Source organism: Diospyros lotus, chromosome 15 (genome assembly GCF_014633365.1).
Source record: "Diospyros lotus cultivar Yz01 chromosome 15, ASM1463336v1, whole genome shotgun sequence".
Taxonomy (NCBI): Eukaryota; Viridiplantae; Streptophyta; class Magnoliopsida; order Ericales; family Ebenaceae; genus Diospyros; species Diospyros lotus.
The window spans coordinates 29,212,606-29,284,071 of record NC_068352.1 but is presented as its reverse complement, the minus strand read 5'-3'; the positions used below and the strand labels follow the sequence as shown (position 1 = coordinate 29,284,071).

Here is a 71,466-nt window from a genome sequence, read left to right as displayed (position 1 = left end):
CCCCCCCCCCTCTCTCTCCATATATATATATATATATATATATTCTTTTAGCATAATGTTGGTATATTGTGCATATATAAAGCCAGGCCTAAGTGGCCTTCTTAAACCAAAACTAGTTACAAGGCCCATACCCATTTTGTTGGGGGATCGCAGTTGAGATCTAATTTAGTTAAATAAAGAATTAATATTCAATAATTTTAACAAATACACGTTAATATTAAATTTTGATTAAGAAATTAAGATAAGGAAAACAACTTTTAAATATAAATTGAACGTGGAATAAATTTAATATATATTTATCGAACTTTAAAAATGTAAGTTTATTCATTAAATTTTAAATTATTATTACTTACTCATTGAACTTTACTCAATGTTAACCATCCATTATATATTAAATTATTATTTGATCTTACAAATAAAAAATGTTCATGTGACTAACAAAATTTGAAGTGGCTAACGAAAAATGCTCACGTGACTAAAATATTTAATATAAACTCATTGAATTTTAAAAATATAACTATTTACTCACTAAACTTTAGAGTAAATTTAATATACATTTATTGAATTTTAAAAATATAACTACTTACTCACTAAACTTTATAAATAAACTACGTGAGAAAATAAAAATTAATAAATAAATAAATGACCTACTCAAATGGTTCAATTTTGTAAGCAAACCAGAAACATAAACTCTACCAAAAAAATAACCAAAAAAAGGCATGCCCTGTTCTCAATTTTAGAAGCAATGCATATACAAAAACTCAATCAAGACAATAGATAAAAATAGGGTGCTCAGATGCATTAGTTTTTGAAGCACACCAATAGTAAAAATTCAAACTAATCAATCATTATCCTTTAACCAATCAACAAATAAAAAAATTTCAAATTTTTTACCTCCATAAGAACAATGAAATCTACAAAAATGTACTAAAAGATTATTAGTTTTTGGCATAGAAGACGGTTTTTGTAATCAGTTTTTAGCTCTTGGTTGTTGGCATAGAAGACGATTTTTATAATCAATTTTTAGTTTTGGGTCTCATTATTGAATACATATTTATGGATTTAATTGTTCTTAATGGAGGTAAAGAATCTATAGTTTTTCATTTATTGATTAGTTAAAGGATGATAATTGATTAGTTTGAGTTTTTGTCACTAATTTGTTTTAAGAATTAATGCATCTGAGCAACTTATTTTTATTTGTTGTTTTGTTTGAGTTTTTGCATATGTATTGTTTATAGAATTGAGGCACCTAAGCAGACATTTTATGATAATTTTTGGTTGAGTTTATACTTTTGGCTTGTTTCTAGAATTGAAACATCTGAGTATGTATTTTTTATCAATTTCTTGATTTTAGTTTTCTCACGTGGTTTGCTTCTAAAATTTAGTAAGTAGTTAAATTCAATGGCTTGTTTATAGAATTGAAGCACCCGAGCATGTATTTTTTTATCTGTTTCTTGGTTTTAGTTTTCTCACGTGGTGTGATTCTAAAATTTAGTGAGTAAATAGTTATATTTTTAAAATTTAATGAGTTTATGTTAAATTTATCTTAAAATTTAATAAATAAATAATTATATTTTAAAAATTGAGTGAGTATATGTTAAATTCTATAGTCATATAGGCATTTTTTGTTAGTCACTTCAGATTTCGATAGTCACGTGAGTATTTTTCATTTGTAAGATTAAACGATGATATAGTTGGTGATAGATAATTAATGTTAAAGAAAATTCAATGAATAAATAATAATAATTTAAAATTTAATAAATAAATAATTATATTTTTAAAATTTAATGAATATATATTAAATTTATCTTAAATTTACCCATTGAACGTGAATGGTATCCGGTTCGGTTCTAATTATCTTTCGGCTCACAACCGGAGAAACCGCGGTTCAGCCGATCTCCTGAATGATTCACACGGGAAGAAACCAGAAGGTGGATGATTCCGACAGTAAGGATCAGCCGTAGGCATCGTTCCGGCGACGGCAGCTGAATTAAGTTACCGTCCCTCGGCTCGATAAGGACTTGCTCTGCCGCAATTTGCATGCAGATCACAGAGGACGCGCTCATCGCGGCGTGTGGCCTCGGCTTCTGCTCAATGTGCATCGTCATTCACCCGCCTCAACGTGAGCGATTGCGCTTCCTGTGAACGTTCTCCTCTCACCGTCAACCAGCTCTTCTCCAATTCCTCCTCGACTAGGTTGGTTAAGCGTTTGATGATTCCATTTGTTCTAGTCAGTTTGGTAGTTAATTATATGCTGTTTGATTTTAATCGTTTCATACAGAGCTCAGCTCTAGGATAAGAATTGTGTTTGTGTCAGTTCAATTAGCAATCTCAACCTTCTTGAGGATGGATCGGTGCATGCTTGGCTGTGCCATATAGGTGTTTGCAGGTTCTAAAGGAACAATCGAAAAGCAAAAATGATAATAACACAATAGAATAAAATATAGAGAGCAAGAAAGGAAATAAGTCGTTGATGATAATTTAATATAAGATATTTTCTCGTTTGATTCAACTGAATAGCAAATAAGACTGTTCGTTAAGTGACTAAAAGGCAATGTTCATCAGACAGGTGAAATTGCTGCAGCCAGAGTGTTTTCGATGTCTAGTTTTAGACATTTACTTGAATGTGTTATACCTATGAGTATCCCATTGAATTATGAATTACTATGTCTAACTGTTAAAAGAAAATTACTGTACACGTATCTTTGATTCACACAACAAACTGTATACTCCTATTTTCCATATTTTAGATTATGTGGAAATTGGAATACCATGCTCCTATTCTGGCTTCATATACTGAATGTGTTATGGGCTCAGTCAAGGTGTTCCATTTAGTGGGCTATCAACGTAGTGATAGTTAAAGGTTGATGTACTTGAACATCAAAGAACGGATTAATCGAGAAGCTGTGTTTATGTGTTTTCCTACCCTTACAACCTATTTTTCTCTTTTCAGTTAACTGCAATCAAGAGCTCATTTGAGAGAACTCTTCGATCTCTGAGTTTAAAGTAACTTAACCTTGAAGAAAATTCTGCATAATAGTTTCATTAACTTCCCCTTCTTTTTTAGTGCAACTGAATTCAAAAACCTTTTAAATAACCACCTATCTAACAATACTTCCAAGTTTTATAGCTGCACAGGGAGATTACATAGAAAAGTGAAACTGGCATAAAAAGAAAGTGAAATGTAATTGAAGTGAAACTGTATTAAAAAGAAAAAAAAAAAAAAAACTGAAACTAAACTGCTCCCTTTTTATTGCACCCACGTGTGTAACCTTGATATACCTACCCGCTTGACTGAGCCCATAACAGAATGATCCAAACCTCTTAAACTACTATGTATTGTTAAAAAAGATACATACTCTTCCTACCACCTTGCATTAACAATTATCATTCTTGTATAATTTTCCCGTCTTTCTTAAATTATCTAATGCAAAAATGTCTAAGGAAAGTCATTCAGGAGTGTGCCTTTGATTACCAGGCTATGTTCCAGGAAGAAAGGATTCACTTGCCAATGAGGCTCCATAGAAACAAGAAACAGTGACATCTCCTTTCTTAGATCTCATCAAAATTGTCAAGTCTTCCACCTCTCTTTCACGGGACTCTGATCATGTAAACAAAGTAATTTGCATATGGTTAAGTTCAGGGAATGTATTTGATCAAACCTACAGTGTGTATGTGTATATAAATACATATTTTGCTGATACCTGCAATGTATTTTTACTTTTTCCTTTCTACACCTAATGAACTGTATTCAATTAAGGAACATGATCTTTCTTGTTTAGGAGTAAATATTGTTTTGTCATTGAGGTACTTTTTTGATAAAATAAATAAATAAATGACAAGCAAAATAAAAGGACAACTAAAAATTTTACGCCTATTAATGAATGATTACAAACACTATCAAAACAGAATATGATTACAAACAATATCAAAACAGAATACTTAAAACAAATTCTTGTTTCTGCATCCTCTTTGTTGGCTGGTATGATTCCATTGTATTGATCCAAGATGTAAAGACTGGGATCTCAAAAGTGTAATTTCATTTGCATCAATTTATTTTGTTTCCATATAAGTAATGAATGTGACTCTTAGCTATGACCCTTTGACAGGGTGGCGAAATGTCAGTTGAGAAGTTAGACCCAGCTGACACCACTTGTAGGGCAAAAGGCAAGATTAGAGAAACAAGAATCTGCAAGGAATATACAAACTCTATTGGGCTTATAGATGGTTGATGGTCTAAATGAGTTTGTAACTTAGAATTGGACAGAAGTTTGTTGATGGCTTTGTGCCATAGTAGTTGGCTTTTTTCTTTTCTTTTTTCTTGCTTTGTTTTCCTTTCTTATCTTTTTTGGGTAAATTGGTGGATCCCTGTATCATTATGAGGTTTATTATTTCACCAACTATAAGATTCCTATTTACAATCTTAGAAGATGGTTATTTATATTCGACAGAGAGTAGTACATGGAGCTAGTTATTGACGCTTTCTGTAAATATAGTTCAACCAACAATTTCCTATGGTGTTACAACTGATATTAGAATTGACCTAGGACCACTATCCAGTGAATGTCGTAAAAAAGAGTGAGTGAGACTGACCAAAGTCAAATCTATAGAATATGAGATTTGTGACCTAGCAAGGAAGCTAGGGCTAAAAGAGGAGTTTTTCATGTGTTGCAATCACGCGTCCATGGTCTCCCGAGAAGGTAATGGGTATATTACTTCTGTTGTTACACGATTATAATAATAAATTTGTAAAAGAAAAAATTATTGATGGATGACCCACGTGTGGCTGATCTGAATGATGGATGACTCTCGTGTGGTGCATCTGAGCGATGGATGACTCACTCGGGGGATGGATGACTCCTTCGGGCCATGGGTGACGCGTGAATTGTCCAAACGATGAGTAATTATCGAGAGAGATGGGTGAGTCTCCCGGGGTGGATTGACAGCGATGGATGAACCTCTCGGGGTGGAGTGACAGCGATGGATGAGTCTCCCGGGGGGTCACGACAGCGATGGGTGAGTCTCTTGGCTAGTTTGAGAGCAATGGATGAGTCTCTCGGGGGTCACGGCAGCGATGGGTGAGTCCCTTGGCTAGTTTGAGAGTGATGGATGACCTGCTGGAAAGAAAATCGATTAGGGGTGCGAGTGAGAATCCCCGCGTGGACCCTCTGATGCTTAAATTAGTCCCTCGTAGAAATGAAATGCTTGAAGACAAAAGGTAAGTACAAGAGTGAGAGGTTGCCTCCTCAATGAGAGAAAAATACCCCCTATTTATAGCGATGGGAATGACATCCATGTGTCGAGTGGCCCACTTTTCTTGGCGGATATCTTGGAGATGGTTTTGACCGAGTCTTGTGAGGTTATTGGCGTGAGGGTGCATGGATGCAGGCACGCGAATGCGCGCAAAAAGGGGCGCGCATTAGGCACCCCCGAGGGACCTCCCTCGGGGGTGTGCAATACCCCCGAGACAGGTCTTCCGGGGGTGTGAAAGTACCCCCGAGAGACATCTCTCGGGGGTGGAGGCGCCTTCCCCCACGCTGCTGCGTGGCAGCAAAAAAAGAGGGGAAGGGGCCATGTGGCCGCTTCATGCGGCCTGGGCCCCCCTCCACGCTGCTGGCATGGCATCAAGAGGGGGGGAAGCGGCCACAGTGTGGCTGCTTCATGCGACCTAGGCATGAAGGTATAACAATTGCTCCCTACTCTTTTTGTCGGGTCTCCTGGGAGGAAGAGTATTCTGCCTGCAACACGGCCATATTTTTAAGAGGTTGTTTTTCCTCCTTTATTTTGTAGCAATATCTTTCTTCACGTCTTTTGTAGCTATCTTTGGCATTTTGCTCCCTATGTGCCCTTAGAAAAGAAGGCTTCAGCTTCTCATTTAGTCATTGTTTCAACAACTCTTATGTGTTATTTGTGGCTCTGCCATTTTAATATTTCAACTCCTCATAAGGGTTATGGCTTCAAGTAGATGTGGCAGAGTCTTCGAATGATGTGTTGAAGCTCCTGTCCTTGCAGCTGTGGTTCATGAATTCGGTTCTTCATCTTCTAGGAGTTTAAACACGATTTCTTCATACGCTCTTAGCTCTCGAGGTGACGGGGACTCGGAAAGATCTTCAAATCAAGTCAAGAGTGACCATATCATTACTGGCTCGTATATGTATCTACATGTTGCCGAGAGATGAATTGGCGTATTGGGGAATTTTTTCCGAATCCAAAGGTGTTCGTGATGATTGTCATTCCATTTTCTGGTTTGTCGGATTACTTGCAAAATGATGAATATGACATCTCTTCTTGTAGGGCAACAGTTATTGTACCATTCGGATGCCAGGCGAAGCAGTGTAAGTCATTTGCGGGGCCATTGAAATTATGCTATCTTGATGTATCGTAGGATAACGGTTTCATGTCTTCTCGTTGTTAGGCTGCTTGCGAGGCAATGGGATGTTCTTGCCTCCTCATTGCCAGGTTGTGAGTGGGGCAATGAGCCTTTTTGTTACAATGGCACGGCTTTCTAGCTTTAGGTGTACATGCTCGCTGGTATTGTGAGCGCAATGCAATATTTTATTTTTGCGGTTCGACATGATGCCTACGTCCGCAATTAATTTTGGTATTTTCTTGTTGCGGTTTGACTTGTTGTTTTCATCTTGTGGTTGGACTGTTAGCGAGACAACAGGTCTTTCTGTGTTCACCTCGTTGTCGGGCTAGTAGTAAAGTAATGGGCTTTAGGTCACTAGGCGAAGTGGCGTAGGTCGCTCACGGGGCAACAAATATTATGGCTTATTTCTATCGGACTTTTTGCAAGACAGTAATTTTATTTTCACCTCATTGTTAGGCCATGTGCGAGACAATGTCTTATTTTCCCCCTATTGTCGGACTACGCGCAGGACAATGGGCTTGTTATCTCCCTCGTTGCCGAGCGATAAGCAGGGCAACGGGCTTTTAGCTTTCACTTTGTTACTGGGCTATGCTTGGGGCAATGAGCTTTTCGTTTTCACCTGCTTGCCGGGCTGTGAGCAGGCAATGGGCTTTTAGTTTTCTCCTTATTGTCGGGATATGCGCAGGACAATGAACCTTTAGCTTTCACCTCGTTGCCGGGTTATGAGCGACAACATCTTATTTTTCCCCTATTGTCGGACTACGCGTGGGACAATGGGCTTGTTATCTCCCTCGTTGCCGAGCTATAAGCAGTGCAACGGGCTTTTAACTTTCTCCCAATTGTCGGGCCATGCGCGAGGCAACGGGTCTTCGTTTGGAAATGAACCTTGATGAAATCTGGTGGTTAATAGTGGACGCCATGATGATAATTTATTCGCAGAAGTGAGTACAAGCATTTTGATGTGGTTCAGCCAAATGTGCCTACGTCCACAATACCATTTTAGACTCACATTATTACGATTCAAATAAAGGGAATAATACTACTTAATCTTGCATAATTTGCTTGGCAATCGATAAAGTCTCTTCACTCTGTTTCCCTTTTGTAGATGCAACATAGCACGTGCGGGCCTTCCGTTGATCCCCTTGGACTTGTCCCACTCCTTGGGGTGTAGGAAATTTCATCAACAGATAGCAGGAAGAGATTACGGCTCTTATGTCGTTGAGCAAGGGACGACCAAAAATTAGATTGTATGCAGTTGATGAGGCTTTAACCACTATAAAGCAGGCCTGGCGTGTTATTCTCTGAGGATCAGAGCCCAACGTGACTGGCAACTAAATTGAACCAGTCACCGAGACAAGCTCGCCGGTGAAACTATATAAAGGGGAAGAGATATTTTTCAATCGATCTTGTGAAATGCTCGAAGCAATTCCAATAAATGAGGTTAACTGAGCTACCACTGTCTACCAAAATTCTCTCAATTGGGTACTTTGGAATGACAACTGAGATTATCATCAGGTCATCATGTGGAATGATTATATCTCTTCTGTCGGCAGGTGTGAACATAATGGGCTCTTCATTTTCTCTAACCTCTATTACCGAATTGACCTGGTAGTCCAAATGGGCATAGGCTTTTCGGGAAGATGAGCTATCACCACCCAAGGTTTCGCCGCCCGAAATGACATGTATAACCTGATGTGTTGGTTCATTATCTAGAGGGAGATTTTGTCTGTAGTCGTTTCCTCTCTCTTGCTGTCTTGGATTATGTATTTCTTGTGTTTCAGGCCTTTCTTCCCTTTTTTGTGGCTTCCTGTTGTTTTTATCTTCTTCTCGTACATATCTTTGTAAGTGCCTTTCCCGAATAAGCATCTCAATTTGATTTTTCAACTCCCTACATTGATAAGTGGAATGGCCACGAGTCCTATGGTATCGACAGTACTCATCTTGATTCTTTCCTATAAATCGATCCACCTTTTTTGGAAGTCTAATTAGGCTTGATCCTTCTATGGCTGCCAATATGGTAGATCGAGGTTGGGTGAGCTGGGTATAGTGATTGAACTGGGGCCTGACATCACCCAGTCTTCGGGTCCTCTCTTGTCGCCGATTAAGATTTTCTTCAATATCTGGCTCCTTTCTTTTTTGCTCCTTGTCTTCATCCATTGCCACAGTCCTCATTACTTCTATATGGTGTATATATTTATTGGCCCTGACGAACAAATCTGCCAAGGATTTTGGTGGGTCTAGGGATAGGGATTCTTGGAAGGAAGTCAGTTGCACCCCTTGGAACATGGCAGACACTGCCATCTCAATCAGTAGGTTGTGAATCTCAAGCGTAGCGTTCCGAAATCTGTCCACATAATGGCGTATGGTCTCTTTGCTCCCCTGTCGAATGCTAAGGAGGTATGTTGCGTCTTTCTTCCTCTGGCTGTTAATAATGAATGCTTTGATAAATTCTGTCTTTAGTTGCCCAAACGAGGAAATAGATGCTTCAGGTAAACCATTAAACCAAGCCCGAGCATGCTTAACTAGGGTTAACGGGAAGGCCCTACACATTATCTCATCGTCCCATCCATGGAGCATCATCAAAGACTCGTAGTTCTGTATGTGATCGTAAGGATCATCCTTGCCAGAGTAAGGAGTTATTTGGGGCATCTTAAGCTTCCTTGGCAAGGGCTTTTTCATTACTTCGGCCACAAATGGCAACCTCCCTCATGATTGCTCTTCTGAAATTGGTAATAATTTATTTCGCTGCAACACTTGCTCAATCATTTTCTTCATGTCAGCTATTTCTCGAGCACTAAATGTCGTAGGGTTGTCATTAAGCTCATCATTCTGCTTGGTTACGGGTTTAGAGGAATTCCGACCTCCTTCCACGGGAGTGCTAGCCACAATTTCAGAATATCTTCCCTTTTGAGGGCTTCGTCTTTTTGTCTTTCGACGATTAATTCCTCCTTGATTTTCTCGATTGGGAGAAGTTTGGCTATGAGCCCTTCTTAAGGGAGATATTAGTTGATTGTTTCGAGAAGGGATAGGTTGAGCATGAGTTTCAGGGGTCGCTTCCCGATAAGAGTCGTTCCCTGGTACCTCCTAATGAGCCCTATGGGATGGAGCTGTTTCAGGAATAAACTTTCTCAATGTGGCTGGGATTGACCCGTGAAGAACTAAGCTTTGCAAAATTCCAGCCATTTCGCGAAGAGCTTGCACCTCTTCGGCATGTTGTTGTCGTAAGGCCTCATACTCAGCCCAAGGAACTACCGATGGGATATGTATACCTGAGTAGGGTTCTGAAAAGGCATGTGTGGTGGTAAGGGGCGACACCTGAAGTTGAACCCCCAATGGATGAGAGGGCTCTAGAAGAGGCGGTTGCTAGTGAGTGAGGGATGGGTGACCCTCACGAGAAGATTGATGGATGAGGGATGGTTGGCCCTCATAGGCGAGGGGTAGCGGGCCCTCATGAGTAGATTGATGTTGTTTTTCCACACGAGAGAGGGTATCTTGTTGAGGTGATTGTACACCATGAGAGAGAGTTTGTCGACCGCTTCGAGTTTGTGCCATGGTGAATGAAGGTTTCTTGGCCTTTTGTTCGATTTCTCACAGACGGCGCCAATTGTTGTTACACGGTTACAACAATAAATTTGTAAAAGGGGAAACTACTGATGGATGACCCACGTGTGGCTAATTCGAACGATGGATGACTCTCGTGTGGTACATCTGAGCGATGGATGACTCACTTGGGGTCCATTGTTCAGAACTCACTTGGGGTTACTGATGGATGACCCACGTGTGAATTATCCAAACGATGAGTAATTATCGAGAGAGATGGGTGAGTCTCTCGGGGTGGAGTGACAGCGATGGATGAGCCTCCCGGGGTGGAGTGATAGCGATGGATGAGTCTCCCAGGGGGTCACGACAGCGATGGATGAGTCTCTCGAGGGTCACGACAGCGATGGGTGAGTCTCTTGGCTAGTTTGAGAGCAATGGATGAGTCTGTTGGGGGTCACGGCAGTGATGGGTGAGTCTCTTGGCTAGTTTGAGAGCGATGAATGACCTGCTAGAAAGAAAATCGATTAGGGGCGTAGGTGAGAATCCCTGTGTGGACCCTCCGATACTTAAGTTAGTCCCTCGTAGAAATGAAATGTTTGAAAACAAAAGGTAAGTACAAGAGTGAGAGGTTGCCTCCTCAATGAGAGAAAAATACCCCTTATTTATAGCGATGGGAGTGGCATCCATGTGTCGAGTGGCCCACTTTTCTTGGTGGATATCTCGGAGATGGTTTTGACTGAGTCTTGCGAGGTTATTAACGTGAGGGTGTATGAATGTAGACACCAGTGGCGGAGCCACATGTTGGCTAGCTAGGGCCTTGGCCCCAGAATGTAGACACCAGTGGCGGAGCCACATGTTGGCCAGCTGGGGCCTTGGCCCCAGCTGGTTTTTTTATTTTTTTAATTTTATATATATATTAGTATGAATAATTAAAATTTTTATAATTTGGCCAGAGCTAAAATTAACCTTTGGCCCGAACTAAAATTCTTCCTTGACTCCGCCATTGGCAGGAACGCGAACGCGCGCAAAAAGGGGCGCGCATTAGGCACCCCCGAGGGACCTCTCTCGAGGGTGTGAAAGTACCCCCGAGAGACATCTCTCCCCCCCCCGGGGCTGCTGTGTGGCAGCCAAAAAAGGGGGGAAGGGGCCATGTGGCCGCTTCCACGCGGCCATGTCTGGCCGCTTCATGCGGCCTGGGCCCCCCTCCACGCTGCTGCATGGCAGCAAGAGGGGGGGAAGCGGCCACAGTGTGGCCGCTTCATGCGACCTAGGCATGAAGGCATAACAACTTGATCCAAGGAGTTCAAGAGTAAAATTTAGCTAATGCTTCCAGTTGAGATCCCGCAGTTTCAACAAAATATGTTTATGTTCTAATGGTTACTTCTTTTGATATTTGAGAGTAGTACCTTCTTCCACTGGAGACAGTTAATGAATAGATGGATTGGTTATTGTGTCTCTGGTTCTTTTCTAGATACAAATGTATCTCCCGTTACCAAAGAGGGGAAAAACGCAGTCAGGAGACACAGGATAGAGTTGTAATAGTGATAGGCATTAAATGAAGCTGTGAATACTTTCTGGTGATCCGACAACAACAACATCATGGCCATTGTCAATTGATAGAGATAATAGTAGAAACTTGTGGTGATGCACAAAAGTAAACAGTTACAGGAAATTTTCAACCTCAAAAGAAGAAAAAAAAAAAGGCTCAACTGAGCGCTCTTGCTCCTCAGAGAAAGGATATCTAAGTGGACTGGGTTCAGATCATGTGAATTAATTAAGCGTTGCTGTTGTGATGAAAAAGCCAGTGCATGAAAAAGTCTAGCAATCTTTTCACGTCTTCATGTTGCAGATACCTTACCAGTATTTGCTCAGTATCACATTGCTTATTTATATTACCAGTTGATGCCAAAGCATGTTGATTTTGCAATATGCGTTCTATTAATCAATCAGCTACGTTGGAGTGGCATTTAATGTTCATTGTGATTTTACAAATATCTGAATTAAGTAATTTTACTTCAAAATGTTTGAAGTGATACTGCATCTGTCTGGTACAAGATTAGTGAACACTGTCCTGTCTCTTATGTATACAAATGCAAGGGCTCTCTATTGAGTTAAGAAGCATAGTTGGCTTGATCCAACTCAAGAGTCTACCCCAATTCTTTTTTTTCCCCTATGTGAGTCCCTTTTGTTGACCTGCTAATTGTTTTCACTTCTGTTTGTGAATTTTCCACTGGATGCTTTCACCCTTTCTTATAGAGTTGGGGAGTTCCATAGTGGGTAACCAAAAAAAAAAAAAAAAAATTGGTGAACTTCTTGCTTGAAATGAGACCTCTCAAAATTTTGTCATCTTTGATAGCTTAATTCTTCATCTGTCAGGAGTTAAAGTTTTCTGTTTTGTACTGTCCAGTTGTTGCACCATTTGGCAAACCACCCACATTAGCAGGAAGACAGGGATACCCAGGCACTCGTGGAGAAGGTTGCAGTGAAGGTCTAGAGCACTCCAATCTGACTGCTATTCGCATGGTGCAGGTTTCGTTAGCAATCCTTCTTTCATGGGAATAGTTATGAATCCTTCATTGCCTTCAATTTGTAGCTTATTCGCATTTAAAATTCATCTGAAACAGATGACTAAGGTCATTGCTGAACTTGGGCAGGGAGATTTTTTCACTTGGCCAATACTGTGTCAAGGTAAGATAATTACTTTTAGCCTCTTCTTTCTTTTTCTTCATTTTATTCAGCAAGGGTTTAACTACCGTACATATTTGTTAAAGAGGTAACTGTCACTTCTTTTTAATACCTTCTGGTGCACCTTTTCCCTACGCAACTAGAAAGACTTTTGGGATTGTCATTAAGAATGTCCTTGTAGTGCTTCTTTAGTTGGGCTTCTGAGACTGCTTATGGAAGTTGTGCATAAGCTTGATTTTTTAAGCTGCATGTTAGACTCGTTTTGAGGAGAGGCAAACACTCAGCGGCACCTATTTGCGCAACTTGTGAAATATTGCTATTTGCCACTGTGGCATTGAATTTGGCGAAGTTGGTGAGATTTGGAGGCTGTCACGTTATCAACCTTTTGCACTTGGCATTCCTATGTTAGCAATTTAATGGATTTGTAATTTTTTTAACAAAATATCGACAGCTGATTAGAATTGAAATGATTTTTAAAGTCTTGGTGTTAAATGATAAAATCAAAAGTTTAGAATAAATCTGCTTACAAGACAAAGCTTGGCATTCTTTTTTCTGGTCATTTACCTAAAAAGAAATGTGGGCATATACGGAGAATCATTGTTTGAGCCATGTCTATTCTATGTTTCTTTGACTTTTTTAGAGGGTAAGGGATGGGTTTTTTTGGCGCTCTTCTACTGATGGGTTGCACCAGTTAATTGACAATACTATTTTTCTTTTTAATTTGAATTCTTTCTAGTATATATGAAAGGTTAATCAGTTTATCCCTGGTTCTTTGTGAGTGATTTGTCCAGATTCACGCGTTTACTGGCCAAGAGAAATTTTGAGTGCAGCATTTAACAAATGCACTCATTAAACAAATGAAATGCGTTTAATGAACATTTTGATCACTGTTACAAAGTACTTTTGTAACAGCTGATATATTGAGTGCAGCATTTAACAAATGAAATGCGTTTATCATAAGATTAGCAGTCTTTTGCTTGAGCCATATTTCGTTACAATCTAAGCCAACTATTACAAAGTACTTTCCGGGACTTGTAGGCCATCTCAAGAGGTGCAACTTGGTATGGATTTGTTTCACCTGCACTGGATTATTCAAATGAGATGTCAGTTGAAAAGTTAATTATTTCATTGTTGATCATTTTGATCACTGTTTTCAGCTCAAGGAGCTAAATCCCGACAAAACTACTAGTCTCTGCCCATTAATTATTATATTTGGCCTTTGCAGATCTCCACCTCAACTCTCAACTGCTCAGTGCTATGTTATCACTTTCAGGCATCAGGCATCTGGGCATGAATGTGGTAAGTGAGACGAAAGTTAATTATTAATTATGAAATAAATTTTTAGACTGTTATAGTAAAAAATTTTCAAGCTCAAGCTTAACGCTAGAAATGGTGAATATTAGAGGTTAATTTGTCATTCACTCTTGAAGGTTTCTAGGAACAATAGGAGCATAAAGTGCTTCAGCTTTCATATAAGCTAGCGTTTAGTAGCACATCTTTTGTGTTTGAGGTTGGTCGTAATGACAAGCCATTAATAAGACAAAACCAAATTACATAAAAATAGGCAAATTTTGGACCTGAGATTAGACTGGCTTGTCTTTTGGTTTTACACAGTCACAACTCTTGGAATAAGTACAGTATACAACTTCGAAAATTGTGAAGCTTGTGGTCCTTTCTGAACCCCACCCAACCATGCACCAAGAGAACGATGAAGAACTAAATTCAAAGTTTTGATCAATCATAATTCTAAATTGCATAAAAAATGGGGACCATATGGAACTTAGGATTTAAGAAATCAAATATTATAGAAATTATTAAGATACATCTTTGGTTCGTTTTATTATATATATATTTTCTTAAAAAGCTCCTGCAACAAGTAAACTGCAAATTTAATCACATAGTTAGTTGGAAAAGAAATTTGAAATAGAAGAGATGAAAACATTTGAGTGATAAAAACATCAAAATGAAAAATCAAGGAAAAGGATTTGTCCGTATTACTATAATAATATTACTTTTCGACTAGGCACATAATAGACAACATATACAAGGATTATCTCACACCACCCACGATATATTGAGTTTCTTCTTTACATTGAAACTCCTCACTCGCAAAAATCTAAATTCATTTGGTTGATTGATAGAAACAAAGTAGGCATCTTTCTATCTAATAAGAAGTTGATCATTTAGTTTCATACATCTTTAATGTTGTATACATCAAGTTGAGAAACAAGAAACAAATATCATACAAGAAGTATACATTCAAGGAAACTTGAAAAACCAAGAACCTAACTCTCATACATAAACCTAACATTAGGTTATTTGAAGAGTAACAAAAGACGAGAACTTTTACATACTAATTTGATGACATACATTGTGATTGTGATTATAATGTTACTAAAAAATTTAAATATTGGCCAAGGACTTGCAAGGTCAAGAAAACTCAAATGGCCATCGTAGTATTAAAAAAAAAACTATAAAAATATAAAAAGAATAAGCTCAAGAGGGATAGCGCCAAGACTTGTCTCACATCTCGTGTGGCTTCCTGGATCTGTAACCTTGATCTGGATGAGCCATGAGCAAGAGAGCTGGTGTTCCATCGGCCAAATGAAGCATGGTTAGAGGATGATGTGCGTGTGAGAGCCAAGTTTTGGAGGAAATGGCTCCTAGGGTTGACAGAGCTTGTTGAAACAGTGCCATGAGATAATACATGAGGAATGGCGCGCAGCTATTTATACTGCAAGTTTCTGAGGGTATAATTGACTGCCTCATAAAAGATAAGGTTGATGTGTCATTTTCTACTGGTAATGCAGAGGGACATGATGGATAATGAAAGTTTGTTTTCTTGGTTGGAGATGTCAGCCTCCATTTCCCAATTTGCCAGGTTTTTTCTTTTTCAAACCAGCTTCTTGTAGGTTGCATGAATTACTGTAATATGCATGTCAAATGAACCTAACACTTTCAAGCCAAAAAAACAAAAACAAAAAACCGAACACTTCATATTACATCTTTTATCAAATTGTTATGAAATATTCCCTGTTGCTGAAAGGGAAATTTATGAGCTTTCACCTAGCAAAAAAGAAAAAGAAAGAGAATTTTAACTAACAGGGATTCTTCTCTTTTTAATGGTTTGGGCATGTCTAATAGAGGTTCTTGTAAAAAAGTGGATGTAATAGAACAAGTGTTTACCAAAAATTGTAGAAGACGATTAAAAAAAAAAAAAGGTGTCATTTTCAAATTTGTCAGGTTTTTCATTTCCCCTCCTTTTTGAACCAAACTTCTTGTAAGTTAAATGAATTATCGTAATGAGCATGTCGAGTGAACCTAACACTTCATTTGACGTCTTTGTCAAATTGTTATCAAATCCCTCACGATGAAAGAGAAATATAACTAATTGCTTGTCTTTCATTTTTGAATGGTTTGGCCATGCTGAGAAGAAATTTAAATAATTGGATGTCTTCCTTTTGAATTATGTACTAGAAAATGTTCTAGCAAGAAGTAAATTTTGTTAACATGCTGGTATAGGCTAAATTTTCTTGGCATTGTGACATTAAGAATTTCTGCGTTATTCTTCTTGTTGTTTGTATTAATACAGGCTTGGTAGATGCATGGGCTCACAAGCTACTGGGTAGAGAAAATTATTAACTTGTTCATCATGCATTACTTTTTTACATCACTTCTAATTGTCATTGTCTAGAATTAAATTGACCTAATATTAGGCAGCTCAAATAGACCTAACATTGCTCTTATTGTCCATTTCTTAAGAGTGTGTTTAATTGTAAATATTTATCATAAAAAAATGTATAATTTTTATAATATTTTCTATAAAAATAATTAAACATTCTTAATTTTTTTATAAAAAAATATGTATAGTATAAATATTTAAATTTTCTTTTCATGAAATTTATTTTGCAAGAGAGTGGGGTGATTTTTGTTTTCTGAATAAATATTATCTAGAATTAAATTTTAAATAATGAAATCAAACACAACCTAAATGAATATTAAGCTTTAATTTCATTGGCTACTCTTTAAAACTAACCATAAAAGATTCTGACAACTTATTAATAACAATGGACCTAACCCTCATATTTTATTCAGGGTTAAGACAGGCTATAATTGAAACAAGACTTTCTATTGTGGTGGGGATTATTCCATTTATATGCTAATTAAGTTTATGCGATTAGTAAGAGATTGATAATTCCAACTTATGAGGTGCTGAGTGTGATTTATATTGATTTTATGATAATTTTTATAATATATCAATATCAATTAATCTTCTTAGAAGGGTAAATAATATACTTGATCCCTTAAAAAATACCTTTTTTTTGTTTTAATTTCCCTTGTAATAATTATTAAAATGTTATTTTATTATAATTTAGTCATTTTTTAAAATTTATTATTATAGATATATAAAATAAAAAAATAAAAAATACAAATTTAGAAGGAGTGGTCGTCCGCAATCATTCTTTAATATTTTAAAAATTTGAACAAATATATATAAAATTTATAATAAAAATTTGGTAGGTCAAGGGGAGAATTTTTTGTTTAATTTTGATGGAATTCGTTTTGAAATATTAAGAAAAAAGTGAGTTATGAAGAAAATTTAAGGATTGAAGAATCTGTTACCCGTTGGATTCGCAATAACCGTTATAGAAATAAATTAAAATATAAAAATAATATAATAATATAAATATAAAAGGTTATTTATCCAATTTAAAACAAAAAAAAACAGCGAGATGGCAACACTGGATGTCAATCATGACATCTCTGAGAGTGGTCCCGTTTGGGAGAAGTATTAATTGAGTCCCATACACTGCAGTAAATGTGACAACTGGGAGGAACAGTCATGCATTTAATTTAGCAGTGTTTCTAAGACAAAAAGTCACGAAACTTAGTACGCATTGCTCTTTGACCATTAGATTCACTTTGCTACCACACAAACCTCCCCCCCCCCCCCCCCCCCCCAATAAATGCTCTCTCTCTCTCTCTCTCTCCCTTTAGACGATTAAGAGCTTCTAATTCGATTTGAATTAACATATTTATTATTATTTAAAATATTAAAAATAAAATATAATAAGTATATCTTATTTAATCATTCATAATAACTAATATTATTACTTTATGAAATATAAAAGAATATATATATATATATAATTTCATATAAAATTTTGTACTGGAGGTAAGAGTAGAGAAGGTTAAAAGCGAGAAAGAGAAAGATCATAAGCAAAGCCCTAGAAACTTGGCCCCCAGATCAACCCCGAAGACTGTATCTTTTGTCCCAACCTGCATGCACTTCCCAAATTCGTATCAAACAAAAGGTAAAGGGACAAAAATGCCCCTTTCCGTTTCCACATTCCCACGTCCCTCAATTAATGAACGTAGGCAAATGCCTGTAATGATGGCATTGCAGTAGCCTCTCAGAATTGAGTCTGCCCTGAGTGGTCCACCTCCGGTGGCCCCTTCCATTTAATGGCCTTCCCTTTGTCATGTCTCTGTTCCTATTATCAACTCAGAACTAATTGACTGAATTTTACGAAGATTTAAATTAATTATTATTAGTCCCTAACATTTTAAATTCAATTAGTTATTATTTTTTAAAAATATAAATTATAATTTGATGGTTTTTTAAATAAATTAATATTTTTAATAAAATTAAAACATTATTAAATAATGTTAAGAAAGCATGAATTGTAATAATTAACATGTCTACGTCTCAAAAATAATACTGATTTATTTAACTCTTTTAAAGTAGAATAGTCGACTTAATGATTTATTTAATATTTCACACTTCTTAAAATTATTATATATTTATATATTTATACAAAATACATGCAAAGGATGTTATCTTAGTTTTTTGGTCTATTATTTAAAGAAAAATTGAACTTATTATATCGTTTCGTGTAAGTACACAGTTTGGTGTCTATATATTTATACTATTATATAAGTAAATATTAAGTTTTATTGTTATGAAATTTTATTAATAAATTATTTTTAAAAATATTTATATATATATTTTATTTAAAAAATAAAAATTAATTATGTTAATAAGATTTGAATTCACAATCTTTAAACAATAATTAATTTCTCAAATAATTTTACTATTACACAAAATTTTATTTTATTTAAAATTTTACCTAAAAAATTAAAACAGTAAACTGGTATTGTTAAATGTTATTTAATGAATTTTTATTTAAAATTTTTAACTTTTTTAAGACATTAGTAGCCCGACTCAACCTTATTTAATGGTATTTTTATGTTTTAAAATTACAATAATTATTTATATTACTTAAAAATTATATCAAATTATCCCACGTAACGTTAAATTCTAGCATTTCAAGGTTTATTGTATTCTTTGACACCTTATATTAATATTCTTTCTTGTTCAATAGTGGGGTACACATAATTTAATAAAACTTAGGGGGTGTTTTTTATAATATTAATTGTTATTGAGTGTAATTTACTTTACAAAATAAAGAATACCCACATAAAAGTTTTGAGTAAATATAAAGGAAAAGATATAAATATTTTTAAAAAGTATATGTTGTTTTCTATTATAAATAACTTTTAAGATTATTTTTTTATTTTTACTTATATTTAGTGTGTTATTCTTTAATAACATTTTATGTTAATACCATTGATGAAGTAAAATTTACCTAAATTTCTGGTGATTTATGCATATTTTACAAATACCTTTTATAATTTGAAATTTCCTGTTTTAGGTTATAAAATGTGTTGTTTATCTTACAATTTTTTTTAAAAAAATAAATCATAAATATACAAAAGTTCAAAATCAAAGGAGTACACGAGTACGAGATTCTGTTTAAAAAGCTGAATCCACGTGGGTGGGCGACGGGGTGTTGGAATTTACCTTAAAAGCCGATACGACGTCGGTTGGGGGCATGTTTATCTTCTCGGCAGTCGGCACTGTCGAAGTCATCATGAGTTCTGGCGTCACGCCACGTCGCCAAATTGGATTTTTATTCACTGCGCCGGGCTGTTGCGGTGCGGTGGTCCACTCCACTCTGACTCTGTAATGCGCTATGGCGTACTGTACCCATTGTTAGTATACGCTCTCTCTCTCTCTCTCTCTCTCCCCCTCTCTCTTTGTTTTTGCCTCGCAAGTTTGTCCTATCTCTTCCCTGTTTAATAATTATTTTTCCCATCAAAAATAAATTATTTTCAATTAAAAGTATTTATATATTTTTAATAATATTTTATTATAAAAATAAAGAAAAAAAAATAAAATTTGGGCACAAGATGTATATTGTTATACCCTTAATTTTTAAGATAATTTGAGAAATTATAATATATTATCTCAGATAAACGAAAAGGAATTTATTGGTAATTTCATATGATTGAAAGAGGTTTAGGTAAAACTTGCAAGGGTTTGAGACCTCATGTTGAATTGGTAATTTGCCAAGAGGTTCCATTTAGTGTAAGTTTTTAAAGTATGAGGTCTTAGTGTAAATTTTCAAAGATTGTTATGATTTTAGCATAATTTTTGAAAATTTTCAAGGTTTAAGTAAAAACTTAACTTGTGAGGGTTTTGGTATAATTTATAGAAAGAGTATAATAGATGGCTTGAAATAAGGCTAAACTAGATTTAACTAAACTTGAGGTGTGGAAGTGTAATTTCTCAAAAGCTTGCACGGAGTACCTGCACTGCTGCTGCTAGTTGTCGAATTTAGAGGATTGGGTCTAAGAATGAGGAAGAAAGGGATAAACCACTAGAGATAGTGTGAACGATAATTTATAACTACATAAAGAAGTTAGGGTTTGGCTGAAAAAAAAAATTGATTATCGTTAATTGGTTTTGAGAAGAATTTATGAAGTGTTTTTGTAAAAGAGAGCAAGAGAAAGAGATTGGGACAAAAATGGAGTGAAATGGTGGATTTTTGACAGGGTTTTTGGTGCCACCAAAAATCAATAGACGAGGCACAAACTAACAACACTAAAGGGTATTTTAGTTGGGAAAGAAGATGAAAAAGAAAATAAGGATGAAAAGAAGATAAAAAAGAGAAGAAATGAAGAGAAAAAATAAAGAAGATAATGAATAGTAATTAGCTGACGATGAAATAGTAATTAGAGAAAATATCTGAAAATGAGGGGTAAATCGAGTTAAAAATATGTAGCACATGTGCTAGTAGCCAAGCGCATGTGAGACACGTTGTAAGGCAAGCTGTTTGCCATATGTGAATTAAAAGAAAAAAAATAAAAAAAAAAGAGAAAGAATTAGGCAAAATTACAAATAAATAAATAAAATTATTGAAAAAAAATGCCAAGTGCTCAGAAAACGTTTTAAGGTTCGGGAGAATGTTTTTGAGTGTAGCAAGGCCACATACTTTCTATATATAATGTTATACAATCATGTATTTCATGTATTTATGGTTACCATGTTAGGGGTAAAAAGGAAAATTTTAAAAAACTCCAGGTCACAGTGTAATTATTGAAAAAAATCTAAAATTCTTGAGCTTACAACACGCTGAAAAAACAAGGTGTTACATATGCAGTAAAATACTATACACTCAAAAATTTTTAATACACCCAATTAATTAATCACTCTCTATCACATAAAAAAAATTATTTGGGAAGCAGTAATATATATAAGTAGAAAAAATTGCCATCTAGTACTTTTCCCAAGCCCTCTCTACTAATAGAAAAAATTATATTTAGGTTTTTCTTAAATTATCCAAGTCAGTCAAATTTTAATAAACGACTTAAATATGAAAATAAAAACCTAATTCAACATATTTAAATTAATATAAAATTTTTATTCTATAATAATTGTTTTTTTTTTTGTTATTGAAAAGAAGTAAGAACTCAGTATTTTAAAAAATAATTTTTATTGAGAACACAAATTTAGAATAATTATTGACATGTGGGTAAAAATTTGGCATACCCACTAAATTTATTGTCCTTCTAACAATAGTTTAAGTACTTTATGTGTGTGACGTTCAGAGCCCACTACTATGTCAGGGCCTTGCACAAATGGTAATTGGTAAGGGGAATGATGGGCCAGGCTTTAGCCGCTTTAGGCCTCCCACCCCCAACAAACCTCTCACATGGGCATCTCTTAGTGGTTAACACAGCCCAATATTAATCTTTGATCTTACAAGGTAAAGTCCTAAGAAACTTAATTCATTTTTCGTTAAAACATCTCTTGATTTTATTCTCATATAAACCAATCCATCTTGATTGGATATCTTTCCAATCTTTGATGGATAACATAAATGATATGTCAATTTGACGACTTTTATTCCTTAAGTTAACTTTCTTCTTTATTTAAACTTGAAATGGACTAGATAAAGAAGCAATACCTTTTAACACTAGAAGAGTTTAATGTCTAACAAACTATTAGGTAACAGTCTTAATCGCTGATTTAATATGACATATTCAATCTACTGTCTGATCACACTTGGTTTTAAGCTAAAATTTGCCATTTTTTTGGAGGATGGAGAGTTCAAAAACTAGCTTTGACCCCTAACCCTTGCCTGGATTGCATCAAACCCGGTTGTGGATATGATTGAATATTGGAGACACCCCTGTTTTCAACTCAAATAGTGTTTGTTTGGTGAGAAAATGGGCCAGAATCTTTCAACATTATCATGTAACAGTCTTAATCACTGAATTAAAATGACATATTCAATCTACTGTCTGCTCACTTCGTTTTAAGCTAAAGTTTGCAAATCTTTTTGGAGGATGGAGACTTCCAAAACCAGATCTGACCCCCAACCCTTGTCTAGACTGCATCAAACCCGGTTGTGGATAAGATTGAATCTTGGAGACACCTGTGTTTTCAGCTCAAATGGAGTTTGTTTGGTGAGAAAATGGGCCAGAATCTTTCAACATTATCCACACGCAACTCATCTCATCCAAGCTGGTTACCACGGGTTGGGCATTTACAGCACTTTGAAAATCCACCCATCATTGATTTACAACACTTAACAATTCCAAATCTTAACCTGGTTTAAGGACTAAGGAGGGTCACCGGCCCATTATATAAATTTTAGGCTCTTTAATTATATCTTTATTTTTGGTTATATTTTTTTGGGTTAATAATATTTATGCGTATAATATATAATTTTTTTGTATTTTATATTTCAATATAACGTAATGTTATACTAGGCCTGTTTGTTGCATCTTAAAAGCTGTAATTTTTAGTTTTTAGCTTCAAAAAAGTTAGGATGTAGTGTTTGTTTTACCTTATAGAATTCTAACTTATAGCTTCTACTAGATTTTAGAAGGGGTAGAAGTTGGCTTTTTCAAAGCTGGGATACCCTAGCTTTTACAACTTCTACTTAAATAATTACATTTTTATGACAATTTTGCCCTTATTTTTAACAAAGAATTACACTCTTATCTACGTAATCATGGATTTTTCTTCTCCACCGCCATCTCCATTTTCAGATCTCTTCCTCTCTCTCGTCATCTTCCTCTTTCTCTATACTTTAATTAATTTTTTTATAACACTTGAAACTTATACATATACACTAATTAATTTTTAAATTATCATTCTATAATTACTAAGGGTATTATGGACAATTATACAAAAATAAGTTATTTTATATCTTATGGTATCAAACACCACAACTACTTAACTATAACTTCTAAAAAGCTACAGTAAATAAGTTCACAACTTATTCTAAGTTTTAGAAGATATAATCTAAAAAGCTAGAAGTTATAATTTCTTTAATTAAACTGCAACAAACGGGGCCACTAAAAGATTTCACCAACGTAATATAACATTTCAAATCTATCTTATATATATATATATTATATTTTTTGGGATTGTTTGAGTAAGTGAATGGCCAAATAATTGGTCAAGCTAACATTTAATGGTGACTTGTTGCACTCCCAACTCAATGTGCCAAAGCTTGAAGCAACATTTCCCTCCTCACCAAGCAACTTTTTCTTTAGCTACCGCGTTTAAAAGAGAAAAACAAAAAAAAATTGACTTTTAAACACACACAAGAGTCAATGTGCCACCTGGGTTTGTTAAACGTGTTTTTGGGTGAAGGTTTGATTACATAGCGACAAGTGGAGAGAGCATTGGAATTTGCAAATGAAATTGCCAATGAATAGAGACTATTCAGTAGAGTTCCCAATTCGATTACGCAATGCATATATACAACACAAGTTACAATCCTCAATTATTATTCCTCACTCCATAACGATAGATAGGTTTGGAGTAATTCAAAGCTTGCCCCGATGTCAGTCACTCACGTGAACAGGACATTCATACACCATTAATATTTTATCATGATAAAAAATTAAGTCTAAATAAATTGTTGAGCGCCTGTTATATATGTATTAAGTCTAAATAAATTAATTCATGATTTTTAAGATTAAATAGTTTTTGTTTCTTTCTTGTTAAATTTCATGCCTACTTTGAAATTGTGTTTTTTTTTTTTTTTATAAATAAGAATTATGTTAAACAAAGATAGTAAAACATTTACAAATTATCGGGACATTTCGGGCTCACGAAAAAAAAAAAAAAGAATACAGAGGCAAAAATTAGCAAGCAACATAGGTAAACATAAACATTGGAGTGAGAATAAATTATCAAAATCAAGTATATACACCAAACAAATGAAGAAGTCAAGGAATGATTAACAAAACAATGAAGAGTCCAATGCCCGAAGATGAGCACCAATGAGGCAACTACGGATGCAAGATCATACCGTCAACCCTCAATTGAAGCAAGAGCCGGTCCTAGGTGTTTTAGGGTCCAGGGCAATTTTTTTTTAAGTATGCCCTTTATATAAATTAAATAAAAAAATAAAAATTATTAATTAATTAATTCTATTAAAATTATAAGAATTTACAAAAGATAAGGAAGAATAATTTAGGGTCTCATTAAAACCTTGTTTAGGAAAAACTCAATGGGATAAAACTCCAAACGAAGAAAAAAGAGTACCTTGCATTTTAAACATTACATTAAAAAATAAAAACTACATATTTGAATCTACATGCTTCATCCCGAATCTCCGTAAGCATTTCCTGATTTGATCAATCTTTCTTTCATTTAGGGGTGTCAAAAAATATTCAAAAATCGGTGAATCGGACTAAATCGGACCGAACCGTGCATTTTTTATTGATTTTATGGTTCAATTATTAGGTTCTGGTTTTAAAAAATTAAGAACCAATATATTTGGTTTGGTTACTGATTTTTTTTAAACTGTAGTTCGAACCGAATCGGAATTGAAATTATACTTATATGTATATTATAATTTTTTGATATATATATATATACATATGCATAAATAATATCACTTCTTAGGAAACTAGCGAGATTCATGAACTCTTTTATTTCTAGGCTTTTATGCGCTATTGTTATAATAAATGGTCGATGTAATCTCATTTGATGAGATAGTTTATAAATTATTTTATTCTATTTTTACTTTAAGACTTGAAGCAATAATGAAGTTATGGGTTTATTTTAATTAATAAATTTGTTTGTAATTTCATATTTTGCGAAAATGTTTAAAAATTAAATATTAATTGGATAGAACTGAAACCGAACTGAAACCGATCTAGTGTGACAGATTGGTCATAGTTTGGTTTTATATATGTAATAGTTCGGTTACGGTTCTTATTTTTTTGGAACCATTAAAAATGGTTCAGTTACTGAATTCTTATAAAATCGGACCAATTCGAACTGATGACATTCCTACTTTCATCCTTCAAATTAATCGAAGTAAAAACAATCATTATATGTATCTATAAAATAAAAATAGCAATAAAATTTTCTTTTGACAAGGTTTTTTTTGTTAATTTTTTTTTAATTTTTTAAACACATATACACATAGCTTAAAAAAAGATTTGAGCCCCCCTCAATTGTGGGCCCTGGGCCAGGGTCGGCTCTGATTGAAGGTAGTAGAGTAGATCTTTAACAAATCAAGAAAATTGATAGAACCAACATACTCATAAGACAACCATTATACTGTTTAGAGGATGATATATGAACAAATTGACAACTCCTAAGATAAGAAGCGATATGTCTTAGCGGGGTATAAGAGGGATAATAAGTCTTATAATTACATCCAATTTCAACTATAGTTATTATTATTATTTTTTTTGGCTTGGTTGAGTAATTGAATGGCCAAATAATTGGTCAAGCTAACGTTTATTCGTGACTTGTTGCAAAGCTTGAATCAACATTTCCCTCCTCACCAAGCAACTTTCTTTAGTTACCACGTTTAAAAGAAAAAAAAAAAAAATTGACTTTTAGGTCAATTAAACACTCAGTCAATTGCCACGTGGATTTTTAAAACTTGTTTTTGGATGAAGCTTAGATTACATAGCGACAACTCGGAAAGAGCATCGGAATTTGCTAATAAAATTGCCACAAATAGACAGAAGAGTTCCCAATTCGATTACGCAATGCATGCACAACACAAGTAACAATGCTCAATTATTATCCCTCACTCAGTGACGATGGGTTCGGAGTAATTCAAAGCTTCCCCCGATGTCACTTGCGCAAATAGCCACACTCATCTCCGCGCTTATATTTTGTCATGCTAGTAACTTAAAAATAATATTTTTTTAATAATTAAAATATTAAATTTTAACATTTTACATATTAAGAATTAAATATGATATTTTTTAATTATTGATGAGGCGCTGCATGTATTAAGTCTAAATAAATAAATTAATATTTTTTTAAATTGTTAGTGTAAGTACCCTCACCCGGATATCCCAACCGCTCGGTCTATCCAAACGAAAGCGCTTCCATAGAGGAAAGAGAAATAAACACAAGACAAAAATACCCTGGCATGCATACATATGAAAAATACAACAGCGGAAACAAAACAATATACATGCACGCCCACAAGTACCCTGCTGGAACAGCAGTCAAGGAGTATATAAAAATATACAGACACTTGTGCCAACAAATAAAAGATACAAGGAACAACCGGGTACAGTAAAAAATGAGAGTCAGAACTCCTAACAAAACATTAGAGAAGACGGGGGCAGCTAACTGTACACCCTACCGACACGGCTAGCTGCTAGGTGGCGCAGTCCTCGCCCTCGACTTTTGCTTTACCCTTACCTGGAATGATGGAAAGCAAGGTGAGTCGCAAGACTCAGCAAGTTTATGAGGAAATGAAGGCTATAAATGAAACAGAAGAAGAGATCATCCCAAATATAAACCCACATGTACACACAAGCCATGTGACGCAACAATGCCGCATAATAAAAACACATACCGGTCCTTGAGGCCTACATAAGATACCTAGCACCCAAGTCCCAAACCAACATGCCGCTACCCTGAAAGGCAACATAGATCTCCAACAAACCTGTGCGCACTGTCCCGGGTCGGTACTCCCGTCACCCGTATCCCTGTCGGTACTCCCGACAACCGAGCTATAGGCTTCTCGGAACGGTACTCCCGTTCGAGAACTAAATACTACTAGTAACCATACAATGCATATAAAATGCAATGGCGTAATGAGCATCAACGTGATACAAGGCGCCCATACATCCAGGCATCAGGCCATGCTCTGCCCATATAGTAAACCACACGCGATGCATATGCCCGTGTTGGATGCAACCTGACCAAACTAGGATAACCGTGATCAAGCATAACCAAATCATGATAATCCCAACATGCAGCCCGTACCCATGTGCATACCAAACCATGCAACAAGAATAAAATATAATCAGGCATGCTATAATCACATAACGACAGAGCTAGTCAGCAGTGCCTAACACCGGTCAGCGGTCCGTGACTAGGAGAGACTATCTAAAGGCCTAAGATAGACCGTACGATAGTCGCACCGTCACCGAACAGCTAATCCTTGCCCCCTACTGCACAACCGCTCTAACTAATAAACAACCAAAAATCCAATAATAGTACCCGACAACTAAGAACCTAACCCCGGGTGAGTATGACATCATTCCCATAGGCTTGGGGGTGGTACAAACCCCCGTAGGCAATCAACAAATAAAACCCTCGAGGCCAATTTAATAAATTAAATTTTAAAACACACCGTTTTAAATTTCATAATTTATTAACAGCCAAAACCAATGAAGGGAGGTCAAATAAATTGACATCGAAAGAATCGACAATGAGGGTATAAAGAACTTGCCTTTTCGAAGATAGCCTTAGGCTCGATTTGACCAAACGCGGTCAAAGTTATACAAACTGCAATAACCTAATTATTTGTCAAAATTAATAAAATTGGACCCTAAACAAAATTTCAACCGCACAGAATATTAATTACTAGTTTAATTATACTTGGATAATTAAATATGGGATTAAACAGAGTTTAATCCGATTTTTGGCTTCAAATTCTTGAAATTCTCACGCGAGCACGCTGCTATTTTTTGAAATTTTTCTTACTGTTCGAATGTGAAATTGGATGCTGAAATCAGGTGAAAAAAATGGCCTTAAATTGGCCAGAATAGGGCCACGTGGCAGCGCTGGGGCGACCACAGCCTCCTAGCGAAACGACGTCGTTTCGACGTCCAAGGCTGATTAAAATCAGCCAAAATCCCTCAGCCTCGTGAGCCTGCCCGCGGATTTGAAGCTGAGACCTCGCCCATGCCTACCTCGCGCGCGACCACTCGCGCCCGCACACCTTCTCAACCTATATAGGACTTAGGTTATATTTAAAGTGACTTTTGACATTTTCTGCGATTCACGCCAGCACCCCCAAACTTCCATTAATTGCACTCTCACCCCCTATATTAATTGTAGAAATGCCTGAAACTTCTAAAAATCACACAAATTAATTTATTTCAATTTTTTTCTAATTCCAGAAATTCCTAAAATAATTAATCAATACCTTAACTTCTTATTTCCTTAAAATCACCCAATTTAATTTTATTTAATCACAACAAACTATTTTAATATTTCTTTTAAATCAAATTATCCCAAAATTAATTTAAATCACCATTAACGAGGCGTTATAGTTAGTTTAGTATGTCCTAATGTTAGATTTAGATCACATTGAACTTGTGATAAATACATTTATTATATTTTTGAATATATTAATAAAAGATAAGTTTATCATTATTTATGAACTTTGTAATTTGTCATATAAATGAGTCTCTAAATCTCCTGTTTGAGAATCTAAATCTATTGTTTGAGAACATGTTGAGACTATGTGACAGGATTGTCTACTGACATGACTTCTTAAATAATTCATCATCCTTAGATTAATTGAATTAAGACTCTGATTAGTCGAGTATAGATCAACACAGAGTTTACTACCTTGATCAATATGAATTATTGATGGTAGAGTGGTGAGTCACATGCCATATGACATGTGATATTTTTAGTAAACCTATGGGTGGTTGTTAGGGAACAATGCACTGAATATGACGCCAATGACTGATCATATGACATTGTGGATAATGATCATATTGTCTAGTTGCCATAGTGTAGCTAGTTCTTAGACTTGAACTAACACGATTGTCTTATGTATCGGTGTGCGAGATTTGCTAATAGGTCAAACAATCTAATTGTGGGGTGGAGAGGTTTATCTATGTGGTTCCGTATTGCTGGTATATGGAAGCAGGTGTTGGGGATAGAATCTGTCATCCTCATTGTTATTGATGGGCTAAACGCCCTATATTGTCTACCATTAGTGTGATAGGACAATCCCTAGCTAGGGTGAATTGATTATCATGAAATGTGTCCTCTGAGGTGTCATCTAATCACTCTAATAAGATTTGACACATAGTTACTGAGTTTGTGAGTTTATCATTCCATAACTCTCGCTTAGTTGGAACGCTAGGTGATGGAATAATTATAACATACGGTAATCGTTAACTATAATAGGTTCATTTGAAGTGAGACTTTATTATTTTTTATATTATCTTAAATTGCTGGTAAACGCTTTTTAGAACTTCTCGGATCATCACCGAGATATGGAGAGATTTCTGTGATGGGTCAAGGTGTTGGTCGGTACCAAACGGGGTTTTGGTGCTATCTGTTTGCTAGCGAGCAATGAACTTAGAAAGTCACACATCATATAGTGTTGTATCTGGTGTCAGCACTATGTACCCAATGTGTCTCAAGTATGTCATTAAGTGTTAATGATGGTAACAACTCAAATGTTGATTTGCTGGAGTAGCAGAGTTGACTGCCTTGACACTGAACTGGCCAATGGACGGGAGTTGATTCCCGGTGCCATCTCAGCCTCTCTCAGTATGGCCCACGTGGTAGCAAATTGGGAGGGGAGGTGGAGGCAATCGACAAAGGCTTTTGGACGTAAAGAGGCAATTGGAAATCAACAGAAAGTGGTTGCTTGGCTTTTCTTCTGCTTCTTCTTATTCTTCTATCATTTTTTGTTTCTGTCTCCGTTAAATAACAAGTGTGTGATTGTCACGCGTAAGAGACACAAGTGTGCTGGTGGCATGGAATTATCAAACTATCACTTGGAAGAGGTGCATGGAGTGATATTGGACAATACATTAGGTGTGGACAAACTAGAATCATCACGATGTGAGGTGAAATCGGTCTTGATACAAAAACGATTTATGTATCCAACCTGATATCGGGCATTAGGTATTTATTTAATGTATTTCATATTATGAAATAACGTGTTACTTAAATATCTAAATTATGTATAGTGTGTGTTTATTGCTTATGCTGTGTATGTCTGATGCACGTAAATGTTTTTATTTTTACTCGCACCACCATACGCAAATTCCATCAAAGATTAAATAGCTTTTTTTTTTCTTTCTTTTTTAGTAAATTTCATGCCTACTTTGAAATTATGTTTTTTTGTCAATTTTTTTCTATAAATAAAAATTACATTAAATGAAGACCACAAAGCGTCTACAAATTATTGGGGCATACTTAGGCCTCACAAAAAAAAAAAAAAAAGACGTAAAACTAGTAAACAACGAAAATCAACCTAAACACTAGATAGAGAATAAAATCCAAAAACTAGGGATACACAACTGATATATGAAGAAGCCAGGAGATGATCGACAAAACAACAAAGACCTCAACACCCAAAGGCGAGTACCAATAACACAACCACCGATGCTGGAGCATATTGTCAACCCCTTACTACGAAGCAACCGAAGCTAACGGAATAGGTCTCTAGCAAATTGGGAAAAACTAACAAAACAAACATACTCATGAGACAACCACCATACTATTTGGAGAATGATGTAGAAGCAAATTGACAACCCCTAAGATATGAAACAATATGTCTTAGTGGGTTACAAAAGACTAGTTGACCGAAAGTTGCCAAAAATGCCACAGAGTGCGACTCTGAAGAGAATGGGGAAAAGGGAAGGTAACCAACCATGCTCACATACCATATTGAATTTGATATGCCAATTGGGATGGGGAGCGCTTTTGCTTCCCTAAACATCTATTGTTCTGCTCCCTCTAAATAAAGGACACCATTGCCTGTAAAATCAAATGATTAGTAACATGCCAAGGATTTTTGCCAATTTACCTCGTTGCAGCCCATAAAATGTCGATTTCCCTTTGTCGCTAAGGTCATCCAAATTTTTTCGAATGCCAAAAGAAGGATAACACTTGCTTATAATAGGAATAGTTAAAGAACAAATGGCTATACCTCTTCATTGTCACCTTGCACAGAAAACACCTATTCGTCAAAAACAAAAATATGTTAACATGATCAAGAGTATATAAATGCTCACTAACTGCTAATCAAAAAATAAACATATGAGCAAGAATAATAGTACTATATCATACCAAACAATGCCACGAAATATGTGGGTGCTACAACAGAAGACCTTACAAAACAAACCAAATAGAAAAGGCTCCATCAAGGGTTGGGAGCCAGTGAAGCTCATCCCGGTGCTTGACCCATGGGGGGCCAGGCATATGGTTCTGGATCATATTTAGAGACCCCGAGGAAGCCTTCTCTAGCCAAGAGCTAACACCATCGACAATGATCTCAGAAACATCGATAATGATCTCAGAGACACGAGCAGAAATGGAAATTCCCAACTATTAAGGTAACTGGTGAGAGAATCTATCAATCTGTACCTTGAAAATATCTCTACATTTTGAGATAGTTATTATTATTTTGATTTAGAGGTGCATGTAAACATGATTGTACCTTTTTGTTCTAAGAAGGACCCTAAGGAGAATTGAAGCAAGTGGTGCTTAATAAGCACTAAACTACCTCACTAGTGAGTTGTATTGATGCAAGATTGTCTCTCCCAACACGGGTTTTCAATAAAGACAAATTGTGTTTAATTATAGGGATTTTGATATGAGTTTTTTTTTGAGATAACGTTAAGGTGTGTTTGATAATATAAAAATTTTATAAAAATGTCATATTAAAATAATTAAATTTTATTTTTACTTCTATCTTTATTGGTTGACACATTATATTTTTTATGAAATTGATTTTCATGATATAATCCTTTAGAGTATGTTTTGACTTATTTTATATGAAAATTAATTCTAAGGGGCAGTGGTTTTTGTTTTTCATGAAAATAGAAAAATATTTTCTTTTCCAACTAATTGCAATCAAACGTACCCTAAATAATAAGATCAAAAATATAGTTGTGTCTCTTGACCTGTTTATAGAATTAGATTTTATGAGTGCTAATTTGATACTTCATTACTTAGATTACACAAAAAAACTCACTCAAACTATCATACTTTACAAGAATAAACTTTTGGTAAACTATTAATAGTAACATTATTAATCCCTTCTCCTCTTAAAATTTTCTCAAACGTCATCAACCACTATCCAAAATTTCATGCAAATCAAACACTCCAATTCAATTATCTTTCAACTTTTGTTCCAACCTAACTCCCAGCAATCACCACAGCCCAATATGGCCCAGAAAATAAAGCTGCTCCTTTGCCGGCCTTTGCATGTAAGCCATTGAACATGCCCCAAAACAAAATTTTATATACATACGTACATATAACCATGATAGGTATCATTACTATTATTATTGCTAGTTGTTTATTTATTGGTGTAGAATATTATTGTAAAAATTGGGTGCCATAAGGAGAAGAGAACAGATTAGTGGGCTGGTAGAAGTTACGTATTGTGAAAGGAAGTGTAGCTAATTGCTAATGCAATGCAATTTAATTAGAAGACAAATCAGATTTTGGAGCAGTTAGGAGGGGGGCACTTTCTGTGGACGATTGTCCTCCAAACATTCAAAACTTGCTTTCTCTTCTTCCTCTTTATTTAACTCAAAACTTTTCCCATTTTTATATGATTAGGCCAAATTTGACTCAACTTTGTTGTTCTTTTTTACTTTTAATGAGTTCCTATTAAGGTGTGAGGACGACCAAGTGCATTGGGTGTCACAATAAAATATTCCACTACTTTTAACTTTTCAAAGTCCTCTACTAAGGTGTCCCGAGTTGATCATTTATGATTTTTAAATGAATATTTTTGAATCACTTGTTAAAGTGCGTTTAATGTATCTTATTTTTAATATTTAAATATTTTTATTAATTGATAAAATATTTTAAAATATAATACATTTATTATTAATCAATAAAAATATTTAATACAAAAAATAAGATACATTATAAAGCGGTGTTTGACCGCTTATAAGCTATTGAATTAGTTTAGAAGTTACATAACTTAATTTTTATGTATTTGACAATGTTCATTCCTAACCAAAAGAGGATAGTCGAAGGCGGGGTCGCAACGGCGATGTGCGAGCTCCGACGACGAATTTGTCCGAGGGGTGGCTGGCGCCTGCAAGCACTCGAACGCTCCAGTGAATGAGAGGGTAAGGAGAAAATAATGTATCAGTAGGTCAAAAATCAGAACATATCTTGACTCTGAGAAGAGCTGGCTAATATAGGAGGATGAGACGTTCTTCTGCATGCATGCGTTTGCAGGTGATGTGATTGACTATCCGATGCCCGTGGAAGTTCCCAGATGGTAGCATGATGGTGACGGAACCCTCATTAATGTGGAAGTGATCTGCCATTAATGAGGATGAAATTTGGGGTAGCTGTGCCAATATCCAGTGGAAGGTTGCAATGATGACGTGACAGGCTGATGCTGGGTTTAGAGGGAGGACCAAGATTAGGCCCAAGGAGAGGGTCGAGATTGGGCCTAGATGGTCCAAACAATATTTAAGAATTTAAACACTACCAACCTTATAAGCTAAATGAGTAGTGTTTGAGAAAAGCTCTATCCTCTTCTCTTCCCTCCAATCTTTTTCAAATAAGCTTATAGTAGTGTTTGCGTTGATTAAAGAAATTACAAATTTACTTTCAAATAAAATACATATTTTTGACCTTTACCCTTTTTCATCCCTGTAAGCACCCCCGCCCGGGTAGCCTAACCGCCGGGACTACCCGAACGGGAGCGCCTACGGGAGGAGAAAAATAATGAAACATAAGACAAAGACCACCCCAGCATGCATACACGAAAATAAGAACAGCGGAAGCAAAGCTCAAGACATGCATGCACTATGGGTACCCCGCTAACACAGCGGTCACAAGATAAATAAAAGAATACGAACTCCTGTGCCAACATACACAAGACTCGAGAAAACACCTGGCACAGTACGAAATAATAGAGCAAATTCTACTTAGATATCAGAGTGGATAGGGATTGACGAGACTGCCTGTACACCACATCGACTCTGCCGTTAAAGCTGACTCCCTTGCCATGCCCCACGCCGCCACTACCTGGAATGATGGAAAGCAAGGTGAGTCGAGAGACTCAGCAAGCATAAGAAAAGAAAGGCTAAAGGCTACACAAAACCAGAAATCTCTCCCCAGAACAAACCCCCAAGTACACACAAGCCATGAGACGCTACAACACAACAGCTCAATAGCATAACAAAATAAAAGCACATACCGGTTCTTGGGGCCCACATAAGACACTTGGCACCCAAGTCCCATACCAACCTGCCGCTGCCCTGAAAGGCAACAAATATCTCCACAAACCTGCGCGCGCAATCCTGGGTCGGTACTCCCGTCACCCATATCCGTCGGTACTCTCGACAACCGAGCCATAGGCTCCCTCGGAACGGTATTCCCGTCCGAGAACTAATAACTACCAGTAGCTATGCAATACACATAAAAATGCAATGGCGTAGTGAGCATCAACGTGATACAAGGCGCCCATACATCCAGGCATCAGGCCATGCTCCGCCCACATAGTAAACCACACGCCATGCATATGTCGCGCTGGATGCAACCTAATCAAGCTAGAATGTCCGTGTCCAAGCATACTCAATAAATGAATATCCCAACATGCATCCCGTACCCATGTGCATATCAAATCATGAACAGTAATACGATGTATCTACTCATGCAGTAAATCACATACCGGCAGAGTTAGTCAGCAATGCCCGGCACCGGTCAACGGCCAGTGACTAGGGGTGTCCACCCGACGGTCCACTTTAGGGCCGTACCATAGTCTACCCCAACGTCACTAACAACCGACCCCTACCCCACTGCTCGATAACTCTAACCGAACCATAAATAAATCTGAGAAAAACTGTAAGAAAACCCAATAAAATCGTAAATAAACCCTCACGTCTAGGAACCTAGTCCCCAAACTGGTTCAGCATCATTTTCGAAAGGTGTGGGGGCGGTACAAACCCCCGTAGGCACACAACAAATAAAACTCTAGATGTCTCAGATTTAATTTAACTTAAAACACTGAATAATAACTCAACAAATAAGGCGAGGTGCCGAATTAGAGTAAGGGAGAAGATAAAATACAGGAAATCAATGGGTCTTTCACAGGAATTGAAGAACACGAGGAGAGGGTGAGGAGCTTGCCTGAAATTAGCTGATTCCGACTTCTCTCAAGCTCCTGAGGCAAATTAAATAATTTCCTAGCAAATAACACAACCGGGACCCAAATTAATTAATTTTAATCGCGTAAAATTTATAATTTAAACATAACATGCTTCTATTAATTTTTACCCACGTACCTGATCACTTTTCATGCCGAGAAAATCCCAAAATCCCTTATTTTTCCTTAATTTCTTCATTTTCTTTTATTATTTTCTTCTTCTTCTTCTTCTTCTTCCTTGCGTCTTCTCCCCTGCGCCTTGTTTCTTCTCCCTTCTCTCTTTCTTTCTTTTTCTTCTTCTTTCCTCTTTCTCCTTTCTTCTTCTTCCTTTCTTCTTCTCTTTCTTCTTTCTTTCTTCCTCTTCATTTTTTCTTCCCGCGACTGCTGCCTTCTCCTTCTCCTCCATGGCGCGCACCAGCGCCAGCCCCTGCCGGCCTCCGCTGCTGCCTCCGCGCGCCATCGCGCGTCACCGTGCGCCACCGCGCGCGTCTGCTGGCCCGTTGCTGCTCGCGCGTCCTCCCCCTCCGCTGCTGCTTCCTCACTTGGCCAAGCGACCCACTGATCTCTCTCTCTCTCTCTCTGTTCTTCTCTATTTTCATTTGACAGAAAAGTGGCCACTTTGCTTAACCCTTACGCACACGCGCACAGCCACAAAATTTTAACAAATTAATTAATTTAAATTAATTAACTAAATTTAATTTAATTTAATTTAATCTTTTATTGAAATTATTGTTATCATTATTATTTTTTTTTCCAGAATTTTGGGATACTACAATCCCTCTACCTTCTCTAACGTTGCCGCCCCCAAACTCATTGCTGTCTCTATCGTCGTCCCCAAACTTGTCGTCAAAGTTGTCGCCATCCTCATCGTTCATCTCCTTAGCCCATCATCGTTGCCTTCATCTTTTTCTTCGTTGCCTCCATAGTCGCCTTCTCTTATTGTCTCTGTCGCCCTTGGTTCCGTCGTCTTCTCCATTCCCTATATATATTAATATATATTGAATTAATATATTTAATATTTTTATTAAAAGTTAATAATTTTATAAATTTTATTTATATTATTCAACAACATGTATATTTTTATCTTTTTGTTAAATTCTGATAGCTTAGTAATTTTTTTAAACTAAACACATAACTATATAACTGATCGTTTAAAAATATATTTATCCAAACACGTTATCAGTTTAAACGTTACCTAACTTTTAAGTTTTACACAACTTAAAAACTAAATAGCTTAAAAACTACTAATAAAAAGGGTAAGCCAAACAAAATCTTAACAAGTGTTCGAAAACATTAATTAACAAAATCTCAAAATAAAATATATAAATATATCTTAAGAGTGTGATTAAAACACTCAAGAGGCTCAAACTCACGCATATTTGTCTGAGTTGCACACAGTAAAGGGAGAAAATTAAAATTAAGAAGTCCTGAGTAATTAATTAATAAAGAGAAGCAAGTGCCCGATTTAGCAAAAGAACATCTTTTTATTATCGGGGCGTTTGTTAAAATGAGCAAGATAAGATGATATCAAGATAAGATTGAGATGCTTTCCGGATCAAGATATGAAATGATCAAGATAAAGCTGGGAAGCATTCAAAGATTTCTATCAGACTGTTTGTTAAATTTTTTAGAATCCACTGATAATTGTATTTTTTCTTTACATGTGTTTGTTAATACATATGATAAGCACCAAGATAAGCGTTTTTTACCAAAATATTCCTATTATCAAATTTATGATTAATGTGAATTGTCAAAAAAATTAAGATTAAACTTAAAAATAATATTTTATTTTTCAAATTCATGTCCAAAAATAAATTTAAAAAGAGTTGAAAAGAGTTAAATAAAATATATATAGAGAGAGAAATTTAAATTTTAAAAATCAATGAAATGAATAATGTCATTTAAATTTTAAAAATTGTCAAAACATATAATAATTTAAAAATATATTAAAAAATATTAATTATAAGAGTTAAATAAATAAGATTTTTTAATAAATTTAAATCTTTAAAATGCACTAAATGGCATTAATTATCTTACAAGGGGCAGATAAGTAATTCAGCCTTATCTTGAAAGAGCAAGATAAATTTATCCGAGGAGGGAGGTAGATAAATTTATCTTGAAAGGGGGAGATAAGAGGTCACGTGAGGCCTTTTCCGGAAATGGTCAGATAAGATTAATAAACACGTTGGAAATACCAAACATCCGGAATGCTTCCCATATCTAACATTTTTTCCCTCTTATCTTGATTAACAAACACCCCCTATAAAAATACCAAACACCTTATAAAATAATAATAATGTCAAATAAAAAGAAAGAAAGAGAGAAGAGCTTACTGATGTAGGGCCCACGTTTTGATTTTTCTTCACATGCCACAGTCAAAAATCCAAGTTACCCGAGAAGAACTGCAATTTTTTAATTTAATGGGGATGAAACTATAATAACAAACCTTAAATTTAATTACATGAGACCGAACAAAAAGTGTCTCCATTACTAATTTGGAAAGTTTTTATTGGATCACTGAGGTGAAATTATATTTCTATGGAAGGGGCGTGCTGAGAGAGTGGGAGGAGGGAGGCGACAAAAGGAGAAGGACGTGGCGCGCAGGCATCGCGATGGAAGCGCGAAACCAACAAAAAGAAACCGCTGGCCTAAGTACAAAGCCTACATTATTCCGTCGGCCCCCCACATCGCATATTCCTTGGAATGTACTATGTTTCCAATATTATGCTTTGAATAATAAAACCCATTAAAATACACAGTTAAAATAAAAAAAAAACAAAAAACAAAGAGGGGAATCATTGCATGTTAGCCTCCACCCACTTTCCTCTCCCTCCTTCGGAGATTTGGATGTTGCCCATAACGTTATATCTCTTTGATGTGATCCATCCCTCGCTTTTGGTGCCCCCCAATCTTGATTTCTAATTGCTAATGATTGGCTAAAGACCAAATTATATAGCTATATATAGCCCCTAATAACTTAAAATTTTTAAGTTCAAATTTTTATTTAATTTGTTGTTTGTTATTTATAAAAATATAATATGTGTTTTAATAATTTTATTTATGTGATTCATTTGATTATTAATTAATTAATTAAAATGTGCTTGTATGAAAAAATATTAATTTCTAATTTGATTTACACTCTCTAGTATGAATAGATAAATTTTAGTAAAAATTGGATCGAATTTGTGTAATCTTGAACAAAAAATACTTGAATTTGTATATTATCTTAATTGGTATAAGAAATAATAGACATAAATTTTAAAAGAGTAATGATAAGAGTTATGTCATCAGTCATATGTCATATTTTTATTAAAAGAGATATTAGATTGAGAAGATAATGACATATAATCTTTTTTAACTTCATCTGATGAGAAGGCACTATATGATTAATGACGACTCTTAATATTATTCATCTTAAAAAAGAGAGTTATTTATTATTTGGGGGTGAGGAGTGGGAGGGGAAGTTTGAATTTTACTTGAAAATGTACTTTTTTAAGTAATCAAAACAACTTTTAGAAATAAAAATGGTTGGTAAAGTAAGAACTTCTACCATAGCATAAATGGAAGGGAGAGACATTTATTATAAATTATTATTAATTTTAAATAAAATATTATAAATTTGTGTATGAGTTGAATATTAGAATTTATTTATCAAACTTATTCATGACTTTTATTTCAATTTTATCGCTTTTTCTCATGTACATTTTTTTTTATGTACAATTAACTGTATTTTCCTTTATCATTTTAATTTATTTTAGCCAAACACTAATATGTAAAATTTAATTAATTTATTAAATAATTTTATTATATGATTAAAGTGACTTAACCTCACTTAATTAGAACAGCCTAAAGGTCGCCACTTTGTGAGAGGGATGGCCAGATGGCCGGGGAGACAGTCGAAAGGCCACTCTCAGAGAAGTGGAGTGGGCCGCACGCCCGCCTTTCTTAACTTCGTATATATAACTTCAAGATAATTGTGTGTGCCAACTCAGCTATTAATGAGATGCCACCTCGACCGCCCACAGCAATCATTGCCGTCAAGAATCACCGCCTCTTCATTTTATATATTGGAAAAACGTTTTCAAATTTTATTAGAATTTGACAATTTTTATTATTTCACAATAACTTTTAATATTTTAATACTCTAACATTAACATATATATTTTTTATATTTATTCTATCATTTCTAACGTATAGATTTATTGAAGAATAATGTTAGACTAAGAAAATTAGGGGCGAATTCATATTTGACCAAAGTCAAATGTATAAAATCTTTTTTGTACTTTTCATAGAAAAAAAACGTTTTTAACTATTCAAACAAACTAATTACACTCTATAGCCACTTTTATGTAAAATACCAAAAATACCCTTAATGAGATTTTAAAATAGAAAACCCTACTGTCCTTAGCCTCATTTACCAAAATATCCTTATCTCTTTCATATAACCTTTCTTCTCTCTCCTCTTCCCACATTCACGTTACTCTCTTTCTCTCCATTGTCAAACTATCCAAACTCAGTCATTCTTCATACATTCAATCTTTTTGCTTGTTGGGTCATTCAATCTTCTTTATCAATTGCAGCGACCTCACTGAAGTCCCATTCAATAAGTTTCTTTCTTTCTCTCCAACAAATAATTTCACCCAATCTCAAGGTATCTATTCGATTTGTATTTGTTTTATTTTTTTAAAATAATTTTTGTGTTCACATTGCTTATTAAGGTTGTGTAGAATGATTGTAGTTGTGAGCAGAACATATTTTGATAGATATCATTCCAAATCTGCTCTAATTCGGGTGAAAAAAAAAAAATTTCAAAACTGCACATCGTTTATGGGTTTTGTGGGCGATAATAGTTGATCGGGCTTAGTTTCGGAACAAAGCCCGATAGGGCTTTGTGGGGGAACAAAGCCCGATCGGGCTTTGTGGGGGAACAAAGCCCGATAGGGCTTTGTGGGGGAACAAAGCCCGATCGGGCTTTGTGGGGGAACAAAGCCCGATCGGTAACAAAGCCCGATCGGGCTTTGTTCCGAAACTAAGCCCGATTATGATTTTTGTTGCCTACAAACCTGATATGGTTTTTATATATATTATTTTTTAAAATAATATGAGTATTTTGTTAAATAATTTAATATTATATATGAGTAAAATAATATAATTTAATATAATATATTTAATTTTATCATATTATTTAACAAAATTTAACTTTTTAAGCATTTGTGCCTCAATGTGTTATGTTAAAATCCTCCAATGTTTTTCATAAAATTTTTAAATATTTTTCTTAAATTACATATGAAAAATTATCATAACTTGGTTGTTGGTTTATAAGTCAAAAATCATGTTTAATTGTACAAATCATCTCTTTAGAAAAAGAAAATAAAATACAAATCTCAAAAAACAAATAAACTTACTTACTTATAGTTATGACTTGATTTAATAAGGAAATGAACCCGATTTGGGTGTGTGTGGGTCCGTTGCATCCATGGTAATGGTAAGACTAATTTTTTACTCCTTTCAATCTTGTAGCAATGGATTTAGTGCAGTTGGTCATCGTGTGGAACGGGGAATGGAATGATAATAAGTATATTGGGGGTAATAGGATGTGTGCGGGAATCTACAAAAATACGACTTTTACTCAATTGGTTGAGATTGTGTACACAGTAACGGGAATTGATAAAACAAGGTACGACATCACCATTCATTTTGTAACGGAACACTCAAGCGAACTTCCAGCTACCAAGTTTCCTATAAAGGACGACTACGGTGTTAGGTTTATTATGTGCGATGACAGAAAATATAAAGTGATGTATGTTGATATGATTTGTAAAGATATTGGAGTTTGTAACCTACGTAGTGGTGGTAATCAAGATTCAGGTGCCATTCCATTTACATCCGCACGTAGTCCACTGCAAAATGATGATTTTGGTACATATGGTATGGGTGGTTTGTCAGATGACGCTCCACATACGGATGATGATTGTGATAATGAAACTGATAATAATAGTGACGATAGCGATGGTGATAATAGTGATGATGGTGGTGATGAAAGAGAAGTGAGTCCGGAGTACCCAGAAGTAAGATTTTCAGGTTCACAATTTGAGGACAACCATTTACAAAGAAACTGGATCGTTCCTGGTGTAGAAAATTATGCAATTGAGGAAACAAGACCTGAAGTGTCTATTCCATACCAAGGTGATCTTTTACACATGGGTGCACTCTTTAAAAGTAAACAGGAACTAATTTTGGCATTTGGACAATATTGTGTTGATGTGAAGATGGACTATCGAGTCAGACGTTCGTGCACAATTCGATTTGAGGCTGGTTGCAAGGATGTGAACTGCAAATTTATGCTTCGTGCAAGATGTAGACCTGGTTGTTCGTTTTGGCATGTGGTGAAATTTATGCCGAGTCACACGTGTACTCCGGACGTATACGATTCACATTTTCGAAGTGTGAAGGCTATTGTCATCGGAAGTTTGTTTTCTGAAAGAGTGGCGAGTAGTGAATATACACCTAGAATGCTAATGGGGGAGTTGCTGGAACAACATGGTGTGCAGATTATGTACACTAAAGCTTGGAGGTCTTTACAACATGCAAAGAGACTTACTTATGGTAATCCAGATGAATCATATCAGCAACTACCCTCATATTTTCACATGTTAAAAGAAACAAATCCTGGCAGTATCACGGCAATAGAGACAGATGAAAATAATTATTTTTTATATTCATTTTTTGCACTCGGAGCTTGCCTTCATGGTTTTCGGTCTTACATAAGACCGGTTGTTGCCGTTGATGCCACACATTTGAAAGGTGAACACAAAGGGGTGATATTCGTTGCAACTTGCAAAGATGGGGAGGAAATGATTTATCCCATCGCTTTTGGATTTGGAGATGGTGAGTCTGACAGATCATGGATATGGTTTTTGACGAAATTGAGAGAGGCTATCGGAGTGCGAGAAGATTTAGTCATTGTTTCTGATCGTCACCAAAGCATTGCGAATGCGATGAGTCATGTCTTCCCTTCTGTCCCACATGTCTTTTGTTTCTTCCACCTTAAGCAAAACTTGAAGAAACGTTGTAGACAGCGAAAAGATGTGATGACTGCATTCTACCTTGCAGCATACAGTTACACCACAATAGAGTGTGATACATACTTGGCAGAAATACAATCGATGCATCCTCAGACTCATCTGACATTGATGGAAGCAGGACCGAAAAAGTGGTCACGTGCATATTGTCCAAGAAGAAGATATTCCATGATGACCACCAACATTGCCGAGTCTCTCAATAAATGCATGATGAAAGCACGTCGGTTGCCTATAACAAGTGCACATGAATTTTTGAGACATATGCTTCAGAAATGGTTTAGTGATAGACGTGCTGCAGCTGCCAGACTCGAAACCATTGTGACCTCCGCTGCAGTGGCACATGTTAACTTGGCGCATGCCAAAACATTAGACCGAGGATGTCGTGTAGTTCCTATAATACAAGGGAACAAATACCTCGTGCAACATGCAAAGGAAGGCGATGGGATAGTTGACATTGTTGCGAGTACATGCAGTTGTCGCAAGTGGGACATTGATCAAATGCCATGTCTTCATGCAATTGCTGCTAGCAGGTATCATGGTTTGACTTTTATTTGCGTATTATGTTTGTAATTTAGTGTGATATGTTAACACTATGTGTTTCTTTGCCTTATGCGACAGTTTCATGAGGGTGCACTACCATATGCTTTGCCATTCATATTACACTGCAGATTGGGTCAGACGCGCATATGCACTTCCCATCAATCCTCTCCCTAACAAGGCCGCTTGGGTTCTTCCAACGTACGTCAGACAGATAGTTATACTCCCACCTGTGCAAAGACGACAACCGGGTAGACCGAGAAATGGTCGAATTCCTTCCATGGGGGAAGCTCGTCGAAGAAAAAAATGTGGAAAATGCGGTGAACTAGGACACAACAGTCTTGGTTGCCCTAATGAATGGACTTCCTCCATTGGAGAGTCGAGCACAGCCACTACTCCGGAATCCAGGGACGCTGCTAGGGCCTCTGCAAGGGCAAGCCGGAAATGCAGCATTTGCAAAGAGACTGGACACACTCGTCGTCGGTGCCCTATACAGTTGTCAATTCCAAGTGATGATAATATTGTCAATGATGAAAACAATCAATAGACATTGACTCATTCAGGTATGATATAATGTTATCACATATGTTATCAATAGTTGTTAGATCGTTTGTGAAAAAAAAAATGTTTTTACTCGCAAAGTGTTAATGGAATTTTTACTGACCATATATATCCTTTGTGTTTCAGCAATGCTCAAAAATCACTGGCACGATACAAAAAGGATGACAACATCAATCAAATATCTTTTTGTCGGGGGTTCAGAAATGAATATTATTTTTTACATTAATCTTTGAAATTGAGATTTATTCATATTTGTAATCTTTCAATTTCCTTCATCTAAACTCATAATAATTAATTTAATTGACAGCTTGTGTTGTAGTATGTTGTTGAGCAAAGAACTGAGTATATAATGCAGTTTCAATAGCACCAAAATGATGCAATGATAAACTTGCTAAAAAATTAAAGTGTAATTTCTTAACAATCACTATTATTTGAGACTATACTAGTGGGAAACTTCAAAAAAAATTTAATTGCAAAAAAAAAAAAAAAATCGGGCTTTGTGGGCCACCAAAACCCGGCCATCGGGCTTTGTGGCCCACGAAACCCGTCCATCGGGCTTTGTGGCCCACGAAGCCCGAAAATGATTTTTTTTTATTTTTCTTGATTTTTCTTCAAATTAATATATTCCATTACCACTAAAATGATGTCTTTTAATGTTATTTGGATAAACCCAAATGTATATATCACAACAAAGTCATTATTTTTCACTTTGTGTGAGGATGTCCATCCACCATCAACACAACCAACACATGATCAATTGCTTCTAATAATATTGGACAAAGCAAGATAATAACGCTATGATAATAAACTTGCTAAAAAATTAGAGTGTAATTTCTTAACAATCAGTGTTATTTGAGACTATACTAGTGGGAAACTTAAAAAAAAATTCAATTGCAAAAAAAAAAAAAAAAAAAAAAAAAATCGGGCTTTGTGGGCCACCAAAACCCGGCCATCGGGTTTTGTGGGCCACGAAACCCGGCCATCGGGCTTTGTGGCCCACGAAGCCCGAAAATGATTTTTTTTTATTTTTCTTGATTTTTCTTCAAATTAATATATTCCATTACCACTAAAATGATGTCTTTTAATGTTATTTGGGTAAACCCAAATGTATATATCACAACAAAGTCATTATTTTTCACTTTGTGTGAGGATGTCCATCCACCATCAACACAACCAACACATGATCAATTGCTTCTAATAATATTGGACAAAGCAAGATAATAACGCTATGATAATAAACTTGCTAAAAAATTAGAGTGTAATTTCTTAACAATCAGTGTTATTTGAGACTATACTAGTGGGAAACTTAAAAAAAAATTCAATTGCAAAAAAAAAAAAAAAAAAAAAATCGGGCTTTGTGGGCCACCAAAACCCGGCCATCGGGTTTTGTGGGCCACGAAACCCGGCCATCGGGTTTTGTGGCCCACGAAACCCGGCCATCGGGCTTTGTGGCCCACGAAGCCCGAAAATGATTTTTTTTTATTTTTCTTGATTTTTCTTCAAATTAATATATTCCATTACCACTAAAATGATGTCTTTTAATGTTATTTGGGTAAACCCAAATGTATATATCACAACAAAGTCATTATTTTTCACTTTGTGTGAGGATGTCCATCCACCATCAACACAACCAACACATGATCAATTGCTTCTAATAATATTGGACAAAGCAAGATAATAACGCTATGATAATAAACTTGTTAAAAAATTAGAGTGTAATTTCTTAACAATCAGTGTTATTTGAGACTATACTAGTGGGAAACTTAAAAAAAAATTCAATTGCAAAAAAAAAAAAAAAAAAAAAAAAATCGGGCTTTGTGGGCCACCAAAACCCGGCCATCGGGTTTTGTGGGCCACGAAACCCGGCCATCGGGTTTTGTGGCCCACGAAACCCGGCCATCGGGCTTTGTGGCCCACGAAGCCCGAAAATGATTTTTTTTTATTTTTCTTAATTTTTCTTCAAATTAATATATTCCATTACCACTAAAATGATGTCTTTTAATGTTATTTGGGTAAACCCAAATGTATATATCACAACAAAGTCATTATTTTTCACTTTGTGTGAGGATGTCCATCCACCATCAACACAACCAACACATGATCAATTGCTTCTAATAATATTGGACAAAGCAAGATAATAACGCTATGATAATAAACTTGTTAAAAAATTAGAGTGTAATTTCTTAACAATCAGTGTTATTTGAGACTATACTAGTGGGAAACTTAAAAAAAAATTCAATTGCAAAAAAAAAAAAAAAAAAAAAATCGGGCTTTGTGGGCCACCAAACCCGGCCATCGGGTTTTGTGGGCCACGAAACCCGGCCATCGGGTTTTGTGGCCCACGAAACCCGGCCATCGGGCTTTGTGGCCCACGAAGCCCGAAAATGATTTTTTTTTATTTTTCTTGATTTTTCTTCAAATTAATATATTCCATTACCACTAAAATGATGTCTTTTAATGTTATTTGGGTAAACCCAAATGTATATATCACAACAAAGTCATTATTTTTCACTTTGTGTGAGGAACAACTACAAAGTTAGTCATTTCCAAGTTTTTCATTTTTCCTCTCAATCTATGGGTTCCACTAACACTAAAATGATCTCTTGTTACGTTGTTCAAGTTAGTTAAAGGTAGAATGCACAACAAATACATGATGAATTGTTCTAACTACTAACATTGGATCAACATGTTGTAATGATCTTCAAATTACCCCATAAGTGTAATTTAAAAATTTCGACAGAGTCTCCCTTGTTTCTTGGACATTGAACCTGCATTAGAGACTCAGTCTCTATGTTCAACAACATAATAACATGACAATATTTACCATCACAACATTAGAGACTCAGTCTCTCTTCCCAACAACATACTGCCACCACAACCACTTATCCCTTACCATCAACAACACCACAAACCACATTTCATCAAGTGAGCAATATACAATTTGCTATTTGCTATACTTATACAAAAATATACAACATTTGAACTAGATGAAAATAAAAACACAAAACAAAGAATCTTCTAATCTATTGATCTACAAGTATACTACCGTGCTATGTCTATACAAAAATATTCCAATCTGTCTTCGGAGGGTACGGACATCCACAGTTGGGTGCATATGCCAGTGATCCTCATTATGCCTCAGTATGTCCTCGACATATTTGATAACGTAGCACCCGCAGCTGGCCCTGTATCAGACATAACACACATTGGTAACATAACCATATTTTCATGAAAATTGACCCTGTAATATAATTTAAATTAATTTACCCATCCGGTTGTTGAGGCAACTTCTGAGGATCAGTATTCTCCACTTCCCAATCTCTGTCTAGCGTCGCAGTTGCAGTTACATGTTCATAATATGCAGCTTTCTTTAGTAGAATGGGTAACAAACTCACAAGTGGTTGTATAGCTTCGACCCTGCTCCTACGACTATCTTCATTTATGGAATTGGAGTCATATATGACAATTCTCCTATCTTTCAAGCAAATCTTTAAGAGAAACCAATGAGAATTTGCTACATTACAAGGGAGCAACACCTGTATTTTATTTTAATATGTCAATCGTACAGAAATAAATAAATAAATAAATAAATAAATAAATAGAATGAATTAAGACTTACATAATCGACTGCCCACCAAGGGAGACTTCCGTCAATGCGCCCGTCAACGAAACCGGTCCACTCTTCTGGAACAGATGCGATAGAAGGCACAAAAACCCTCCTATTGCCCCCGTACTCCTGTTCCCAAAATCTTACCATGGATGCCTGAAAAATAAAATAAAATAAAATAAAATAAAAATATTGGTCATAGATTAAATTAAGATGCAAAAAAAAAAAAAAAGTAGTGCAAACTCACAAAAAACGAAGTTGACATGATAGCGTAGTTTGTGTCATATTGACGTCGAGACTGTATACGTCTCAGGCAACACATGTAACTATCGATATGGTAACCCTCCAACCAGTTGGCCTCATTCTCTATGTTTCGGAGGTCATCCGGTGTTAGGTTAAGAATGAAACCGGTGTGAAGACTACAACAACCAAGAAAAATAAGAGTAAGAATATATTGTTTATGCAAATAGAAAAAATGTAAATATTGTTACTTACCTAATATTTTCATTAGAACCTATGAACTCAATATAACCCTCAGGGGGCACTGTCTCTATGTCCGGCGGCATTGGGTCTAGTACCGGCGGCATCGGGTCCACGTCCGACCCCTCCAAAGTAGCATCCTTCTTTCTCCTTTTATATTTTGTTGGATCGGTGAAGGGTGGACGACGAAACTGCGATGGCAATCTATCTCGCATAGGTCGCCTGTCGACCCTAACCACTTCCTCCTCCTGTAACTGAACAAAACCTAACCGTTACAAAATAGTATTTTAGAATAAAGTAAAACATATAAAAGTAAATTTGGAATTTACTCTAGATGTAGATGCCTGGTCCTCATCGTGATGATCAGGATCTACCTGATCATCACCCTGGGACTGCTCATGAACATTATCGCTGTGATCTGGGGAAATATGCGGGATGCGTAGATGAGCACATAGTGCTGCCTGACCCCTCTCTAGTGCTGCTTGCCCCCTCTCTAGTGATTCCTGCGCCCTCTCTAGTCTCAACAATTGTGTCCTCACCTGACTCATTTCCCCATCTATTCTCCGCAACATATCTAGAGTTTGTTTCAGCATCTCGGTGATCTACAAAAGGCAAACAAAAAAAATATAAATAATTAAAAAAAATATAAAACCATTATGATAATAAAAATCATACCCCTACCTCATATTGGCCGTGGTGCGAACTATCAACGAATCTTACCTCCTCCTTATCCTTCTCCCCCTTTCCCTCCTATAAAAAATATATAAATAATTACAAAAAATATAAATTAAAACCATTATTAAATAAAAATCATACCCCTACCTTGTATTGTCCGTGGTGCGAACTATCAGAGAATCTTGCCTTCTCCTTATCCTTCTCCTCCTTTCCCTCCTATAAAAAATATATAAACAATTACAAAAAATATAAATTAAAACCATTATTAAATAAAAATCATATCCCTACCTCGTATTGTCCGTGGTGCGAACTATCAGGGAATCTTGCCTTCTCCTTATTCTTCTCCTCCCCATTCTCTTCCTTTCCCTTCTCATCTAAATGTATCCTACTCGCCTTATCCTCATCCCCGTCCTCGTCCTCGTCCTCATCCCCGCCATTCTCTTCCTCCTCTTCACCCCCTCCGCCCCCAAATTTATAGACATCGACCCCAACCGAGTGTTGAGGGTTAAAAGATCTCCAAAAATTCGTTTCCCGCTCATCATCAGTGGGCTCAAGAGTCGGACTCGATCCTCGTGCCTGCAAAATTGTATTATTTAGATAGATATGATTTAAAAATAAACAAAATTTAGAGGTAAGTTGCACACTTACTTCCTTCCTAAGACAATCGTCGTAATTTTTTATCTGCGGCCTTTTTTTTGATAGCCATTTTCTACATCTTGGAATGTCTGCATCAGACAGTCTAACGGCCCATTTATTCTGAATCCATGGGAACGTTTCGATCAACCACCACTGTAAAGAGCAAAATAAAAATAAAAATAAAAATTAAAAAACAAAACAAACATTTAGTTATTATAGACAAATCATATACAATAAGGAAAGAGTACCTGAAACGCCCATACAAAACCATAAAGGTTGATTTTCTTCCCACCTTCACCAGTCAATTTTCTTTCTTTCGTGGCCAATCGGATGTAATGTTGACTCTTACTGTAGACATACGTACCCCAAGGGAACATCTCAAATGCTTGTAAATCTTCAGCCATAGTCCACAAGAAATCATCCACATGCCCGCGCTCATCCTGGCCCAACAAAAACATATCGACCACAGCAATGTAAATCAGTTTCAGGGCATCCTCTGAAACCATGTCCTCTCTGGTACTAATAAGTAATTCAAGGTCGTCTCCAGTCACCCCCTTCTTATGTTGTGGAAATAGTCGAGCACGTAAACTCTCCGGCTCAATAGGTTTCGGTTCAAGGCTTTCCCTATCAATAGCCCCAAATCGGAGTCCACTAATAAGTATGAACTCCTGCCTCCCGTACCTATATGGTGTGCCACCAATCTCGAACCACATCTCATCGTGGTGGGCACCTGGAAATGTCACCTCCCTAAGTAGAACATGATATATCAATTGTGGTGCAGTCAAATGGAGAGACAAAGGCATCTTTAAGAAATGTCCTAATGGGCCCTGTAGGAATCTATCTAATAACTTGTATCGGTCTAGAGCACGACGCATCGCCTCAAGGTGTTTGATCCCACAATGAGTAGTAACTCGCATTCCGGGCGGTAATATTCGATGAGTATGAACATAAGTAAATTTTATAGTTTGTTGTTCAGCCATCTGTAAGGAAAAAAAAAAAAAAAAACAACAATTGTCTTAGACAGTGACCATGTAAAAACAGAAGTAAAAGAAGAAGAAGCCCAATTGTCGCAGCCAGATCATCACAACCCAAACCTAATCGAGCTTCGTTGGGCAGAGATAATCGAGCTGGGGCCCAACGGTCGAGAGAGCCCGATTGGGCTGTGGGCTTGGTCGCGGCCCATTGGGCTTCGTTGCAGTGAGACGAAGCCCGATCGGGCTTCGTCTGCAAACGAAGCCCGATCGGGCTTCGTCTGCAAACGAAGCCCGATCGGGCTTCGTCTCCAAACGAAGCCCGATCGGGCTTCCTGAATCGAAGCCGTAGCGGGCTTCGTCTAGACGAAGACGAAGCGTCTTCTTCTAGACGAAGCCCGATCGGGCTTCGATTCAGGAAGCCCGAAGGGCTTCGTCTCACTGCAACGAAGCCGAAGCTCGATCGGGCTTCGTTGCAGGAAGCCCGAACGGGCTTCGTCTGAAACGAAGCTAGCTTCGTTTCAGACGAAGCCCGTTCGGGCTTCCTGCAACGAAGCCCGATCGAGCTTCGGCTTCGTTGCAGTGAGACGAAGCCCGTTCGGGCTTCCTGAATCGAAGCCCGATCGGGCTTCGTCTAGAAGAAGACGCTTCGTCTTCGTCTAGACGAAGCCCGCTACGGCTTCGATTCAGGAAGCCCGATCGGGCTTCGTTTGGAGACGAAGCCCGATCGGGCTTCGTTTGCAGACGAAGCCCGATCGGGCTTCCTGAATCGAAGCCCTAGCGGGCTTCGTCTAGACGAAGACGAAGCGTCTTCTTCTAGACGAAGCCCGATCGGGCTTCGATTCAGGAAGCCCGAACGGGCTTCGTCTGCAGACGAAGCTCGATCGAGCTTCGTTTGCAGACGAAGCTCGATCGAGCTTTGTCGAGATGCAGGGGGCTCGTTGCAGACGAAGCCCGATCGGGCTTCGTCTGCAACGAAGCCCCAAAGACGAAGCCCGTTGGGCACAGCGGGCTTCGTCGCGAACGAAGCCCGACCGTGGGTCTTCGTTCGCGACGAAGCCCGGTCGATCTCCATGGTCGCCGATGAAGCTTTGTCGTCGGCGACCATTTACAGCATCTTATTCATTAAAATCAACAAAGAAACTCTAACCTTGTTTAGCCAAGATGAGATTGATGTCGGCGGTCAAGTGGCTGTCACGGCGGCGGCGGCGAGTGGCTGTCACGGCGGCGGCGGCGAGTGGCTGTCACGACGGCGGCGGGCAGTTGCTTAGTGAGAGAGATGAAGTGGATGGGTGAAATGGGTAATGAGCGGGTGAGGGGTATTTTAGTATTTGACTATTATTGTGTTTATTTTTTATTTCTTTCTAACTTTTTAAATAAACTAATGGTTGAATCTGACAAAGTGGCTATATTATGTAATTAGTTTGTTTGAAAGTACAGAAACGTTTTTTTTTTAAAAAGAGGATAGAAAGGAATTTTATGTTTAAATAGTGGTTACTTTTTGCCATTTCCACAGAAAATTATGTGTTATAATTTTATGTATTTAATATTTTTTTTAATAAAAATATCATATATAATTAATTACGCTCTAAACATTACTTTTGAATATTCTGCTTTAAATTCTTATAGTTTGAGTTTTATTTAAGTAATGACACGTGGAATCAAATGTCTGTTTCTGTAAAGGCGCGTGAACTTTGAGAGGGAAAGCGCTTTTTTCAATTTCTTGGCCACTTGCCGTCACTCCCCTCTCTCTCTCTCTCTCTCTCTCTCTCTCTCTCTCGTATATATAGTTTTTCATTTACCGTCGTCTATATATTCACGCATATCCCATCGAAGCCATGGCAACGCCCACCGCCGCACTTTAACCACCAGCCCCATCTCTCTCTCTCTCTCTCTAGAGGCGACCTTTTTGGTTAACTGTGAGGAAAAGGTCCGGTATCAGAATCTTCAACTCCTCTTCCTCTTTCTCTGCCAATTATGAAAATAGAGCGAGCCTGTGGCGACGATATGTGCAGAACAATCGAGGTCGCCGTGGAGGAGCCGCAGAAGGTGCTATGGACGCCACAGGCGGAGGATAACTTCGATGCCAACGGCGAGGAGCTCTTTATTCCGCCTCTCAACTTCGCCATGGTCGACAACGGCATTTTGAGGTCCGGCTTCCCGGACACGGCCAACTTCAGCTTCCTGCAGTCCCTCGGACTCCGTTCCATCATGTAAGAAAGAAAGAAACCTCAAGCAAGGACATACCGCGTATGCATAGCGTAGATATATGTATATGTATAGGTATAGGTATGGCTTCGTTGGAGTTGCTAGGGAGGAAGAGAGAATTGAGAATTCTAGGGTTTCGGTTTTGCAGATGTCTTTGCCCAGAGCCTTATCCGGAGGCCAACGCGGAGTTTGTGAAGTCGAATGGGATTCAGTTATTCCAATTTGGGATCGACGGTTGTAAGGTAAGGTTTTTGGACTCTTTCCTGTTCATTTGGTTGTAGTTTCGCAGCTAATTTCCTGCTACCATTTCCTGTATGTGTTTTCGCTTGTCACGGTTTTGGAGTTTAAGATCCAATTTGACTGAGAATTTGAGATACAAATTTGTATGATAATTTAAGGGAAAATGGTCTGCAGAGATTTTTGACCAGAAATCTCATTCGGCACGATAGTGGCATTGAAACTTTTGAATTCAGCTGGTCTCTGAGTTGCTATAATTTGTGTCCTGTAAGATGTGATGATCCCATCTCTTTGATGACGAAGGCTTGGGGATCGTAATCGTGTGATTCACTTTAATCTTGTAAAGTTGAGTGTGTCAACTGTTTAGGACTAATGACTGAGTACGTTAAGTTTATTTTTGAGATGAGAAGTGGATGCAATCTGTCAAGTGTGGGGCAAGTGGGATGTTTAGATAGTGGATTTGATGATGTTAACTTAATTGAAAATCTTAACTGTGTTTAGAAATGATGCTTTCTCGAAAACTCTCTATTTTTCTCGGAAAGAAACTTTAATTGTTTATTTATTTTATTATATTTAAGTGTTAATTGAAATCTCCCTGGAAAGCTACAGTAACTCTATTTTTTCTTTCTTAATTTTTTTTCTCTTTATTTTTCTTTTTCTTTTTTGGTTCTTTTGCAATTGTGCTTCTTACGTCATACAAGATTAAGAAAATCTATCCGGAGGAAGAGGTTGAAGAGCATGTGAACTTTTCAGAGTGCTAACCAATATGATGGGGCTCATCTAAATGCAGTCACATGCATATGTCAATTATATATATCCGCACACAAGCATACGTAAATATCTCTACACCTGAACACATGAATAAGTTACAGAAACTAACTTCTCTCGGTGCATTTTAATGTTAACTAACTTCAAGGTTGCTGCAAAGTTTTCCTTATGCAATTAATGCCCTTTCATGTTCTTTTATGTGCTGCCAACAATTTAGAAGCATTACAAGAATGATGTGGCAATGGTAATTTTGAAAATATGGTTTTTTTTTTTGGGTTAGGTATGTGAGTCAATTTAATGGGTCATTTATTTCAACGTGATCTTGATTTCAAGATTGTTATGCTTTCTGGTGAAATTTTTTACTAGATTTTCTACTTGCATAGTATTATCTGCAGTTTTATCTTTTTGGATATTTTTTGTAGGCGACTTTCTAGTTTATGCTCTCCACACGCTTTATGAAACCATTTCTCGCTTTCTGGAATTAGAATTGAAAGGCATTTAGGTTACTGCTTTTCCTCTTTCTTGCTGTCTACGGTCTACCATTAATCTTCCTAGAGAGATACTGTATTTATATTCTCATTTTATGCATTATTGATGCATTGAATTTTAGACATACCACAAATTTAGCTACTTTAAATTTTAGACGTACCATAAATTTAGCTACTTTAAGGTCTTAATTTTAGTTAATTTGAATCAAACTATTCTTTTTTTGCTTTGTTAAGGCAAGGGGGAAAGTGGAAAACAATCCTTTGACACGGCAAAAGGGAGTTGAATAGAGACCATATAGCAACGAAAGCAGCAAGGAATCAAGCTATTCCTTGACTGTTGATATGCGAGGATAATCAGGATAAAGAATGAATCAGGATAAGAAGCAATATGTTTGCTCTAGCCGGGATGTTTCGGAGTTAGGTTTGAGAATAAAAAAAAGGAGAGAGTTGAAAGAATATATTCAAATTAACTAGTTTCCGTATGCTCAATATTAAGTTTTTAACAAGCGTCATGGTTGCGGGCATTTGCTTTGTACAACCTGATATTCAATTCAGTGGTTTTATTTTTTGCCTAACACAAGTCTGGTGGTGATAAAGTGGTCATAGTTAAACAAAGGAAAACCATACTTTATCTTTCGATAAGTTAATTCAACGATTTTATTAGAATAATATTTATCAATTGCATCCTGTTCAAATTCGACTTGTCAATTTTTGCTTCTATTAATTTATTGATTTCTATATGACTAAGCATCAATGGACGAAAGTATTCCACCAGATAGATTCAGCTAACTGAACTGTGTTTTCTTTCATGGCTTGATCTACTGATGAGGTGAATGCATTCACAAAAAACAGTGCATGTCTATGGTGAAAGACTTCTGTCTTATCATTTTTATATTTTCTAGTATCCTGAAATTATTACTTAAAAATCTAATGAGGCACCTGTCAAAATAGATTTATCTTAAAGATCAATATTTTTTCTCATATAACAAATTTTACTAATTTTATTAAGCTATATTGTCAAATCTGGCAAGTTTGCAAGTTAACTACACCAGTTGTTAAGTTTGCTCCAGCAATAACATGATCTCATGCTAAAGTCTGGTCTTATCCATGCAATTTGAGACATGAACTTTATGTGGTCATGGTACCATAGTTCAGCTTATTATTATTCTTGAGGATTATAAAGTTCTAGGTTACTGGCTACAGTTAAGTCTCACTGCAGTTTTGAAGGAAAAATTGGTTTCTTATCACCATTGAACAAATTTGGTGATTGAATTCCCGGGTTACTGTCTCGCTGCAAACAACTTCAGTAATACTTCTGCAACAATATTCAGCCTCTTGGTCAATTTGCTGAATATTAATATTTTAACTTGCATTTGCCAAAATAGGTCATGTACTCTGGTCAACCTTGAGTATGAGTATTGGAGGTAACAGCCATTTCATTATATTAAAAATAATTACACTGGAGGTTCATTGCCGACGTGATTCTGCTACTATTTGATAATCTTTCTCGATTCTGTTCATTTTGCTTATTATCTTACCCATATTTAGTGCGATACTTTGTGTTTATTTGGCTCCTTTCATCTCTTTGTAGTTTCACGCCTATGGTTTTCTGCCAGTTTATTTTTGCTTTTCTTAGAACATAGAATTGGATCACTCAGCTCATCTTTATAGGAATGATCATTTTGTTAAGTTTCTTTGATCTTGATAACTACACCCTTTCCTTTTAATTCTGGAAGAGGGAACAATATTGATGAGGATGTAGGATCTATAGCTGGTGGATATGTGCATGCTTAGTATTAAATCAGAAAAGTGAATCAAGTTATTATCACATTATGATTATCAAAACGCTGTGATGATTGTAGACATTTCTTCTCTGGCTATAGATGTTTGATGAGTAGTGAGTGGGGGATAAAATGACGGGATTTAGTGATACTCTTGTTTCAGGGTACACACACACACACACACACACACACACACACACATATATCCTGAAACACACAACAAGCTCACAAGAAATTTGTTAAAAAGGACTTTATTTTGTAGGTAGTGAAAAGAATCCAGTAACCAGTAACCAGTAACACAGCTTGTGATTGGATGTGTTCTGAATGTAAAGTATTTCATACGTTTGGACGATGTAAAATGTTATATGGATTGAGCTTTGGAGTTACAGTGAGAGTTCTGAAAAGTTACCGTTTTGTTAAATATCTTATTGATCAAATGGTCAAAGTTTCATTTATTTGAATTTATTCTCTAGGTTTGGCAACCTATAATTCATGTAGCCAACCCCGCATAGTGGGATTAAGTCTTGTTATGTTGTTGTATTCTCCAGGATGAGGAAGTGATATTCAAATTTTGCATGCAGGAACCTTTTGTGAACATTCCAGATGATACCATTCGTGAAGCACTAAAAGTGGTCCTTGGTATGGTGAACAATTTATTCTTTCATACTAATATCTGCCAATTTAGAATGTCACCGGGTTGTGGTTTTCCTTATATTTTACTCTTCTACAAACGCAGATGAAAAGAATCACCCACTTCTAATCCATTGCAAAAGAGGAAAGGTATATCTAGTACTTCAATTTCTTAAATGTTTTCCCAGTGCCCTCTTCTCTGCTTTTTAAGCAACTGCAGTTTCTAACTCTGTCCACGGCTGGTTTTCCAGCACCGAACTGGCTGTTTAGTAGGGTGCTTGAGAAAATTACAGAGGTGGTGCCTGTCCTCTGTCTTCGATGAGTACCAGCGCTTTGCAGCTGCCAAAGCCAGAGTTTCAGACCAGAGGTTTATAGAGTTGTTTGATGTTTCCAGCTTCAAGCATCTTCCAATGAAGTTCTCATGTTCCAAGAGGTAACAACCGAAAAGCTTTTGCTTCCTTTCACTATCAGGAAGACAACTATAGTCCTGGCTTGGATGGAATAAACTGAAAAAAAAAAAGGTGATTATTTCCCGAAAATGCATTTCAGCAGCAAATTACAGGAATTATCCTCCAATTTCCTTAAGATTTAATAATGGTCATGGCCAGTATTTCCTATTTAGAAGTACCCTTCATCTCCCTCTTCCTCTCGGCCCTTTATCCCTCGGCTCCCTAAGCTGTGCTTTTCTCTTAAGTTAGCATAGCAAGAGTTGGTTCTATAGGTATATTTACATCTTCGAAATATCTGGTTCTATAGGTATATTTACATCTGCCAAATATCTGTAGGGTTGTTTGTGATACATATCAGGACGAGGTCTCGTCTTCTCCCTCCCGAGTTCTTCCTGCCAACTATGAAGAGTGGCAGCAAGAAAGATTTTGTATCATATTGTACTCGTCGAATATATTAGGTTACTCCATAGATTTATGAAGGAGGATTTCTGTATAAGAGAGAGTCCTTTGATATATCAACTCTTCAGACATGTATGCTGCTATTTACTGGATCTGCAATGTAGTAGTTTGTGTAGCTGAAGTGCATAATTTTACTTTGAATTTCCTTTCTCCACTTTGGATGATTCAAAGAGTTTTTTCTTTTCTTTTCTTCTCTTTCCTTTGTCTCAATTAACTTGGTCGCCCCACCTGCACTTTTGTTTACTCATGGTTGAAAACAAGGAAACCAAGCCTACATTCTTCATGTGTATCTTCTTGGTCCACTATGGCGGTATCCTTCCAAAGCAAAGTTTCAATCTGAAACTTGAAATGCGTAATGAAAGTGAAAATTACTGATGTTTGGGGAAGCAGAAAATAGAAATAGAGGACGAATAGAGGCAGAACACAGATGGGACCATCGCAATTTGTCGCTCTGGGCAATAACATCATCATGCAAGATTTCTCTACCTCTTCGTTGCTTCCAAAGTTGATCACCTTCTTTCCTCATTTCTTCTACAAATTGCAACTTCAAACTTACCGTGCTTATTTGTTGGGTCGAGCACAAGACTCAGCCACCACAAAACTTAGATTCAAAATACAATACTGCAAAGAACACTCAATAAATAGTAGCATACATACAAACATAAATGAAAGCAGTAAAGAATGCGAAATGTAGTTCACCTGTTAAATAGGGTTACATCCATGTTGAGCTCTAATGAAGAAAACTCACTGCACTAATTGAAAAATCGATTACAGCTTCCATATACATATCTCACTCACTCAGTGTATATTCAATAGCTCACTAACAAAAGTGTCCCATAACCACAAAAAGAGATTAGAGGCAAAGACTAAGAGCCAAAGAAAAAATAGAACCTGTAGAAGATCGTAAATGAAGAAGCTCAAATGAAAGAAACCTTAAGAAGATGATCGAAGGGTATGCTGCTTGAATCTCAAGAAGAAAGGAGGATTAAATAGGCAAAGCAACAACTGAGATGAAATCAAATCAAGAATTCTCATAACAGCAGGCAAAACGACAAGGCAATCGTGACAATTGATGAGACGACAAGGGAGATTGCCGTTTTAGCCTTCCAGCTCATGAGCTCTACAGCGACCACCTCCTTCTGGAGCAACCAATAAGCTATTGCCAATTGGCCCTCCATCCCTTTAGTCTCCAAACGTATAATTAAGTTGAAACTTCACCTTAACATTGTTCATTGTAAAGGTAGTAATATCACATCATCTTGCCAACCCCCCCGCCTCCAAATAATAATAATAATAATAATAATAATAGTGCACAAGGCTAAGGGCGGAGGGAGTCATATACAACTTAAACCTTGTAAAAAATAGTATTACTTAAAATTAAAAGAGACAATCTTAATGACGTGATATATTTTCAAATGAAATTATAATATTGTCTAGTAATTATTACTGTCAAACTATTATGTTGGATTTATTTAATTATAATATATTAAAGATAATAACAAAATACTTTAATTAAATAGAACACACATGTTGTACTATAATTGGTTAGTGATAGGTTTCACTTCTATAATAAATATTTTATTTTTTGTTCTTAAAAGAAGATGGTGCTGATATTCTTTATATAATTTTTAAGGTAAATTCTACCTACATCTGTCTTGGTTTAAATTAACCATTCTCAAAGTAATTTATGTGGTTTAGCATTTAAGATCTTTGCAATTTATTTATTTTTTAAAGACATCCCTTACAATTAAAGAAAATAATTGCAAATATGATTTACAACAAAAAAAAAAAAGAAAAAGAAAAAGAAAAAGTAGAGCGTGTAAAAGAGGTGTTTTTACACCCAAAAAAATAATAAAGTATATGTACTCTAAAAGTGAATCTTAAATAACTTCTTTAAAAATGATACAAACCACACAAATGTTAGTAGAATATACCCTCGCTTTTCATTTTTCTATTGAATGATGATGCTTCCATTCAAGAGATTGTCCTCTAGCTGTCAGCTTATGCCCTCCAGCTATAGTAGGGCAACACTAACCTCGTTCCCACAAAGGTGTACCATTGGTTTAGTTTTTGTTTCAAATGCACAAACATACCTTGAGGCCTTGATATCAAAGATTTCTTCAATTAATATAATAATATCATCACCATAGGAAAGGCACCTTATCCTATATACTTTTTTTTTTTTTTTATAGAACTTACTATTTGTATAAGATGAGCCCTTGGAAATTCCCTTCAAGGTTTTGACCGTACTTTATGTTTTTTTATTTTCTCTTTTTGGAGTTGTCTTGCAGTGTGGATTCTTATCTTGGGGAGGCTTCCAATCAAGCTTGAAAGTAAGAGAAAGGTTTGATGTCGGCATACCGTTCTTTATTTCTTTGCTCCACTCACTATAATTAAAAAGCTGAGCAGGTCCGCTAGCTAATCGCTCAAAGTAACTTTAAATTATATTTTATCTCCATCTTTAAGTGACATTGTGATCTTGAAGAATCTCTGCTTAGATTCTCTCTTTACCCGCCTTCTGCTACCTCTCCTGTAACCAGTCCTTTGGTTGAAGTCAGCCTCAAGATGCTTTCCTTCATTCTGAAGAAAAAACCAGATAAGAAAAAGGACTACTGGGAGTTCAGACTCCAATTGCAAAACAGAAGGACAATAATTCAGTCTGGTATTGGCTCAAAACAGGCATTATATATTGTTGTGTGCATTAATTCTCTCTCTCTCTCTCTCTCTCATTTTTTTCTTCTTTCTCCAACAACGGCACTCACACGCTTTTATTTTACCAGGTAGGATTATCTAAAATAACGTTCTTTCTTTGTCCGGGTCTGTAGCTTTAAACGAGTGTAATATATTATTTAATAGTTGTTTTGGGCACTGTGCCAGTGGTTATAATGAAACTTTTCATAATATATCCTATGCATTTGCTGCAAAACTGCAGCCATTGGTGAGTTTATTACATGCTCAAAGAAGATTTTGCTCCTAGCAAACTAAGATTATGTTGTCATGATCTTCTCCAACAGATTTGTTTATAGGATGGGACAAGATACGATCTCATCCATGTAAAAATATGTCACAGAAAAGTTCAACTCTCTCTCTCTCAAATTTCTTTTCTTTTGGGGCTACAAAAGATCTCTCATGAAGCAGATCTGTAGTTGTAACGTAGCAGGATAGACAATAGCTTCTTTCTCTCCTTGGAAATGATTTTATCTAACCTCATCCACCAAATGGAACTCTAAAATTGAGAAGATGCATTTTGAGTTGGGCCTCTACCATTTTTCATATAATCTGTCTTTGACCATTCATTCAGTGCATTAATTTCCAAACATTATCAAATTGAGGCTGCCAAAAACTCAAGTTGAGTAATGACCTCCAAGCTCCTAGATCTTGCTGTAGCCATTGTTTAAGGTTCTTTTCTCTGTTAACTCTTGGGGCAAATGAGATGATTGTTCTTCCTTTCTTCACCGCAGCTTTGTTAAAAGGAAAAGCAAAGACTCAGGGGAATGAACAGTGAACTGAATTATGTTTATAATCAACTTTTAATATAATAAATAACTTTAACGAACCATTACAAATAACATGTGTCACACACTACGAATTATTCATATAATGCCAAATTGCAAGACCCACCCTCAAACTTCCACCCCAAACAAACATCCCATTCTTTTATATGCATTGACTCTTTTAAACTGTTGCAATGGGACCTAGATTGACATTAGCTTCCACGGCTTTCATGGCTTCAAACCTTGGCTCCTTGGCCTGGAACTTCAGGGCAGCATACAGCTTCATGTAGTCATCGAACACGAATTTCGGGTAAACTTCCTTCTCCTGTACTTCTTTCTCAACCAGTGCTGGTGCTGGATAGATAACAGCATCATTGCCAGGGTTGTAGAAAGAAGCTATTGACATCCGGGTGCCATCTGTTTGTGCCACCACACGGTGAAGCACACTCTTGTACTTGCCATTGGTTATCACCTGAAATTGATAAGGTCCTTTAGAATTTTTTCCTAAATAAAGTTTGGTGTTGGTTGAGCTAACGCAACTAGATGGAAGCTATGATTATACCTCAAGCTGGTCGCCAAGGTTGATGACGATGGAATGTTTCATTGGGGGGACATCGATCCACTGGTCGTCCTTGAGGAGCTGGAGACCACTGACCTTGTCATCCTGGAAGAGAAGGATGATGCCACCAGCATCAGTGTGAGCTCTCAGCCCCTTGATCAGGTCTGCCTTAGGACACGGCGGGTAGTTGGCAACCTTGGTGCCAAAATTAGGACCCTTTGTTCCATAGAAGGCCTTCTTTAAGTATCCTTTCTCTAGTCCAAGGTTTTCACATAGCAAGTCCAGGAGATACTCTGCTAGCTTCTCTAACCTTTCAGCAAAATCCTTCATGACCCTCCTGCTCATTCAGAGATAGAATTGGAGAAGATTGATCAATGGGATGATCATGAAAGGGCCATAACAAGTCTGATTGTGTGATTCTGTTTTTGAAAGAATTAGAAAGAAAATAAGAAAATTTTCCATGCGGATGTCTTTTTATATTTTCTCCAATCATTCTGTGTCTCTATTAAAGGTGTCCAATCACAAAAGGTTATGACCCCTGTTAAGCCATCACCTTCCCCCTCGTCACTGGCTGCCACGTTTGGTGGAAACAGCTCAATATTCAACTAGTGAAAACCATTCTCATTGATCATGTGTGATCAGAGTAGAGATCAAACAATTCAGTACCTGTATTCCTCGTCGAGGTCGGGTAGTTCTGAGATGTTGGACTGGGGGAGATGGCGCAAGAAGTAGGTACTTTCCCAATCCATGTCAGTAACCTCAGCTTGGATCCCCTCTAGAGCCTTGCTTGCCACCAGCTCCTTGAACCTCTGCTCCATACACATCTTGTAGTGCTCTTTTGTCAATCTCTCCACTGTGTCCATTAGCTCCGGAGGAATTCCGTGGTTCACCAACTACACAAACACAACACAAAGATCAATGAGCTCTTAGTTTTAATATTGCCAGCTATTTGGACTGCAAAAATGGAGATGTTTGAAACATAATGAAAACTTGTATGTATGCTTTTTGTATACCTCAAAGAAGCCCCAGTTCTCACAGGCATCGTTGATGAGGCCCATGGTGGCTGCCCTCTCTTCTCCATTCATCTTCTCCATGTTAATCACTGGGAAGCTCTCCATTGCTCTTCTTCTCTCTCTCTCTCACACACACAAGCACTCAGTATATGATATGATTCTTTGCTAAGTTATTGTTTGCTATTGGTGTGTGAAATATGGAGATATTGGGTGCGCTATTTATAGAAGTGGCCTGAATAGTAACATGAAGGGTGAAGAAATAATAGTACTGTGCCAGGTCGGTGTGGGGCTGGGGAAGAAAATAGTGCTAGAAGCGAAATTATACAGAAAATGCGACCAGACGATTGTCTTTTTATGAACCTTGGATTAAAACCTCAAAAACACGATGATCATATCATTCTGGTGATATTTTCTGCACGTAAATTCGCCGAAAATACCGTTTTCCTAATTTGAATAGGACAAGTGCGGTTGTATGAGGACCCACGGAGTGGACGTTTGGTCCAACCCCATGGCCAAAGACTCATTGTGCCTTGTTAGACCATCTCTCCTCCAACATGATGGATCCAGTTGGACCTTATTTTTGGTGTTTGAAGTCTCTTCTTTGCCTTCTTGACCATAACTTGATTGGCAGCTTACTATTATCCACTCATGTGCCATCTTATTTATTACTTTGAGAGGGACGTACCCATGGGAAATTGCCTAGCAGTTTCTCTTCTTCCCAATTAGCCATGCAAATTTAAGTCACACAGGATCTTTGAAGTTTCTCGGGAGAGACTTTTGACTGATTGGCAGGCTCATTGCTTTTATCCATGTGGGTATAAACATTTCACTTTGTAGTAGCCATGACTACAAACACAATTTGTAGAAAGTTTAAGTTGCAGTAGTTGAAAGTACTAAACTAGTGGTGAAAAGGATTTCATTTTCCACAATAAAGTTATAGGTGCATGGTGAAATAGTTGCATTTAAGTTGATTGGTTATGTAAGAACCTAAAAGGGCAATTTTTGATAGTAATACTAAACTTGTTCGATTGTGATAAAAAAGTTATAGTTTCAAGTTATTACTTTTCTTCTTATAAAATAAAAAGTCTCTTATATTAATGACAATTTTTTTAGTTAAATAAAAATGTGGATGTTGAAATAACATTTTTTGTCAAATGTGCTCTTAAAACACATTTTAGACCCAACTAAGAAAAACATTCATCTTTGATACTGTTTAAACAATCAAACATTAAGCTCGTGATTATTGATTTTTCCCTCATCTGATAAGCATGTATTGGCTAATTTATAAGAGTCGTGGCAGCCTCTAACTTTGTTGATGCTTAGCACGGATAGAATTGTATTTCCAATTGAAGGTTTGAGTAGTAAATAATTTAACATGAAAATCACGATTTCCAGTATTTTATATCTCCTTCTGCCTAACAATTCGGATAAGTGCATTTGAAGAGTTATATGTTCTTTACGATTCAAGGTTTTCAATGCCCAAATCAAATATTTATGTTCTTGTTTGGTGTCGCTAATGTCGGCTGAATCTTCTCAAAGACCAATGCCAAAAACACTTAATAAATTTGATCATCCTTTCATTCATTTGGTTGGAGACATTAAAATGTTACTGTCATGTCATTTTCGTGGCAATTTTTTTTATTTATAAAATGTCATCTTTTATAATATCCAACTCTCCTCATGGAATGCATGTAGTCAAATACATATTGGGTTTCATCTTAATAACTAAAAATTGCAATTAACTTGTATTTATTTCGTCTTATCATATTGTATTGTGTTAAACTATAAAAGTAATATTAATAAAAGTATTCATTAATTTTCTAGAAAACCTTCATAAATTTTGATCAACTTTCAGTAACTTAATTCTTATTTACACAAAAAAAAAATAAAAAATCCAGTAACTTAGATTACTTAGCTCTATCAAAATGGAATTATCTTAGGGAAACTTTAAGAAAGTAATAAGTGTGAAGATGAGATGGAAGGCAAAAAGAGAGGTCATTGCTGAGGTTCAATGGGTTGGACAGAAAGAAAGAAGACGACAGCTCTGGTCTCTATAGTGGGGGACTACCTACATAACGAAGTGGTATTAATGTGAAGGAAATTCTTATCCTCTTAATACGATGAACCAACCAAACTGGCCCTAACCCTAAGACACTAAAGAAAAGGCCTGAGTCAGCAGTGGCTGATGATCTATCCTATCCACACATAGCTTTCTACTTTTATAAATCTCACTTCCTTCTTCAACCATTCTTTCTTTTTTTTGGTTAAACATATACTTCTGTGTTGGCTTGCTGACCCAGAAGCCAAAATTAACTTCTAATTGTGTAGATATTGGGAGGGGATAATTGATAATTCTATTTCTGGTGGTGTTGGAAGTAGGAGAATGTTATAAACGAAGGAATTGTTCATCTTTTTTTTTTTTTTTTACAAGGACCATTTTCGAGGTCTAGATATAAACATCTTTTAAACCCAAACTAACGAATAATAATCAAACGTTCTATAACTGCATTAATGGTTTTTGACTGGGTGCCGAAAGATTGGTGAAGTGGGGGTGACGAAAGAATATCTGGAATCATCTGAAGTGAGGAGATGCCAAACTCAGTGGGCATTGCCCATGTGGAGGCTCAGACGGTTGACACATCACATGTCTGGGTGCTCAAGCAAAGAATAATGTTCTGTGGGAAACATGAGTATGAGCTTTCCCATGTGTGTTGCTCATTTCTTTGCTTTTCTTTATTCTTCTTCTTGATGTTAAGCAATCGAGTATTGCTAATCATTATATATATATATATATATAAAGATCACTATAATCTCTCGTCATCAATGTCATCGAGCCAATTGCTATAACTGTAGCCATTTAAATTTTGATAAGGCTGGATTGCTTATTGTTCAAGGAAGAAGATGAAGGGCCTCGGGCAGAGGTAGTTTCAGTGTTGGGTTTTGGTATTGACTTTTAAAAGAACCAAAAGACTTGTCCATAACCTGAGGTTCGGTATATCAAATTGCATTTAGCCTTTAAGAGAGAGAGACAGAGAGAGATGATGCTAAAGTCAAAGAGCCGTAATTCTTTTTTTAGTTGAACTTTGAAGCGTATAAAGGATCTGCTCATCCTTATCATCCTCAACTTTAATTTCTTTTTTTATTATTTTTATTTTTATTTAAGATCTATATATACTTTCAATAATATTATTTAAGATTTAATTTCTTTCACTGTGAGCCTCTCCCACCAAACAAGCCTTAATAATTCATCGACACAAATGCACAAACACATGGCATGCACCTCTTTTGGATTATTCTGGCAGGCGTGTTTCATAATGTTCATGAAACATAAATTCACAAACGCCATATCCGTGCAATATAATCATCCATGTCACACCAGGCTGCTTTCTTGGCCAAGTTTCCCTTTCAATCTTCATTTTTTTCCCCCTTAGGGCGGGCTATATTTAGTGGTCTTGAGCTACACAAGAGATGGGCAGGACCACCCATTTACAATTATTCTAGAGTGAGGGGGACCATCACACCATGCGTTGGTCCCATGCTACTTGTACATCGATTAGAGTCACCCATACATTGGGCTAGTTTAAGTTTTATAAACATTCTCACTCAAAGTTAATTATAATTATTAATTAATCACAAAGCAAAATTAACCAAATCCAAGCTAGTTAAATTTGGGTCTAGAAGAACTAGGGTAGGCATCGGCTTAGGCTTTAATGAGATTAAGGAAAATGTTGAAAGCGAGGTTGGAAGAAGGATGCAATGCATGCACGCCAATAATGAAATTTAAGTATATTTCGAATGAATTCTCGAGCCACCAACGGACTTCAGAGGACATTCATCCAAGTCAACAATTAAACTGGAGGAGCATAAAATAGAGGTATCCTCATGAATAAATGGCTTTCAATATTATTTTTATAAGTTGATCCGACCTTTAGATTGAAATGTTTTTACCAAATCCGATTTGATCTATGTTAATTAATTTCAAAAAAGTAGAATTAGAACTAAACCAAACTTAAAAAAAAAGAGAAAAATTCAAATCCAACACATCCCGTTACATTGGTTTCAATCAATTTTCGAGTTTATTACACTCACAAATAGTGACATTGATCCTTGACCCCAAAATTAAAAGAAAAATAGAAAGGAAATGAGGTTAATTTATTGCGGGGCTGGTGATGGACAATGACTTGTTGATCAATTTGGCCCAGAGATGCAGTGTTTTCTCTCTTTGACTTGGGTCTTTCACCCTTGGTTGGTGAAGGTGAAAGCCAATTTTGCCAAATTCCATTTTGGCTCTTTGTCCATTTTCTGTTCTTCCAAAGCTCTGCCCTACCCAGCCCTCCAATTACCATTCTCCATTTCTTCACATTCTCCTCACCAAAACATATTTTTTCCATGGTCAAAGGGGGCCCTAAGTGTAAATTTGACTTTTAGTAAATTGTTAGTCAAATTTTGTAGCACGTGGCAGTGTTCTTGGAATTTTTTGGGTCTTGGTTAAAAATTGGTTGCTAGATGGAGGTAAACGAGTGCGACTTTGTTCACCCCTTTAACGGGGTGAACGTAACCCCCGTCAATGGGGCTAAAAAAATAATCTTTTTTGAAAAAATAATATTTTATCCTTATGTTAAAAATTGTTAAAACTAATCATGTTTAAAAAAAAAAAATTATTTTTAGCCATTTTTTTGAAAAAATCGTTTTCAATCACTCAAACAAACTAATTACTGAAAACAGTAATTTTTTAGTTTTGACTCAGTTTTAACTCTGTCATTTTTTTATAAATTTTAATCCATCCACTTTTAATTCTATCACATTTTCAGTTAAGTTTTAAAAACAATTTTTTTTTCTTGAAACATGATTAGTTTTTACAATTTCTAACATAAGAATAAAATATTATTTTTTTAAAAAAGAGTTATTTTTTAACCCCACTGACGGGTTACGTTCACCCCTATTAAAGGGGTGAACAAAATCGCACTCGAGATAAATGCGTGTGTCGTGAAAATCAACGGTGTTCTAGAGGTTAATTTTTATAAAAAATAGATAGCCAACAAGTATAATGAACCAAGAATTAGACTTACCATAATTCAAAAATTATATTAAAAGGTTGACTTTGATGTTAATAAAGAAGTATGGATGAATCAGACTCTAATATTTTTTTAAATATAAATCATCATATTAGACACTTTTCTTCATTATATCACATGCCTTCGCCCCCATTTAAAAGGTTGGCTAATTTTTCTCTCGATTTACTTTCCTTTCTCTTCTCATGCGATATTTAACTAAGTATTAAGAGTTTTTCATAACAATAAATTCAAATAATTTTTATGAATAATTTAATTAGGCTTATGCAGAATGATACAAAACATCGTACCAACTTGAAACTTGGCGTGGATAGTAAAAATTTAAATTTAAAATCATGTGAAAACACTGAATTTTCGTATTTATTTGATAGGCATAGCTGTGGAGCAAAATTTGCAGAAAAAATTGGAAGGATTTGAACGGCTGACCATTTGACCGATTGAGAATATGGTACAGTTTTTGGCGATTGGGATTGGGACTGAGGACAGGTCTGCGTCCATCACGCGGAGGACGAAGGGGACCACGCCACCGCTCTATTATTGAATTTGGCAAATTTTGCTGTGCTCGCTTTCTTTAATTTATCAAATTTTCTTCACATTTGAGCCACGTTTTTGGGATTGTTCTACGCCCTAATTTTAGCAAATTTTATCGGTGGCCAAGTTTGGAAGATTTTTCGACCATTACATATCCGTGCTCAAAACATTAAGGGTGCGTTTGGCCAAATTTTTTAGGAACTGTCCATTTTTCAACTAAATTCTAATTTTTGGAGTGGTTAATTATCTTTTTTTTAAAGAAATTTATTTTCTAACGTTTGCTCGTGACCTAATTTTTCTCCAAATACTAGAAAACATTTTCTCATAAGAGGGTTGGTTTTTATTTTCCAAACAACTCTTCACATTTTTCAACCTAATCATCTTCTCCATTGATAGAAAGATTGAATTTGGCATTGAGCTACTAGGAAGTGAGCTTGAATTGGGAGATTTGGACGGAGGTGATGGAGAAAGAGGGGCTATAGGGATGGTAGAGGACCTAGATGACTGCACCCGCGATGAGAATAAGGACAAGGAGGATGAGGACAAGAGGGGTGGTCCAGAGATAGCAGAAACAACAACTTCTCCAATTGCAATTGTGACGTGGGGCTAGGGGCGGTACGCGGGGGCGAGCTGCGTTGTATCAAGATAAAATTAGAATATTTTTCGAATCAAAATATAGAATTATCAAAATAAATTTGAAAAGTATTACAAGATTTCAATCAAATTATTTGTCAAATTTTTTAAAATGTAATGAGAATTGCACTTTTTCTTTTGATATATTTGTTAAAATACATATATAAGCACCGATATAAGAATTTTTTTACTAAAATATCTCTATTTCAAAAGTCATTTAAAATTGTTTCTTAACATCCATAACATGTTTAAAAGAACCAGCAAAATCATCAAGAACAATACAAGGCAAAAACCAACAAAATGAAATGGTTAAAAGATTCCTAAAAACAATACAACCATGTTCATTACTTACAGAAATAGAAATCATCGAGACAAAAAATAAAAATAAAACGAGCATTAATTACTCAACCAAGGCAATCCATCATAACCCAATAAATCTAGCACCGAAGAAGGGGGAAATCTAGTTTAAACTGGGGATCAAGCGATAGCATCACATCGAAGTAGGCCACAGCGGAGGTGAAGCAGGCCGCAACGATGGTGGCGAACACAATCGACAGCAGCTGTTGACGAAACAGGCAGCGACGATCAATGCAAATGAACAAGAAAGACAAAAACAAGTAAAAAAAAAATGGAAGGGAAAAAATGTACCTTACACCATTGAAGCATGACGATGAAGGCAGCAGCAGAAACTCTGTTGAAGCATGAAGATTAAAGAAATGAAGATGAATAGGGAGGGTGAGGGTTTTATGAGATTGGAGACATATAGGTTATCTTTCTTTATCTGTAATTTAGAGAGAAAAATATAAATTTATTTGTAAGATCTTATATAAGAAATGGTGTGACTTCTTTTTAGTAAGTTGTTAGATAATTTTAATAAATATAATAAAAAATATTTTTATTTAAAATACTTTTCATATCTTGCATTTTTTAACTTATATTTTGATTAATAAACACTACCTAAGAGTATAAGGATGAGAAAAAAAGAAAACCAAATAAATATTACAAAAATATATTCTATTATGTGTATTTTTAATAATTTCGTTATTTTTTTATTTCTTCTCAATTTTTTGAAGACAAAAACAAGCAAACAAATTAAAGGAATTCTCTATTTATTTATTTATTTTTTGGGTGGAGGTAAGTGAGAGGTTTGCAAGAGACTAAAGTGGAAAACTTGCGACAGATTTGCGAGAGACTTGCTTGTGAAAGACTTCCTCGTGAGAAACTGGTAAGAGACTTGAAAAAGACCAAATAACCTCAACACAAGTGATTGAAGCCAAGATCGAGTGATCTCATCCAGGAGCCTCTCTTAATACCTTTGAGAGACCCTCATGAGAATTCATGAGTCACTCGATAATTACTATTCAAAAGGCTCTTGCAAGTCAATTCTACCCCCAATGTGCTTACTTACAAATCCAAAAGAGAGTTTGAAATACCTGCCAAAAATTGACTTTTCTCCATTTGTCAGTCTTCTTCCTTCTTAAATAGAAGACTCATCCTCTAACAAAGGGTACTGTAATATCCCCAATTAATTAAATAAAATTAAATTAATTAATTTGTGTTAAAATTTGAGGCGGTGCGCGTGTGTTGGTGTGCTAAGCATCAAAAAATTTGCTATTTTTTTTATGTCTCTCATTGAAGCTTCTTGAAGCTTTTGGCCGAATGGAGAAACAGATGAGAGAGGGAGGTGGCTGCGCTCGGCCAAGTGAGGGAGAGATCGAGAGGGAGAGGAAGAGATTGAGAGAGTGAGAAAGAGAGATGGAATGAGGGAGAGAGGGTGGTGGCAGCCATGGAAGCTTCGAGTGAAGCTCGGCCATGGTAGCCGAGCAAGGAAGCAGCAGCAGGGGGGGAGCGACGCGAGCAGCGGCAGTGGCAGCAAGCGCGGTGGCGCGCGGAGGCCGGCTAGGGGCGGGCGAGGGCAGCGCTGGTCGAGGCGGCGACCGGTGGAGCTCGGCCGCGACAGGCGGCCGCTGGTGCGCTGTTGCAGGAAGAAGAAGGAAGCCGCGGCCGTGCGGAAGAAGAAGAATGAAGGAGAAGAAGAAGAAAAGAAAGAAGAAAAGAAGAAGAAAAAGGAAAGGAAGGGAGAAGAAGAAGCTGGGTGCGCAGAAGCAGGGACGCAGAGAAGAAGAAGAAGAAGAAGAAGAAGAAGAAGAGGAGGAGGAGGAGGAGGAAGGTGAAAAAAGAGAAGAAAATAAAAGAAAAGGAAGAAATTAAGGAAAAATAAGGGATTTTGGAATTATTTCGGCGTGGAAAGTGACCAGGTACGTGGGTAAAAATTAGTAGAAGCCTGATATGTTTAAATTATAAATTTTACGCGATTAAAATTAATTAATTTGAGTCTCGATTGTGTTATTTGCTAGGAAATGATTTAATTTGCCTCGGGAGCTTGAGAGAGGTCGGAATCAGCTGGTTTCAGGCAAGCTCTCAACCCTCTCTTCCTGATCTTTAATTCCCGTGAAAGACCCCGTGATTTCCTGTATTTTATCATCTCCCTTACTCTAATTCGGCACCTAACCTTATTTGTTAAATTATTATTCATTTGTTTTAATTTAAATTAAATCCGAGACTTCTAGAGTTTATTTGTTGAGTGCCTATGAGGGTTTGTACCGCCCCCATTCCTTTCGGAATGATGCTGAACCCAGTTTGAGGACTAGGTTCCTAGACGTGCGAGTTTATTTATGGTTTTCTTGAGTTTATTTATGATTCGGTTAGAGCTATTGAGCAGTGGGGCAGGGATCGACTGTTTGGTGACGTTAGGGTAGACTATTGTACGGCCCTGAAGTAGACCGTCGGGTGAACACCCTTAGTCACTGGCCGTTGACCGGTGCCAGGCATTGCTGACTAGCTCTGCCGGTATGTGATTTACTGCATGAGTAGATGCATTGTATTACTGTTCATGATTTGGTATGCACATGGGTATGGGATGCATGTTGGGATATTCATTTATTGAGTATGCTTGGACACAGACATTCTAGCTTAGTTAGGTTGCATCCAGCGCGGCATATGCATGGCGTGTGGTTTACTATGTGGGCGGAGCATGGCCTGATGCCTGAATGTATGAGCGCCTTGTATCACGTTGATGCTCACTACGCCATTGCATTTCTATGTGCATTGCATGGATACTGATAGTATTTAGTTCTTGGACGGGAGTACCGTTCCGAGGGAGCCTATGGCTCGGTTGTTGGGAGTACCGACGGATATGGGTGACGGGAGTACTGACCTGGGATTGCGTGCGCAGGTTTGTGGATATATTTGTTGCCTTTC

General features: G+C 36.5%; 4 protein-coding genes and 3 long non-coding RNA genes across 13 annotated transcripts; 3 read left to right on the top strand and 4 right to left on the bottom strand.

Annotated features, from left to right (window-relative positions):
- Nucleotides 1–1,861: 1,861 nt before the first annotated feature.
- On the top strand, nt 1,862–15,655 carry LOC127792131 (uncharacterized). Its single transcript, XR_008021088.1, has 4 exons — nt 1,862–2,196; nt 12,318–12,439; nt 12,535–12,598; nt 13,821–15,655. It is a non-coding gene; the product is annotated as an uncharacterized LOC127792131 (long non-coding RNA).
- Nucleotides 15,656–41,140: 25,485 nt separating this feature from the next.
- Nucleotides 41,141–43,707, top strand: LOC127792123 (uncharacterized). The gene is made up of 3 exons (XM_052322491.1): nt 41,141–42,946; nt 43,035–43,516; nt 43,641–43,707. The coding sequence occupies exons 1-2, from the start codon at nt 41,145–41,147 to the stop codon at nt 43,498–43,500; spliced, it is 2,268 nt and encodes a 755-aa protein (XP_052178451.1). The 5' UTR covers nt 41,141–41,144; the 3' UTR covers nt 43,501–43,516; nt 43,641–43,707.
- A 2,556-nt stretch (nt 43,708–46,263) lies between these two features.
- On the bottom strand, nt 46,264–49,877 carry LOC127792122 (uncharacterized). Of its 2 annotated transcripts, XM_052322490.1 has the most exons (11): nt 49,161–49,877; nt 48,925–49,065; nt 48,565–48,852; nt 48,424–48,492; nt 48,283–48,351; nt 47,931–48,203; nt 47,617–47,855; nt 47,369–47,540; nt 47,134–47,277; nt 46,782–47,050; nt 46,264–46,699 (listed from the first exon to the last, which is right to left on the bottom strand). In XM_052322490.1, the coding sequence occupies exons 1-11, from the start codon at nt 49,827–49,829 to the stop codon at nt 46,546–46,548; spliced, it is 2,487 nt and encodes an 828-aa protein (XP_052178450.1). In that variant the 5' UTR covers nt 49,830–49,877; the 3' UTR covers nt 46,264–46,545. The 2 variants fall into 2 exon arrangements, with proteins under 2 accessions (XP_052178450.1, XP_052178449.1); XM_052322489.1 differs by having other exon boundaries at nt 48,565–49,065.
- Nucleotides 49,878–51,697: 1,820 nt separating this feature from the next.
- LOC127792129 (probable tyrosine-protein phosphatase DSP4) lies at nt 51,698–60,327 on the top strand. Of its 5 annotated transcripts, XR_008021085.1 has the most exons (7): nt 51,698–52,096; nt 52,240–52,333; nt 55,914–56,004; nt 56,102–56,145; nt 56,247–56,428; nt 59,184–59,565; nt 59,684–60,326. XR_008021085.1 is itself a non-coding variant. In XM_052322501.1 (6 exons), the coding sequence occupies exons 1-6, from the start codon at nt 51,861–51,863 to the stop codon at nt 59,251–59,253; spliced, it is 717 nt and encodes a 238-aa protein (XP_052178461.1). In that variant the 5' UTR covers nt 51,698–51,860; the 3' UTR covers nt 59,254–60,327. The 5 variants fall into 5 exon arrangements, 4 of the variants coding, with proteins under 4 accessions (XP_052178461.1, XP_052178462.1, XP_052178459.1 ...); XM_052322501.1 differs by having other exon boundaries at nt 59,184–60,327; XM_052322502.1 differs by having other exon boundaries at nt 51,699–52,096; nt 59,195–60,327.
- On the bottom strand, nt 56,432–58,180 carry LOC127792130 (uncharacterized). 2 transcript variants are annotated; one of them, XR_008021086.1, is made up of 3 exons: nt 57,795–58,174; nt 57,603–57,650; nt 56,432–57,524 (listed from the first exon to the last, which is right to left on the bottom strand). It is a non-coding gene; the product is annotated as an uncharacterized LOC127792130 (long non-coding RNA). The 2 variants fall into 2 exon arrangements; XR_008021087.1 differs by having other exon boundaries at nt 57,603–58,180.
- Nucleotides 60,328–60,398: 71 nt separating the features above from the next.
- On the bottom strand, nt 60,399–62,174 carry LOC127792124 (1-aminocyclopropane-1-carboxylate oxidase). Its single transcript, XM_052322493.1, has 4 exons — nt 61,970–62,174; nt 61,623–61,849; nt 60,960–61,293; nt 60,399–60,869 (listed from the first exon to the last, which is right to left on the bottom strand). The coding sequence occupies exons 1-4, from the start codon at nt 62,072–62,074 to the stop codon at nt 60,579–60,581; spliced, it is 957 nt and encodes a 318-aa protein (XP_052178453.1). The 5' UTR covers nt 62,075–62,174; the 3' UTR covers nt 60,399–60,578.
- Nucleotides 62,175–68,495: 6,321 nt separating this feature from the next.
- Nucleotides 68,496–69,454, bottom strand: LOC127792132 (uncharacterized). The gene is made up of 2 exons (XR_008021089.1): nt 68,854–69,454; nt 68,496–68,675 (listed from the first exon to the last, which is right to left on the bottom strand). It is a non-coding gene; the product is annotated as an uncharacterized LOC127792132 (long non-coding RNA).
- Between the last annotated feature and the right edge of the window lie 2,012 nt (nt 69,455–71,466).

What these genes read in the sequence shown, in the direction of transcription:
- LOC127792123 (XM_052322491.1), top strand. Translation starts at nt 41,145, where the DNA reads ATGATTTGTAAAGATATTGGAGTTTGTAACCTACGTAGTGGTGGTAAT. An exon ending in CATGCAATTGCTGCTAGCAG is followed by an intron (nt 42,947 to 43,034) that starts GTATCATGGTTT and finishes CTTATGCGACAG; the next exon opens with TTTCATGAGGGTGCACTACC.
- LOC127792122 (XM_052322489.1), bottom strand. Translation starts at nt 49,829, where the DNA reads ATGCGAGTTACTACTCATTGTGGGATCAAACACCTTGAGGCGATGCGT. An exon ending in CGCACCACGGCCAATATGAG is followed by an intron (nt 48,204 to 48,282) that starts GTAGGGGTATGA and finishes TGCCTTTTGTAG; the next exon opens with ATCACCGAGATGCTGAAACA. An exon ending in TCATGTCAACTTCGTTTTTT is followed by an intron (nt 47,278 to 47,368) that starts GTGAGTTTGCAC and finishes TTTATTTTTCAG; the next exon opens with GCATCCATGGTAAGATTTTG.
- LOC127792129 (XM_052322499.1), top strand. Translation starts at nt 51,861, where the DNA reads ATGAAAATAGAGCGAGCCTGTGGCGACGATATGTGCAGAACAATCGAG. An exon ending in CTCGGACTCCGTTCCATCAT is followed by an intron (nt 52,097 to 52,239) that starts GTAAGAAAGAAA and finishes TCGGTTTTGCAG; the next exon opens with ATGTCTTTGCCCAGAGCCTT. An exon ending in AGCACTAAAAGTGGTCCTTG is followed by an intron (nt 56,005 to 56,101) that starts GTATGGTGAACA and finishes CTACAAACGCAG; the next exon opens with ATGAAAAGAATCACCCACTT.
- LOC127792124 (XM_052322493.1), bottom strand. Translation starts at nt 62,074, where the DNA reads ATGGAGAGCTTCCCAGTGATTAACATGGAGAAGATGAATGGAGAAGAG. An exon ending in AGAACTGGGGCTTCTTTGAG is followed by an intron (nt 61,850 to 61,969) that starts GTATACAAAAAG and finishes GTGTTTGTGTAG; the next exon opens with TTGGTGAACCACGGAATTCC. An exon ending in ACCTTGGCGACCAGCTTGAG is followed by an intron (nt 60,870 to 60,959) that starts GTATAATCATAG and finishes TATCAATTTCAG; the next exon opens with GTGATAACCAATGGCAAGTA.